This window comes from Bubalus kerabau, chromosome 9 (genome assembly GCF_029407905.1).
Source record: "Bubalus kerabau isolate K-KA32 ecotype Philippines breed swamp buffalo chromosome 9, PCC_UOA_SB_1v2, whole genome shotgun sequence".
Classification (NCBI taxonomy): domain Eukaryota; kingdom Metazoa; phylum Chordata; class Mammalia; order Artiodactyla; family Bovidae; genus Bubalus; species Bubalus kerabau.
In genome coordinates this window covers 61,880,300-61,952,388 of record NC_073632.1, presented here as the reverse complement: position 1 = coordinate 61,952,388, position 72,089 = coordinate 61,880,300, and positions in this window count along the sequence as shown.

Below are 72,089 nucleotides of genomic sequence, written 5' to 3'. Positions count from 1 at the left end.
CCTGCACCCATGGTGTGCCAGGCACTGTGCTAAACTTTTTACTTATATGTCTTCTTTAATCCCTCTACCACATTATGAGGTAGGGTGCTATTAATATTATGCCCTTAAAAGATGAGGGAACTGACTGACACTGAGAAAATTTTCATAAATTTTCATAAAATTTTCATAATTTGTCTCAGGTCAAAAGTGGGTTTTTGAGAGGAGAAAATAAAAACTAAGGGGCTGATAGAATACATTCATATACTAGAGGAGTAGACATTAAGAAAATAAAAAAATCTAGGGGTATGCTTTGCAAATCTCTCAATATGCAGAAACCAGGGGTGTTTTAGGTTCTAATATCTGACAGAATTCATTTTATACATAGAGGTTGTTTCCTCCAGGAAATGGTAACCAATATCATTATCAGTTCAGTTCAGGCACTCAGTCATGTCTGACTCTCTGATACCCCATGGAATACAGCACGCCAGTCTTCTCTGTCCTTCACCATCACCCAGAGCTTGCTCAAATTCATATCCATCGGGTTGGCAATTCCATCCAACCATTACATCTTCTGTCATCCCCTTCTCCTTCTGCCTTCAATCTTTCCCAACATCAGGGTCTTTTCTAATGAGTAAGCTCTTCCCACCTCATGTGAAGAGTTGACTCATTGGAAAAGACTCTGATGCTGGGAGGGATTGGGGGCAGGAGGATAAGGGGACGACAGAGGATGAGATGGCTGGATGGCATCACTGACTCAATGGACGTGAGTCTGAGTGAACTCCGGGAATTGGTGATGGACAGGGAGGCCTGGCGTGCTGCGATTCATGGGGTCACAAAGACTCGGACACGACTGAGCGACTGAACTGAACTGAACTGAACTGAAGCTCTTCCCATCAGGTGGTCAAATTATTGGCGCTTCAACATCAGTACTTCCAATGAACATTCAGGACTGATTTACTTCAGGATTGACTGGGTTGATCTTGCAATCCAAGGGACTCTCAAGTGTCTTTGCCAACACCACAGTTCAAAAGCATTCTTTGGTGCTCAGCTTTCTTTATACTCCAACTCTCATATCCATATGTGACTACTGGAAAAACCATAGCTTTCACTATATAGACCTTGACAGCAAGGTAATGTATGCTTTTTAATATACTGTTTAGGTTTGTCATAGTTTTTCTTCCAAGGAGCAAGCATCTTTTAATTTCATGTCTGCAGTCACCATCTGCAGTGATTTTGGAGCCTAAGAAAATAAAGTCTCTCACTGCTTCTACTTTTTATCCATCTATTTGCCATGAAGTAATGGGACTAGATGCCATGATCTTCGTCTTTTGAATGTTGGGTTTTAAGCCAACTTTTCCCTCTCCTCTTTCACTTTCATCAAGAGGCTCTTTAGTTCCTCTTCACTTTCTGCCATAGGATGGTGTCATCTGCATATCTGAGGTTATTGCTATCTCTCCTGGCACTCTTGACTCCACCTTTTGCTTCATCCAGGCTGGCATTTCTCATGATGTACTCTGCATGTAAGTTAAATAAGCAGGGTGACAACATACGGCCTTGATGTTCTCCTTTCCCAATGTGGAACCAGTCTGCTGTTCCATGTCCAGTTCTAACTGTTACTTCTTGACCTGCATACAGGTTTCTCAGGAGTCAGGTCAGGTGGTCTGGTATTCCCATCTCTTTAAGTATGTTCCAAAGTTTGTTGTGATCCACACAGTCAAAGGCCTTAGCATAGTCAATGAAGCAGAAGTAGATGTTTTTCTGGAATTCTCTTGCTTTTTCTGTGATCCAACAGATGTTGGCAATTTGGTCTCTGGTTTCCCTGCCTTTTCTAAATCCAGCTTGAACATCTGGAAATTCTCAGTGCATGTACTGTTGAAGCCTGGCTTCCAGAATTTTGAGCATTACTCTGCTAACATGTTAGATGAGTGTAATTGTGTGGTAGTTTGAGCATTCTTTGGCATTGCCTTTCTTTGGGATTAGAATGAAAACTGACATTTCCAGTCTGTGGCTACTGCTGAGTTTTCCAAATTTGCTGGCATATTGAGTGCAGCACTTTCACAGCATCATCATGTAGGATTTGAAATAGCTCAACTGGAATTCCATCACCTCCACTAGCTCTGTTCATAGTGATGCCTCCTAAGTCCCACTTGACTTTGCACTTCAGGATATTTGGCTCTAGGTGAGTGATCACACTGTCATGGCTATCTGGGTCATTAAGATCTTTTTGTATAGTTCTTCTGTGTATTCTTGCCACCTCTTCTTAATATCTTCTGCTTATGTTAGGTCCATACCACTTCTGTCCTTTATTGTCCCCATCTTTGCATAAAATAATCCTTGGTATCTCTAATGTTCTTGAAAATATCTCTAGTTTTTCCCATTCTATTGTTTTCCTCTATTTCTTTGCATTGATCACTGAGGAAGACTTTCATAACTCTCCTAATATTTTTTGAAACTCTGCAGATGGACATCTTTCCTCTTCTCTTTGCCTTTTGGATCTGTTCTTTTCTCAGCTATTTATATGACCTCCTCAGACAACCATTTTGCCTTTTTGCATTTCTTTTACTTGGGATGGTTTTGATCACCACCTCCCATACAATGCTATGAACCTCCATCCATAGTTCTTCAGGCACTCTATCAGATCTAATCCCTTGAATCTATTAGGCACTTCCACTGTATAATTGTAAGGGATTTGATTTATGTCATATCTGAATGATCTAGTGGTTTCCCCTACTTCATTCAATTTAAATTGCATTTTACAATAAATAGTTCATTATCTGGGCCACAGTCGGCTCCCAGTCTTGTTTTTGCTGACTGTATAGAACTTCTCCATCTTCAGCTGCAAAGTATATAATCAATCTAATTTTAGTATTGAACATCCAATGATGTCCATGTGTAGAATCATCTCTTGTATTGTTGGAAAAGAGTGTTGCTGTGACCAGTACACAATATCTTTATAAGTGATTGAAAGTTTTTGGAGTATAGTTGTTTTACAATATTGTGTTAGTTTCTGCTGAACAATGAAGTGAATCAGCTATATGTATACATATATCCCCTCACTTGTGGACCTCCCTCCCATTCAGCCCCCATTCAGCTGCCTATGTAGGTCATTACAGAGCACCCACCCTAGCTCCCTGTGCTATACAGCTGGTTCCCATGAGCTATCTATTTTATGATAGTGATGAATGGATAAAAAAGTGGTACATCTATACCATGAAATACTATATGTGTAATGAAATATTACTCAGCTATAAGAAGGAAAGAAATTGAGTCATTTGTAGAGCTGTGGATGAACTTAGAATCTTCATACAGAGTGAAGTAAGTCAAAAATAGAAAAGTAGATGTTGCATATTGATGCCTACATGTGAAATCTAGAAAAATGGTACAGATCAACCTATGAGCTGGGCAGGAATAGATACCCAGATATAGAGAACAGACATGTGGATACAGTGGGGGAAGGGGAGAGTGGGATAAATTTGGAGATTAGGGTTGACATAAGTGATTGTAATTTACTTTTATAAATTGTGGGTTGCTGACCACTGATATCTATTGATATAAAGCAGAGAACAAAACCAAGAAGCCTATCTTTCTATTTGATAATTTTGTTTGCCTTTCCTTTTTACTTCATTTTGCCTAAAATGGTAATTCTTTGTTTTGGATTGTGGCTAGCAAATCAATACAGGTCTACATCTTAGGGTTCTGGGAACATTACTTTTAATTGAAATATAATATTGCAGAGTGAAATTGGTGACTTGTGTTTAAACTGCTCTAATGGGCTTGGCCGGAGAAGACAATGGCACCCCACTCCAGTACTCTTGCCTGGAAAATCCCATGGACGGAGGAGCCTGGTAGGCTGCAATCCATGGGGTCGCAAAGAGTCGGACACGACTGAGTGACTTCACTTTCACTTTCATGCATTGGAGAAGGAAATGGCAACCCACTCCAGTGTTCTTGCCTGGAAAATCCCAGGGACAGGGGAGCCTGGTAGGCTGCCGTCTATGGGGTCGCACAGAGTCGGACATGACTGAAGCGACTTAGTAGCAGCAGCAACAGCAGCAATGGGCTTGGCAATACTTGTGATTTCTAAATTGCTTTGACGTAGGATTAATATTTGGATATCTTGGTGGCTTTATTGACTATATGGATCTTTGCAAATGCTGGCTGCATAAATTATTTGGCGGTGGTGCACAGCTTTGGAAGTGCGGAAGGAGTTCCACCTGTTTCAGTGACAGATGATCCAACTGCTGCTACAGAATAAAACCCATCTGGCTGGTAAAAGGTAGAATAAGAAATCAGGGAGGAAGGATGCTTTTGTGAGTTCAAATTTTCTTGGAGAAAAATTAAGGGAGAAATTTCAAACTCAAGACTTTAACTTTTCTGTGGGAAGAGGGAACTATCAGTAGAAAATTGTCTATTGTTACCTGTTGGAGAGGATTAGCACACTGATGCTATATTTAGCATGATGACATTTTCAAACTATGATGTTATTTCAAATATACTGGAAAACCATGTTTTTCAGCCTAATTGGATAATGGAAATTTTCAAAGTGAAATTCAGAAGAGTTTATTATTTTATGCAGTAAGGTGAACTTTGAATAGCTGTACTTTCCTGAACTATTAAGACAAACAAACAAAAAAAACTATTAGAGGTAAAATTAAAAAGTATAAAGTTCCCAGTTCATTGATTAAGAAGGTATTATAGTGGCATGGATTGGAGAAGTTGTAGACAAGGATTCTCTGATAATCTTTGATAACCTCTCCCAAAAGGGATTCTAACATTCTTGGTTGATTATGAGATTTAGTATTAATTCTCTGGGGTTAATAAAAAATTAAAAAATCACAAATATGATGTTATTTAGGGGAATTTCAAGGCTCTCATCTGCTCCCTTCTTTTACCATCCAGCCCCAACATCATCCTTTGGGAGGAGAGTTTTCAATCTAAACTTTTCAGATTTAAGATACTTCAATGGGCTACAGTTAAAGGGAAGAAGTTTCAAAAGCTTTGTGTGTCTGGGTGGTGTTTTTCTTTATTATTTTTTTAACTGAGGTGTAGGGATTCCCTTGTAGCTCAGTTGATAGACTCTGCCTGCAATGCAGGAGACCCCGGTTCTATCCCTGGGTTGAGAAGATCCCCTGGAGAAGGAAATGGCAGCCCACTCCAGTATTCTTGCCTGGGAAATCCCATGGACAGAGGAACCTGCTGGGCTACAATCCATGAGGTCGCAAGAGTCAGACACAATTTAGTGAACTAAACCCAAACCAACCAGTGGATCAGATGGTAAAGAATCTGCCTGCAATGAGGGAAGCCTGGGTTTTATCTCTGGGTTGGGAAGATCCCCTGGAGAAGGAAATGGCAACCCACTCCAGTATTATTGCCTGGAGAATCCAATGAACAGAGGCTACAGTCCATGGGGTCTCAAAGAGTCAGACACGACTGAATGACTAACACACTGGCAAACATTATATTAGTTTTAGGTGTGCAACATAACAATTTGATATTTGTATATGTTATTAAATGATCACCACAATAATTCTAGTTAATATTCATCACCGTACATACTTACAGAATTTTTTTCCTATGCTAAGAACTTTTAAGATTTACTTTCAAATAAACAAGTGGGACCTAATTAAACTAATAAGCAAAGGAAATTATAAACAAGGTGAAAAGACAAGCCTCAGAATGGGAGAAAATAATAGCAAATGAAACAACTGACAAAGAATTAATTTCCAAAATATAAAAGAAGCTCATACAAGTCAAGACCAGAAAAACAAACAACCCAATCAAAAAGTGGGGGAAAGATCTTAACAGACATTTCTCCAAAGATGGAGATGGCTAACAAACACATGAAAAGATGCTCAACATCACTTATTATTGAGAAATGGAGATGAGAGCTACAATGAGATATCACCTCACACCAGTCAGAATGGCCATCATCAAAATGTCTACAAACAATAAATGCTGGAGAGGGTGTGGAGAAAAGGGAACCTTGTTGCACTCTTGGTGGGAATGTAAATTGATACAGCCACAATGGAAGACAGTATGGAGATTACATAAAAATTAAGAATACAACTACTGTATGACCCAGCAATCCACTAGGCATATACCTGAGGAAACTGAAACTGAAAAAGAAACATGTACCCCCAATGTTCATTGCAGCGCTGTTTATCATAGTTAAAGCATGGACGCAACCCAGACATCCATTGACAGATGAATGGATAAAGAAGCTGTGGTACATAAATATAATGGAATACTACTCAGCCATAAAATACAGTGCATTTGAGTCAATTCTAATGAGGTAGATGAACCTAGTACCTACTATACAGAGGGAAGTAAGTCAGAAACTGAAAAAAAATATATACACTAACACATATATATGGAATCTAGAAAGATGATACAGATGAACTTATTTGCAGGGCAGCAATGGACACAGACAGAGAACAGATTTGTGGATAACAATGGAGACACAGACATAAAGAACAGACTTATGGATTCAGGGGTGGGGGAGGAAGGAAAGGGTGGGATGTATGGAAAAAGTAACATGGAAACTTGTATTACAATATATAAAGTAGATAACCAATGAACATTTGCTATATGACTCAGGGAACTCAAACCAGGGCTCTATAACAACCTAGAGGGATAGGATGGGGAGGGAGTAGGGAGGGAGGTTCAAGAGGGAGGGGACATATTCATATCTATGGCTGATTCATGTTGATGTTTGGAAGAAACCAACACAATTCTGTAAAGCAATTATCCTTCAATTAAAACATAAATAAAAAAATTCACTTTCTTAGGAACTTTCAAATGTGTGACACAGTGTTGTTAACTACGGTTGCCATGCTTTACATTACATACCCATGCCTTATTTCATAACTGGAAGTTGGTGTTTTTGAACCCCATCACCCATTTTCAAACACCACTCTGTTCTCTGTATCTGTGAGGTTTTGTTTGTTTGTTTATGTCTTTCTTCAAACACTCTCTTCTCCCACATAGTTAAGGGAAATCTTTCAGAAGACATCTGAAGTAAGTGCAAGACAGGGAACCTAGGCTGGTTCCACCATCATCATTAGAGCAAATCTTTAAAAATATTTTTTTCATGCTCTTATCTGGACACTTGTGTGTTGGCCTTTTTTAGGACTGGAGTTTGAAATTGGGTTTGGGGTTTGGGGAGAGTGTGAGTGGAGCACATCTTTCAGCCCATTTTGGTTTGGGCCCATTTGGACTTACCTAGCTTAGGTATCACCTTCATTGTCTCAGTCTAGCCAATTAGCAAGTTACAGAGGATTCAAGATAAAAGTCTACCCATTGTAAAATGGTAATATTTCTTTATCTAAGCATACTTCTCTTTCAAGAATCTATCAAGAGGAATGGCAAATCTTGGATTATTTTTAGGTCTTGGTTCTAATGTCCTTTTAAACCTACTTTAATATACTCTACCCTGGTGTTCTTGGACTTAATTGCTGGTAATTGCTACCTTTTTATAAGTTACACACCTGAAATATTAATTTTGTTTACCCTAACTGGTTTATACTATTATCTCTATTACAGTCCAAGTCCAAGATTATTGTAATTAATCTGGTAAAATAAAACAGAGCAGATTCTCAGGGCTTTCACCCCTAGATATCTACAGTTTTAAAATGATCCTCTTATTTCAGACTTGATTTGAGGACTTTTAAGCCAAGTGGTTATTTGATGATACAAAAGAGACATGCTGTATTAAACTACCCATATGACTCCAATTGACCTTATAAAAATATAATTGCTACAGTATATATGCATATCGAATATCCTTTACCTCTGACCCTTTCAAATGTATTTGAAACTAGGGCCCCATGGAAAGCCAGACTTCATTTGCTTTTAGTCTCTAAATTAGATTTGGATTCTGTAGCAGGTCTGGATTTTCTCCTCTCTGCATATAGTAGAGTCTTTGCCTCCACAAATATTTACAATTACCAAGAGAGCACTCTTTTGTCCAAGGGGCATTGACAATGCAAAACTCTTTCTAGAGGACTTAATGTAGCCCATAAACATTTTGTTAAGCAACCAATATTTACAATTGCAGAAATCAATTGCTTGCTTTATGGAGAGAACATTTCATGTAGACATCATATTTTTTTCAACAATTGCCAAAAAAATCAATTTGAGCTTTCAGTTGAATTAAAGTATATATTTTATAATATCTAAAACAGACAATCACTCTATTATTCCTGAAGAATTTTTTGTAATTCACAGAGGGAAGATAATAATGCTTTTATTTCTCCAAACAGTATATCAATATGCTTTAAAAAAAAAAAGTACACAATAGTTTTTCAGAACCATATGTACTTTTAATGAATAAAAGCATTAAATTCTAAAATGTAGAAATATTATTTATTATTATTAAGGTTAATATGATAGACTCAAATTGGATTTTAGAGTTGAATCTCAGTTCTACCACTTCTTAACTATGAGGAATTTGGCCAATCATTTTACCTCTTAGAATTTTATTTCCCTCATCTTTAAAAAATGATTAATGCTATAAATCTAAACTTATAGACATGCTTGAAAAATTATGTTGGAATACATGGTACTGAAATAATAATAATAGTTTATTCCCTATTTTTACATAATTCTATGTAATACTATTTTATGTTTAATTTAACAATGTGAACACTTAATAACATTGTTATGTTGGGGACCAACAAAAACCTCAAGCTGTTGATATCTAAGATGTTATTTTTTTTCTTTGTGTAATCTATAGATAACAAAACTAAGGTAGTAGGTTTAATTGTTAAGAATATGGACCCTGAAGTTAGATTCCTTGGTTTTAATTTCAGTCACCCCTCCACTCCAACCCTAGACACACACAAGTTATGTGACTTTGGACAAGTACTAAACTTCCATATGCTTTGATTCCTCTTTTTGTAAAATTGGGACAATGAAAGTACATGTTTGATAAAAATATTGTATATAAAACTTTTATATAGTTATTTATATTAAAATAAGTTCAGTAAAATTATAATTACTAATCTTAGAAGATTGTCTTTAACCATACAGCTAACACATAGAAGATAATTTCTGCCCAGAATTTCTGATTTTAAGTTATTTTTTCCTCTTGACTCCATGCTGCCCTTGGAATTTTATGTAAATGGAAGAATTTCATAATCCTGATATGTAATTACATAGAACATGCAGTAGTTCTATTTTCCTTACCAAAGTGGGTTGATGATAAACAAAACAGTGCAGAGTCCAAACCAGAGGCCCCGGTCTGTGTTAAGATCATAGATTCTCATAAACTTATTGCCTGCCAAAGTCACTGACATTGACTGAATGTCCAAGACCTCTGTCTAAATCAATTGTTAGACTGTTGCTATGGACCCAGGATCACTGACTCCATAAATCTCCAGCTGGAATCTACTCTATTGGCATTCTAGGTCCCGAAGGGGTCCTTACCAAGTGTGAAAGCAAATGTAGGCAATAGTGAAATAAATACATTATTAATAGTGCATCCATTTGGTGGGGAATGAAGTCAAGAAAGATTGTCACAAGTGATAAAGTGTTCACTTTTTCAAGTTGCATTTCTAGCTCTAATTCTAACAGAAGTTTTGCCAAAGAATCTGTAGAATGAATAGCAAGATATGAAATTTCTAAACAAAGCTAGTGAAATATTTAAAATTTTGATTAAAGTCTCAGGTTTGTATTCATTTGGAAAACAAACAAAATAAGCCTCCTGTTTATGAGGTTGTTACCTCATAAACAGCCTTTGTGTATGAGGTAAAGTGTTTTTCCCACTTTTTGAAAATGCTTTTATCCATTCAGTGTTCATTTAAAATCACATTTTCCAAGGACACCAGAGAAAATCTCTCCTTTAAAAGTTTTTAGAACACTGCTGATTATTGCTGGCTGTTTTTCCAATTCAGTCAAGGAATCACAAAGTAAAACCATCCAATGTCAATTCTTTGAATAATGGCAAGAAATAACTTGAAATATTGAAATAATATTGAAAAAAACTTTTATTCATCACCTAATCCAGGGAAAGCAGAAAGGTATGTCCCTGAAAATTATACTGAAACAGACTAGAAAAAGAAAAAAACAATTTCTCTGCTAGAGACCAGTTAGCATGTGAAGCCAACCCAGAGTGTGTTCAATGAGCTTCATGAGACATGCAAGTGACATAGATACACATGTGTAAGTGTGAATGTACACCTGTGTCTGAGTTTTTCTGTGAGAGATGGAAATACCATCAAAGAAAATGTGCTTTAAGGATGGAAGTGTCTCATAATGGGAAAAATATTACTGAGGATGATTTAGGATTGTTTTATAAATCACTGCAAAAATAAACCAGCCAAAATGCAGGTTACAATTTCATTGAGGATTTTTTTCTATTTAATTATAGTTCTCATCAAAATGGAGTTCAAGAATGTATAGTTTTCTAGGGTGTGAGATTCATAGATTTGAAATAGACATTAGCAGTGTTTTCACCTCATCTTCTATAGCATCTCTGCAAGGTAGTGATTCAGCTTCTTCTTGAAACTATGAAAATAAGAGGTACCAGCCCACTCTTGCCACTATTATTTGACATTGTTTTGGAAGTCCTAGCCATGGCAATCAGAGAAGAAAAAGAAATAAAAGGAATCCAGTTGGAAAAGAAATAAAACTCTCACTGTTTGCAGATGATGTGACATGGAATTCTCCAGTCAAGCATACTAAAATGGGTAGCCATTCCCTTCTCCAGAGGACCTTCCTGACCTAGGGATTGAACCCACATCTCTTGTGTCTCAAGCATTAGCAGGCAGGTTCTTTACCACTAGTGCCACCTAGGAAGTCCCCACTGTTCACAGCACCACTATTTACATAGACGAAAACACAGCCAGAACACTCTTTGACATAAATCACAGCAAGATCCTCTTTGATCCACCTCCTACGGTAATGGAAATAAAAATAAACAAATGGGACCTAATTAAACTTAAAGACTTTTGCACAGCAAAGGAAAAAATAAGATGAATAAACCACCCTCAGAATGGGAGAAAATAGTTGCAAATGAAGCAATTGACAAAAGATCAGTCTCCAAAATATATAAGCAGCTCATACAGTTCAATATCAGAAAAACAACAAAAAAATTTCTCCAGAGAAGACATACAGATGGCTAATAAACACATGAAAAGATGCTTAACATTACTAATTATTAGAGAAATGCAAATCAAAACTACAATGAGGAATCATGTCAACAAATCAAAATGATCATTATCAAAAATCTACAAATAATAAATGCTGAGGAGGATGTAGAGAAAAGGGAACCCTCCTGCATTGTTGATAGGACTGTAAACTGATACAACCATTATGGAGAATGGTATGGAGGTTCCTTTAAAAAAATTAGGAATAAATCTACCATATGGTCTAGCAATCTCACAAGGCATATACCCTGAGAAAACCACAATTCTAAAAGACACGTGTACCCCAATATTCATTGCACCACTATTTACAATAGCAAGGAAGGACATGCTGCTGCTGCTGCTGCTAAGTCGCTTCAGTCATGACCGACTCTGTGCGACCCTATAGACGGAAGCCCACCAGGCTCCCCCGTCCCTGGGATTCTCCAGGCAAGAACACTGGAGTGGGTTGCCATTTCCTTCTCCAATGCATGAAAGTGAAAAGTGAAAGGGAAGTCGCTCAGTCGTGTCCGACTCTTAGCGACCCCATGGACTGCAGCCTACCAGGCTCCTCCATCCATGGGATTTTCCAGGCAAGAGTACTGGAGTGGGGTGCCATTGCCTTCCATTGAGAGACAAATGGGTACATAAGCTGTGGTACATACATTCAATGGAATATTACTCAGCTATAAAGAGAACAAATTTGAATCAGTTCTAGTGAGGTGGATGAATCTAGAGCCTGTTATACAGAATGAAGCCAGAAAGTGAAAACAAATATCATATATTAATGCATATATAAGGAATCTAGAAAAATGGTATCGATGAATCTATTTGCAGGGAAAGAATGGAGATGCAGGTGTAGAGAATGGACTTATAGACACAGTGGGGGAGGGAGGAAAGGAAAGGAAAGGAAAGTCCCTTTGCGACTCTTTGCGACCCCATGGACTGTAAACTGTCAGGCTCCTCTGTCCATGGGATTTTCCAGGCAAGAGTGCAGGAGTGGATTGCCATCTCCTTCTCCAGGGGATCTTCCCGACCCAGGAATCGAACCCAGTCTCCCTCATTGAGGGCAGATGCTTTACCGTATGAGCCGGAGAGGGTGGGACTAATGGATAAAGTAGCATTGACATATATACACTATCATGTGTAAAATAAATAGCTGGTAGAAAGTTGCTATATAACACAGTGAGCCCAGTCTGGCACTCTGTGATGACCTAGAGGGGATGGGGTGGGGGAGGGGAGGGAGGCTTAAGATGGAGGTGATATATGTATAATTATGGTTCATTTGCATTGTTGTACAGCAGAAACCAATACAATATTGTAAAGCAATTTTCCTCCAATTAAAAGATAAATTTTTTGTAAAAAGAGCTACCATTTCTAAGTGGTCACTGTATTAAGTACTTCATAATTATCCCAGTTAATCTTCATAATGACCCTATGAAGAAGACATTATCATCATTTTTTTTAGACAACTGAGGTTTGGAACACTTACTAATTTGTTCAAGGTAAAAGAATTGATAGGAACTCAGTTCCTTTTGCTTTCAAAGAATGTGCTGTTAATATCTATGCTATGTGTCTTTGAGCTTTCCAGATGAACAACATTAGTTCTTAGAAAATTTTTCCTTATACTGAGTAGAAATATGCATTCCTATAAATTTCAGATTAAATACTTTTTAACTACACATCAAATAAGGTAATAAAGCAATTAGATTTCCCTATAGTCTTTTTTTTTATGGTATACCAGACACAAATCTAAACTCTCCTTTAAAGGAAGAAAGAAATATCAGAGTCATGAGGAGATAGAATGAACTTAATGGAATGTTTCTATCTCATCAATCTACCATGTTATCTAGATCCTTCTAGCTCATGTGACTAAGAGATCATCTCCAAAAGACGCCTGTGAAAACAGAAGCTACTTAAGGTCAGTAAAGTATTTGTATATCAACATGGATTAGTTTATCTATTAATTTTTTCCCTATAGAGAAGAGAACAAGGAAGGGTAATATAGGATTCCTGGTGGCTCAGATGGTAAAGAATCTACCTGCAACACAGGAGATCTGGTTTCAATCCCTGGGTTAGGAAGATCCACTGGAGAGGGGCATGGCTACCCAATCCAGTATTCTTGCCTGGAGAATCCCCATGGCAGAGGAGCCTGGCAAGCTGCAGTCCATGGGGTTGCAGAGTCAGACCCAACAGAGTGACTAAGCACAGCACAACATATTCTGATGTATCTACACAGAAATAGGTACTGGAGACAGGATGCCCTCAGGTGTAGTTTAAGTATAGAGTATATAATTGCTTGATAGCACTCCCAAGCAACCTCTCATTAAAGCACTTTCCTTCCAGGATCTATGATAACATAAATTCTTCTATTACTAGATTTCTGTGGGTTCAACACTCTCTTTACCAGGATTTTCTATTGAAATATAAATATCCTTAAAATTCAATGTGAATTAGTTTAACAGGTGCTTGTGTATAAGCTTATCTCCAATAAGAAAAATGAGTCATACAAACTTAAAGTGATATACACCACTGATGGATATTGGTGAGGTAGGATTTGAGTCTTCTGACTATCAATTTGGCATTTTAGTCATGAACAGAGCCTTTCAAAGTTGAAGCTCAAAAAACCTCCAATTTGCTTGTGAAAAGTACAGATTTCTAGATCCTATTCTGGACTCAGGGCCCAGATAGTCTCCATTTTAACAAATTCTCCCAGTCACTAAGATTTGGGAGGTCTGAATATAACACTCTAAAAATCAAAGCAGACAGCATCAGGTTCTAGGGACAGCCTACATGGGAAGAGTGAAGACCTATGTGAGCAGGAGAGCAAGCTGTGATACTTGAGGGGAGCTGATATAGACTGGAAGGAAATAGGATGCACATTTCCTATCCAACAATTTGGTGCAAAATAGATGCCCATTGTGGAAACACCACTCCACCCCACCCTTCCTTACATAGAAGAGTCTTAGATCTATAGAGAATGTGAACACAGAACACCCATGAGTTATCCTCACTTGACAGGAATCAACTCTACTATGATAAAGTTTCCCTTTAATGATTCACCATGACAGATAATTTCCAAACTACATGAGTATTTTGAGTGTCATCCCATAGGGACTTTGATCTTTGACTCCTACAGAGCAAATGGGGAATTCAACAGGAAAGAGACAAAGTTTAGCTTGCTTAGCTTTAGCTCTTTCACTTTCCCCAAATATGCAATTGTATTCTTATTTCTAATTAAGAAAAAAATTACTTGCTAATTTGTCATCTTTCTTTATTGTTTATCTGCTCTTATGCACGGGAGATTAATAATGAAAACAATTGTTTCCATCAAAGTAGCATATCATAAAATTCAGTAGCTTAATCCCATTATTTTTCTAAAACTATCATTAAAATAAAATCACTTTTAAAGAAAATAAGGAAATAATGAAAATTTAATCAAATCTCTTTTTTGCTGAGTACCTTTGGTCTTTTAAAGGCATGAAAATGAAAACTATATTTTTATAAGCACTGAAAATAGACTTTAAAACACTATCATAAGTTATCTTACTATATATAGCACACATTAGATTGGAGTAGAGGTCAAATCAATTCCTATGTGAATACATATTCCATTTTAACACCACGTAAGAATGATATATCTGCAAATCATATTCTGAGCTTTGTATTATAAGAACATAGTCCTGAAATATAAGAATTCCTTCTCCAAACTCCTCATAGATTCTTTCAATGAATAAAGCCAAAAGATCTTAGAAAGCTTTTAAGGCATCCCATGATTGGCCTCATTTTTCCCCATTTCAATTTTATCTTAGATAACCCTACTCTCCCACCCCTCCTGCCTTTGCCCGTGCTGTTCTATGTATATAGCCTTACCATTCCTAACCACACTTAGATTTACCTTGACCCAGATGAACTTGATATACCAGGGACTCTTAATTGCACAAGCATCTCCAAGACTAGAAATTGCTGGGAGTTGTAAATAGTTCAACAGAGGATCTGGAAGTCAGGTTGCAATCAGGAAGGATTTCTCTGCACCATTTCTGATAAACTGCCTAATAGGGAAAAGTCATGATCTATAAGCTTCTAGTAATTTGGTAGGATTTACTTTTTTTTTTCCCTAATAAATACTTACTTTTGCCTCTAATTTTTATTCTCAAATGTGTGTTCTTTTTCTTAAAGATACTCATAAAGTCTGTAAGTTTCATACCCACGATACCTGCATATTGCTTTTATTTTCATGTTTCTTTGATAAAGCTTTTGTAGAATACCCTTCCAATTTCCCACTGTTTACCCCATTTTCCCATATCTCTGTATATATCAAAATAATATACATCCTTTAATTTTTACTTCAAATGTTATAGTGTCATGACCTATCAAATCTCCAATCAGTATGAATCTCATCTGTATACCTATGTATAAAATATCTTTTTTAATCATAAATACCACTGTCTCAAATGCCATAAGTTATATATTTTTAATAAGACAAAACCATATCTTTATTGTCTTTTGCTTATTTAATACCCATGCAACAACCAATAGTAGATGGAAAATCAGGGGTGGACATAGCAAATTTACAATTAGAATAGCAGTCATCATATGTATACTATTTATTAAGCATAGATATTGTGTTCATAACTTGATACATAGTATGCCGTTTAATAATAACTCTGCATAGCAATTATTAATATCTCCATTGTACACACCAGGAAAAAGGAGGCTCATGGATAATTATTTGCCTAGGGTCATTGTTATGAACTGAACTCGGTCACTTCTAAACCCATGTGTTGACTATATTTGGAGATAGGGCCTTTGAGGAGACAATGAACATTTAATGAGGTTGTAGGGTAGAGTTCTAACCTAATAGGATCAGTATCCTTATGAGAAGACACTGGAGATGTACATCTGCATAAAAGGCCCTGTGAAGACAGCTAGGAGATGGCCATCAGCAAGTCAAGAGGAAAGCCCTCAGGAGAAATAAACCTGCTCAAAACACTGAACTTGCATTTCCAGCCTCTAGCACTATAAGAAATAAATTTCTGTTGTTTAAGCCACCTGCTGCTGCTGCTACGTCCCTTCAGTCGTGTCCGACTCTGTGCAACTCCATAGACGGCAGCCCACCAGGCTCCTCCATCCATGGGATTTTCCAGGCAAGAGTACTGGAGTGGGGTGCCATTGCCTTCTCCGTTTAAGCCACCAAGTTTATGTTATTTTGTTATGGAAAAAAGTTATTGTTGTTGTTATTCAGTCTCTAAGTCATGTCTGACTATTTGCAACCCCATTAACTACATGCAGCACATGAGGCTGCTCTGTCCACTATCTCCTGCTGCTGCTGCAGCTAAGTCGCTTCAGTCATGTCCGACTCTTTGCAACCCCATAGATGGCAGCCCACCAGGCTCCCCCGTCCCTGGGATTCTCCAGGCAAGAACACTGGAGTGGGTTGCCATTTCCTTCTCCAATGCATGAAAGTGAAAAGTGAGAATGAAGTCATTCAGTCGTGTCTGACTCTTAGCGACCCCATGGACTGCAGCCCACCAGGCTCCTCCATCCATGGGATTTTCCAGGCAAGAGTACTGGCGTGGGGTGCCATTGCCTTCTCCGTTTAAGCCACCAAGTTTATGTTATTTTGTTATGGCAACATTAGCAGACTAAAACAGTCACACAGCTAACAAACTCTGGAAATACTGAAGTTAAATTGAACTGAGGCCCATTTGGTCTTTCTGCTCCAAGGTCATGCTGAAGAAATGGTTCAGCTCTCTGCACAGAGATGATTCATAATCAATTTATAAAATATTCAAAATATCTATGATTCACAAGAACAAGAGTTCCCTTTCTTGCTAGTCAAAAGATAGCAACAGAATAAAATTCTAAATTATTTTATATTAACAAAAAGTCTTTGAAATGGGTTTGATATTTATGTATAATGGCTGAGTCTTAGAATTATTTCTTTAATGATTAAAATGGCAACACAGGAGAATACAATTAAGAATTGTTGAATAGACACAGAATTGAGAAGAGAATATATGGTGGGTTTGATTTCATTTTCCTTTCTATGTAAAAGAAATCCAATATGCCATACATACTAGAAATAATAATGAATATATTTTATAAGTAATTGAATTACCTTGAGTTCCATTTATTAGAAGAATTTGTCTTAGAAATGAATTTTTGCTATTATGGTACATTATAAGTTTTCAGAAAGCTCTAACAAGGTCAAGTTTATACTTACAAAGCATATTATAGACACAGAGGATAGAAAGAAACTGTGGTTAAATATATTCTGCAACTAGAAATCAGAAAACAAAACTATTGAAAAAATAAGACCATCAAATTTTTTTCCATATAATAATATATCAACACAGTTTTTGTTTGTATGATCCAACTATATTGTTAAATTTATGGAAATTTGGGGACAAATAATTTTTAAATGTAATTCAATTTAGTTAAATAAAAAAAAAAAGTTCACCTATTTCTCCCCTCCAACTCCACTGTTTCTGGGGCAACTACTAATCTTTCCTCTGAATCTATGAGCATTTTTCCCTTCAGATTCCACATATAAGAAAATAATACAGCATTTATTTCCCTGTCTGATTCATTTCACTTAGTGAAATGCCCTTGAAGTTCATCCATTTTGTCTCAAATGGCAAGATTTTATTCCTTTAAATCTTTAATAACTGAATATTACATATATATTACACATATAGGAAATGTTCCACATATATGTACATGTATATATCACAATTTATTTCTTTACCTATTAATCCACTGTTTCCATATTTTGGATATTGTAAATAATGCTGCGGAGAAGGCAATGGCACCCCACTCCAGTACTCTTGCCTGGAAAATCCCATGGATGGAGGAGCCTGGAAGGCTGCAGTCCATGGGGTCGCTGAGGGTCGGACACGACTGAGCAACTTCACTTTCACTTTTCACTTTCATGCATTGGAGAAGAAAATGGCAACCCACTCCAGTGTTCTTGCCTGGAGAATCCCAGGGGCGGGAGAGCCTGGTGGGCTGCCATCTGTGGGGTTGCACAGAGTCGGACACGACTGAAGTGACTTAGCAAGCAAGCAATAATGCTGCAATGAATATGAGAGCCCATATATATTTTCAAGTTAGTGTTTTCCTTCTCTTCAGATAAATGCCCAAAAGTAGAATTGCTGGATCATGTTATTGCTCTATTTTTAATTTTTCACAGAACCTCCATATCGTTTTCAATAGTACTTATACCAATTTACATTCCTACCAACAGTGAACAAGCATTCCCTTTTTCCCACATCTTCACCAGAACTTGTTATTTCTTGTTTTTTGGCAACAGCCTTTCTGACAAATATGAGGTGATATCACATTGTAGTTTTAATTTGCATTTCCCTGATGATTAACAATGTTGAGCATCTTTTCATGTACCTGTTAGCCATCTGTATGTCTTTTTGGAAAAAAAAATTCTTCAGATCTTCTCACCACTTTTAATTATGTTTTTCCTTTTTTTGCTATTAAGTTGTATGAGTTAGCTATATTGGGTTGTCATTTCCTTCTCCAGGGAATCTTCTCGCCCCAGGGCTCGAACCTACATCTCCTGAATTGGCAAGTGGATTCTTTACCACCGCGCCACCTGGGAAGCCCTCTACATTTTTAATATTAACCCACGATTTGCAACATTTTCTCCCATGGCTCCCTTTGCTGTGCAGAAGTTCTTTAGTTTGATGTAGTTCTGTTTTTTTTTTTTTTGCTTTTGTTATTTTTTTTACCTTTGGCGTCAGACTGAAAAAATCATTACCAAGACCTATATCAGAAACAAATTTGTAAATTAGTTAAATTTCTTGAATGTAAATTTTTCTATAATATTTTTAGACTAGAATTAGACTTAAAAGCATATTTACTTTGTTTTTCTGATTTCCAGGACCTAATATCTCAACCAGATGAAACTGGTTAACTACTGGTTAACTCATACTAAGCTAGGACATCTGGATTCAGCTTCTACCCAGTCGCCATCTTGTTCTGCGTGACTCATCTATCCTCTTTATGCTCCTTTTACTCACCTATAACATATAGATAAAAAGATTGGGCTTGATTCTATTTCCCCCTCCAGTTTTATAATTTTATGATTATAAAGGAATTATTCAATATTTGGTTTTCCAGTTCCACACTGTCTTTTCCTTGCTGAAGTGTCCCTGAAAATCACATTTGAGATGGATGAATCACAGGATTGAAGAAGTCTAGATCTCTGTGTCTGATAGAGAAATAAAGTTTTACTGGGCTAGTTCACTGAGGTTTCAGGACATATTTGCTAACACAGCAAAGCTAAGACTATTTAACAAAAAATGTATTCCATAGTATGGCCTAAATACCTCCCCCCTACCTCCTCAAATTCATATGTTGAAGCCCTCACTCTCAATGTGACTGTTTTTGAAGATGTAGCTTTTAGGACCTAATAAAGATTAAATAAGGTAACATGGGTAAGGTCCTAAGCCATTAGATTTGGTGGGTTTCTAAGCAGAGATAGAGATTCCTCTCCCTATCTCTCTCTCTCAGAGTGGATACCAAGGACAGGCTATTTGAACACAGAGCATGAGAGCAGTCATCTGTAAGTCAGGAGAAGAGCCCTCACCAGAATCCAGCAACTTTAGGCTGGCATATTGCTACACTCTTTTTAAATGGGCTTAGAGGATTCAAGCTTAATTCTGGTCAGTCACCTGGATTTTCTCTTTGGACTGACATGGTGCTTGACCATAGGATAATAACCACTTATCCAAGTACACTTCTTGTTGAGGCCCCCCTACAGTGCTTCGTGTAGGCTAAAGTAAGAAATCAGTGATTTCTGTAAGCTTTAGAAAAGTGTCTTTGTCCCTCTTGCACCTGATCCTCCCAGCCAATAGATGCAAGTAGGGGATGCTTGCAAGAAAGGTGAAACTATGTCCACTAGACTGGGAAATGGGACATACTTATTTTATGGCAGTGGAGGGGCAACAGTGACCCTGGGACCTGGGAATTGAGGAAAGAACATTAATAATTTTCATCTTTCAGAATTGAATTCTGCAGCTATTTACTCAAGCTATGCTTGACATTGCTCTCCCAAACTATTGCAAACACCTTAAATTAAACTGACTCTTGGGTCAGTCCAACTGACTCATGTTCACCTATTTGTTGACACTATGGACTATAGCCCCCCAGGCTCCTCTGTCCACAGGATTCTCCAGGCAAGAATACTGGAGTGGGTTGCCATTTCCTCCTCCAGGGGATCTTCCTAACCCAGTGATCAAACCCATGTCTCCTGTGTCTCCTGCACTGGCAAGCAGATTCTTTTACCACTGAACCACCTGGAATTAGGTCTGCCATTCCCTGACAAAAATTTGATTGCCATAACTCTTAGATTTCCTGAGAAATGTATCACAAACAGCAGAGGACAGCCTCTGTATTTGCAACTCTCATGCAAAACACCTGAATACGTTCTCCATCCCACGTTTCTATAACTGTTGGTCAGTCATTCCACAGCACAGACTAACACAACCTAGTTGGTAACATGGATACCCACGAGTGGTTTCTTCAACAGCAAAGGCTAGACATAATTATTTAAACTGATTGGGAACCCTAAGGCTTACCAGAGAGCCAAGAAATTACATTGGAAGCATTGTCACATTGCACCCCTTGACTGATAGAGGTCCCACTTGTGCCAAACCCTAAATGACAAATTGAACAAATATGGTCCCACTTCATCAGTCAGAATAATTAGAGTAGTTTGCAGTGTGATGTACTCATGGGAAATTTCACAGGTCAAGAGACATAGAAACATGGGGTAGATAATTATTGGGATCATTTCTCTATGGGCCTCTTGGTTTTCTGCAGATTTTATGAGCAAAAGACTGACTAGTGTTTCTTCCAGACTATTTTTTTCACAGGTGTCTGTATAGCGAACAACATTGCTGGCAGTCCTGGAAGATATGGTGTCTGCCTCTGAAGTAAAAACAAGACAAGCTTATTGTCCATTATTAAAGTTTCATGTTCATTAAAGTGAGGGTTCCTTTTCTGTCATGCAATTCATTGCATGCAAAGGTGTCACTTGGTCCTTTTTGTGCCATTATGCAGGAATTAAGGTTTGGAAGTTTACTTCAAAAAAAAAAAAAAAAGCTTATCCTTTGGTTACTGCTATTGCACTGTGAGTTTAATAATGCAATTAATCTGAACAGATAATTTTTCCTAGTACACATGGAAAATTCCCTATAAATTTTAGAATGTCTTTTCAATGGAAAATTTACTTTTTTAATGGCTTTATATATCTTAGCTTTAAATGTAGTACTTCAGGAATTGTGCATTTTATGGAAACATACTCTCCATACATCCCCCCAATCCACTGAAATCACTTATTACAAGCAGTTTGCTTTCATTACAAACATAATCAGAAAGGAATTTGAATGTTCAAATGTATTATCTATTTTCCTGATGAATATTCTGTTTTTGCTGTATGCCCTTTGTTGCTCAGTGTTCATTGGTCTTTATTTATTTATTATATGTACTTATCTTTACTTGGCAGTGTCTCCTTATAGCCTCTTTTTAAACCTTTTTTTTCACCTATTTGTCTTTTTTTTTTTTTTAAAGAGAGATTATGTCAACTATGAATTCTTTGAGAAATAGAACCCTATTTTAAAATTCTTCACTTACTGACTTGTGTAAATCCTCTTGTGATATATGTTCTTTGGTCTTTGTTTCAAACTGTCCTTTGCTGAATGCAGCTTAAAGAGGCCAAATTCATTATATGGCCTGTCATTGAGCTGAGATGATTATTTACTGAAGACCAGTAGGGGAGTCTGAGAATGAACTAGAGGAAACTTGGAGCTTTGATTCAAGTTAGACACTATCAAGACTAGTGTCTTATTAAATCTGTTATTTCCTTCTACCTGGGATTGTATCTCTTTAGGTTTTCCTCATTCAAAATGTTCCTGAGCATAGAGATTCATACTGAGTGAAGTCAGACGGGAAAAAAACAAATACATGATATCACTTAAATGTGGAATCTAAAAAAGGTACAAATGAACTTATCTACAAAACAGAAGTAGAATTACACATGTAGAAAACAAACTTACTGTTACCATGCGGTAACAGTAAGGGGAAGGGAGGGATAATTGGGAGATTGGGCTCAACATATATACACTATTATGCATAAAATTGATAACTAATGAGAACCTATTTATAGCACAGGGAACTCCACTCAATACTCTGTAATGGCCTTGATGGGAAAAGTACCATAAAAAAGATATGTATATAGGGCTTCCCTGTTAGCTCAGTTGGTAAAGAATCCACCTGCAATGCAGGAGACCCCGGTTCAATTCCTCGGTCAGAAAGATTCACTGAAGAAGGGATAGGCCTCTTCATTGGAGTGGGCTTCAGTGGGCTTCTTCACTCCAGTCTTCTTGGGCTTCCCTGATGGCTCAGCTGGTAAAGAATCTACCTGCCATGCAGGAGGTCTGGGTTTGATCCCTGGGTTTGATCCCTGGGTTGGGAAGATCCCTTGGAGAAGGCAAACACTACCCACTCCAGTATTCTGGTCTGGAGAATTCCATGGACTGTATAGTCCATGGGGTCACAAAGAGTTGGACACAACTGAGCAACTTTCACTCATATGTATATGTATAACTGATTCACTTTGCTGTACAGCAGAAACTAACACAACATTGTAAATCAACTATACTTCAATAAAAATGCAAAAAAAAAAGTCTCTGTGTTTTTTAAGTCACAGCTCTAGCAGGGACTGACCTTCACTCTGCTTTCCTCCCTCATTGGCTGCAGGGGTCTCCTTCAGCATTACGTTCATTACAGTTTCACCACACTGTCTATTGCCAGGTCATGGCCTGGATCTCTTGCTCCACTGGGTCTTGGAGAAACTTTAAAGTTCACCAGAGCTCTGTTGACTGTGTCCTACCCAGCCTTACTTCAAACATTACCATATTTGCAGTGGGCTTTTATAGTTTGATAGCTATAGCTACTTTCTTGTTTCACTGGAGAGTTTATCTCCTTTTTTTGGCAGTAGGCTTTATAAAAATAGAGGACTAAAAGTGTTATTACATAATTATCTTTAATCAGAGAGTTTTAGAAGGAAATTTTTATCACTTTTGGGAGGTTGAGAAAATGAATAATGTTTGAAGTCACATAGACAAGCAAAGCTAAAAATCAGTATCTTCAGATAAGGCTCTACCAAATAATATCATTAACCACTGGGAAAAAATGACAACTCTGCCAACTTTTTAAGGGTTGAAAAAACATTATTTCAGTTATAATGTTGTCCTGCCATTGTCAAACTTTCCTAAAATGGTAGAGCCAAAGAATAACCTTAAAAGAGGGGAGGTAGTAGAAATTCCCAGCATGCTATGAGTATCTACTAATAAAAATATGTGAATGTTTTTCCTACTATTGATTTCATCTGTTTTGTTCACTGCATAATTTATACTCTAGACTTGATTGTTTTCTTCTCTCAAAGAGTAGTGTCCAATGAGTACTAAAGGACAATTTGGACAATATTTTTTGTAAGTGCTGGAGGCTCACTGATATCATCTATTCCTGATTTTAGTACTTCTCATGTGTATTGTGCTCTTTCTGTGTAGAATTCTGTGATCAAAAAATAAAAATGTACTAAAAGTTATTTTCATGGTACGGACACAAGGGAGAGATAATAATGCCCTGATATATCCTTGCTGTATTAAGCAGTATTTCACACCAAGAGTTATAGATTTCATTAATTTTTATAATTAAAGGAAAACCAAGGTGTTAATAACGTGGAAAAACTTGGAGATAAACAAAAAATTATATAGCTTCATATGATCAATTGTATTAGCAACGAAAGCAAAACAACTATTAATTTTCTGCTGACATACCAAGCTTCTGTCAATGTGCATTGTGAGTTTGTTTACACCTTGCCAGATGGCTCCTCAGGCAGAAAACATAGGGAAAACATATTTATAAAGGAGTTTAGCTTGCAAAACAAAACAAATATATATCAAGAAACTTATGCTTTTTTGTAATGGAGTTGTCACTCTTGGCAATAAATATAAAGGGAAGTGCTGGTTAGAATCAGAACTTGAAATTAAATGAGCATTGAAATCCCAGTCTGTGGTTAAAAAATTAACCCATATAAATAAAAGTCATCTCTGTAGGCTTCTGATTGATAGTTCACCTTATGACCAAGACATAAATTCCTATTCCCTACAGTAATCTTTAATTTTTAAGAATCTAGTTTTAATAATGCATACGCCTAATCCTGCCTTTCACACACAGCAACAGTGAGACCTGACAAAAATGGCAAGAGACAACACAGAAAATAACTTTATTACCATTGTACCTGAGACTGCAAGCCAAGTGGCAAAGCAGTCCTCCTCAGTCCCCTTACTCCTCCTGCTCTCCTCTCTGGCGCCCCTTGCCAATAAATTATCTTGCTTTGTCAGCATGTGTGTCTCCTCAGACAAATTTATTTTGTCTGAGGAGTCAGCCAAGAGCCCACTCTTGGGTCCTAGAAGGGGGTTCTTCTTTCTGCAACAACTTTAGACCAGGATCATTCCAAATCAGGAGGGATTTCTACAGATGGCATTCTAGGAGACCTATCAGAATATCCCCAATCTATCATGTTGCATCTACTCTCCTCCCACTCCTATCCCTCCCTTTATCTACTCTCTTACTGAGGAGTTGCTTAATAGAAGGAAGAGTATGAGATTCAGTTAAAAAAAAAAAAAAAGTTAAAGTTAGTTGCTCAGTCGTGTCCGATTCTTTGAGATCCCATGAACTGTAGCCTGCCAGACTTTTCTGTCCATGGAATTCTCCAGGCAAGAGTACTGGAGTAGGTTGCCAATTCCTACTCCAAGGGATCATCCCGGCCCAGGGATTGAACAAAGCTCAAACCTAGACTGTCACTATGATGACAAACAAATCCTTTTATCATTTTCTCTCCATTTCTCCCTTTGTGACATGGAAAAATATGTATAGCTGTGATTGCTTATAGGTAATAACAGAGGTGAGGGATAGGAAAATCTTTTGTGTTACTTAGGAGAAAGAGGTTATATGAACACCTAGTACTATATAATCATGTTTATAACCAGAACAGAAGTCAGGATTGAAATCTTGGTTCAGTCCCACAGATCACAGTACAAAACAGGAGGAATGAAAACTGTTCTCTAAAAGATGAATAAAGACTGCTCAACTGACATCAGGTATCCATGCTCAGGGTCAGAAATTTCTGAGAAGTGCAAAATTTTTTAGAGCTCATTTTCCCCCCAGTATCTCATTTAGTTTCTGTTACAAATTTGAAAAATATCATGGGTTAAGGAAAAGTACATGGTATAGAAATATTCAGGAAACAGAAGCTATGATGTAGACAGAGACAAAAACAATGCATAGGGATCAAATTAATAATGTTTAGTACCATTTCTGAGGTTATTGATATTTCTCCCAGCAATCTTGATTCCAGCTTGTGCTTCATCCAGCCCAGCGTTTCTCATGATGTACTCTACATGTAAGTTAAATAAGCAGGATGGCAATATATAGCCTTGACACACTCCTTTCCCAATTTGGAATCAGTCTGTTCCATGTCCAGTTCTAACTATTCCTTCCTGACCTGCATACAGATTTCTCAAGGGGGCAGGTCAGGTGGTCTGGTATTCCCATCTTTTTCAGAATTTTCCACAGTTTGTTGTGATCCACACAGTCAAAGGCTTTGGCATAGTCAACAAAGCAGAAGTAGATGTTTTTCTGGAACTCTCTTGTTTTTTTGGTGATCCAATAGATGTTAGCAATTTGATCTCTGGTTCCTATAGCTTTTCTAAAATCAGCTTGAACATCTGGATGTTCATGGTTCATGTACTGTTGAAGCCTGGCTTGGAGAATCTTGAGCATTAATTTACTAGCGTGTGAGATAAGTGCAATTGTGTGGTAGTTTGAGCATTCTTTGGCATTGCCTTTCTTTGGGATTGGAATGAAAACTGAACTGAACTGAGCACCATTTCTGAAATCTCAAAGTCAGGTCTAATTATCATTTCACAACCAGTGCAAAGAGTATAAAAAGTAACTCAAAAAGTATCAATGCTTAGAAAACCTAAGGTAATGAACCAGTTCCCCCAATAAACCAAGAAAGATTTAATAGTTTAGCTACTCCGATACTTCTACAAGTGCTCCATGTAACATTAGTACACCTGTGATAATATTTGCCAACCTAGAAATTATATTTTTGAAGCAGTCAACACAGCAATAAAAACATCATTGTGTCAATCAGCACCATAGGGAAAATTTATCCCTTCTAACCAAAGACAAGTTCCATTACAGTGTTGATAGGGAATTCAAAGTCCACTCTTATCACCTGTACAAAAACAATTAATGCCAAAAGCCCCAGCATGTTTTAAATATATAATTATCTTTTTGTACCATGTAGTTTCTATAGTATTCTGAAAGGAATATATATGTGTATGTACGCATGTGAGAGCATGCATCCACATGAATGTGTGTTTCACTCACTTCTAACTAATTATGAACACTAAAACATACAAAAAATTGTTTCTACACTAAGCTCTCTACTTATAGAAAGAGATTGGCCTTAGCCACATCATTGTTGCCCAAGCTGCATTTTTTCTTATTGGAAAGTATGTCAGGCTATTCATTTGCCTCTCCAGAGTACTTCAGAAAATGAGGATAACCAGTGAGGCAGTTAGGAGGTCTAAGTAATTAATAAGGAATGGATCAGCCATTCCCAGAAACAACTGTGCAGGACCGCTTCCAGTCACACCAGCAAACAGACTCATAATGCAGGTAGAGACACCTGTTCTTCCTAGCGGCATTACTTCAGATGCACCCAGGTACCTGTTAGCTGCCAGAGACACTCATAGTGATGATAATTTTAAATAGTTGAATAAAATATCCATGAAAAGAAGCCCAGCAAGGCTACCATACAGAGCACCGCATTTTGTTACCTGCTTTCTGAGTAATCTTTGACTGTGATCCTGTCAAAACCTTCATTTGCTTCCTAGAGGAAGAAAACAAAAAAGACCTTGGCTATCTCAACTCTGAAAGCAATCAAAAGCTCTGAAGAAAGATGGTGGCGCTCACATTCTGTTCTCACCTCATCTCAGTTCCCTTGTTTAACATGATCACCTCTCAGCATGGCAGGGTGCCCTCTACCACTGTTAAGTCTGTGTGCCTCCCTCATAATGAGGCCATTCAACACCAGAACATCAATTTGGAACAGAGAAATGTTTATTGCAGGGCCATGTAAGATGAGTGGCTTATGTCTTAAAACCACCCAACTCCCCAAAAGCTTTTAACAAAGCCCTTTTCTTGGAAAGGTGAGGGAGGGGCATGGTTAGTTGTTGCAAACTTTTTGGTGACACAGCCTTTGTTCCTGAGGTAAGATACTGATGTTCCTGTAAATCTCTGTCAGACAAATGTTGTTCTCTGTTCTGACAAGAAAGGGAAAGGTCTCAAGGCACAACTGTCCCCCTCTGTGGTCCAGGTCCTGGCTGAAGAGGAGGCAGATCTCAGTTGGCAGCACCCTCAGGCCAAGTCCCCAGACCCTGCCCAGCTGTCTTCACTGAGGGACCCAACTGGCCCTCAGGCTCCTCAGGGCACCCAAATGGCAGGCACCAGGCCCCAGAGAATGCATCCCAGGCAGACTACCACTGCCGCCCTTAGGTCACAGAGGCGGGGATGGTGGGGGGAGGTTCACTTCTGCCTCAAGGCCTGGGCCAGACCATGGCGAGGGCTCCAGATTCTGTAGGACACAAGCCCCAGCCTGTTCCCGGGGTCCCCCAAGCCCATTGCTGGCCTGAGGCCAGGTGAATTGGAGACTGAAAGGAAGGTGGCCGGGATCCCCCTTTTACTTCACTCTGCCTGATGACAACTACCACTCCACCAACTTTTGGCCTAATGGCCCACTAATGGTCACTCAGCAACAGGTGCTCGCTTGGGGGAGAGACCCACTCTGGCACCAACCAATGGCTGAGCGAGGACAGTTTATGAGCTTGCGTAATTGTTGCCTGGTAATGGGGTACTGGTTACTGGCTTGCAGCATTGGCCAAGTTATGGCAGAAAGTGAAGAGGAACTAAAAAACCTCTTGATCAAAGTGAAAGAGGAGAGTGAAAAAGTTGGGATAAAGCTCAACATTCAGAAAACGAAGATCATGGCATCTGGTCCCATCACTTCATGGGAAATAGATGGGGAAACAGTGTCAGACTTTATTTTTCTGGGCTCCAAAATCACTGCAGATGGTGATTGCAGCCATGAAATTAAAAGACGCTTACTCCTTGGAAGGAAAATTATGGCCAACCTAGATAGCATATTCAAAAGCAGAGACATTACTTTGCCAACAAAGGTCCATCTAGTCAAGGCTATGGTTTTTCAAGTAGTCATGTATGGATGTGAGAGTTGGACTGTGAAGAAGGCTGAGCGCCGAAGAATTGATGCTTTTGAACTATGGTGTTGGAGAAGACTCTTGAGAGTCCCTTGGACTGCAAGGAGATCCAACCAGTCCATTCTGAAGGAGATCAGCCCTGGCTGTTCTTTGGAAGGAATGATGCTGAAGCTGAAACTCCAGTACTTTGGCCACCTGATGCAAGAGTTGACTCATTGGAAAAGACTCTGATGCTGGGAGGGATTGGGGGCAGGAGGAGAAGGGGACGACAGAGGATGAGATGGCTGGATGACATCACCGACTCGATGGACGTGAGTTTAAGTGAACTCCGGGAGTTGGTGATGGACAGGGAGGCCTGGTGTGCTCCAGTTCATGGGGTCACAAAGAGTCAGACATGACTCAGCGACTGAACTGAACTGAACTGAGGGTTATGCATGGCCAGACAGGCATTATTACAATACCAGTTTGCTGCTGCATTCCTCTTTTCTGTCCATTTCCTGGTCTAATCTGTGTATCTCCCACTTTCCCTGACCAGCACCACTTCTCTACATTTTTGATACAGGCTGGCAAAAAGGAAAACATTGAAGATGCCAATGAGTTGTTTTCAAACCGTAGATTTGAACCAAAGAGTGCTAAGTCCTCATAGACATGAGTTCTGTGTTATATAGTAACAAAGGGAAAGCAAGGTTCTATTTAGCGTCTGTGCTAGATTGTGAGTCATTCTAGAGACTGAGACCTATGAATTGCTTTTTAAATTGTATCTATAGTCTGGATTATAAAAAAAATTCAATCTGATGGTAATGTGTGAATAAGGATGTTATGCAGGTTTATACAAGCAGTTTATGCAAGAAAAAAAGGAGGGGATGAGATGATGCCTAAGGATACGGCAGGGTGTCAAATATACACAGTGCCAAATGTCTTCAGATTTATACATTCTTTCACGGACAGACAGATGTATGTGAATTTCTTAGGGGATTCAGAACACTTGAAGTTAAATGTTGTATAAGGAGGTTATTTCCAATAGCCAAAGCATCAGCAATAACTCTCAAGAGAAAGTATTAAAGAAATATGTTCTTAAAATATATGTTCTGTTCCATGCTGTTCAGATGTCACATGGTCTCTTAAAGTGCTGTTTGTCCAACTAAGCAAGTTTTGTTACTGTTGTCATTTTAACAGCCTATTTTCCTGGGCTGGGAAGGTTATAATTGTTATTTTATGCTATATTATTTGGTTTGTTAGGGTTTGATTTTTTTTTTTTTCTGCTGCTGTTTCTTTTAAGCAATTTTGAACTACTGCTAGTTGATTGTACTTGTGCCTGGAGGGTATTTTTACAAACAGCACAGAGAACTGAAAAATAAATGAGATTTGCATATTTGTAAGGTCTTTGAAGTGAGAAGTTGTAAAGATTATAGATATTATCTTTCTTATAAGAGAGTCTACAAGTAAGAAGCATTTTCCCCAATCACCAGAAATTTAAAAAAAAATTATAAAAAAGCAGGGTTGTAAATAGCTGGTCTTTATGTTTAAGGGTAAAAAGCAAGAATGCCACCCATTTTAAAAGGTAGAGTCAGATTTATCTGTTTGTATTTAATAATTCATAAGATTTTTAACTCAAAAGACTGAGAGGGAAAGGGATTTCTAAAAATTTGATTTGTCATATTTATTTTCAGGAAATAATAATAATAAATGAAAGCTTCCCACAAATCAAATTACTCTTTGCCAAAGGAGACTACAAAAGTTCCTAAAATCATGATCTTTTGGACATGTGATAAATTGTGAAAAATCAGTACTTCAGGAACTTCAGAAAAACACCATTTATAGTTGTTGAAAATCAATTTTATCCTTTATGTCTTTGGTAAAGAAATATTCCTCATGCTAGAGAACTGGGCATTCCAATTCTATTTTTCTCCTTCTACTTGTCATTTTCATTAAAGCCAAGACAAGGCACACATGGACCCTTGCTTAATGGAAGTGGTAAAGAGTTAATATCTTAAAAAACACATAAAAAGATGCTGAACATCCCTCATTATCAGATAAATGCAAATCAAAACCATAATGAGGTACCATCTTGTGCTGGTCTGAATGGCTGCCATCAAAAAGTCTACAAACAATAAATGCTGGAGAGGGTGTGGAGAAAAGGGAATCCTCTTACACTGTTGATGGGAATGCAAACTAGTACAGCCACTATGGAGAACAGTGAGGAGATTCCTTAAAAAACTGGAAATATAACTGCCATAAAGTGAAAGTGAAAGTCACTCAGTCATGTCCAACTCTTTGCGACCCCATGAACTATATAGTCCATGGAATTCTTCAGGCCAGAACTCTGGAGTGGATAGCCTTTCCTATCTCCAGGGGATCTCCCCAACCCAGGGATCGAACCCAGGTCTCCCACAGTGCAGGTGAATTCTTTACCAGTTGAGCCACAGGGCAGCCCAAGAATACTGGAGTGGGTAGCCTATTCCTTCTCCAGTGGATCTTCCTGACTCAGGATCAAACTGGGGTCTCCCACACTGTAGGTGGATTCTTTACCAGCTAAGCTATCAGAAAAGTTCCTGATAGCTCCTTAGAACTGCCATACAACCCAGCAATCCCACTGCTGGGCATACACACCAAGAAAACCAGAATTTAAAAAGACACATGTACCCCAGTGTTCTTTGCAGCACTGCTTACAATAGCTAGGACATGGAAGCAACCTAGATGTCCATTGGCAGATGAATGGATAAGAAAGTTGTGGTACATATACACAATGGAATATTACTCAGCTATAAAAAAGAACACATTTGAGTCAGTTCTAATGAGGTGGATGAAACTGGAGCCTATTATACAGAGTGAAGTAAGTCAGAAAGAAAAATACCAATACAGTATATTAATGCATATATATGGAATTTAGAAAGATGGTAATGACAACCATCTTTATGCAAGACAGCAAAAGAGTAAAGAACAGACTTTTGGACTCTGGGAGAAGGTGAGGGTAGGATGATTTGAGAGAATAGCACTGAAACATGTATATTACAATGTGTGAAAGAGATTGCCAGTCCAGGTTCAATGCATGAGACAGGGTGCTCAGGGCCGAAGCACTGGGATGACCTTGAGGGATGGGATGGGGAGGGAGGTGGGAGGAGTGGTACAGGATGGGGAACACATGTACACCCATGGCTGATTCATGTCAACATATGGCAAAACCACTACAATATTGTAAAGTAATTAGCCTCCAATTAAAACAAATAAATTAATTTTAAATAATAAAATAAAATATTTAAAAAATATATTTATATAAATTTACACACTGAAGGTTAAAGATACAAATTCAAACATATATAACAAGCAAATCATAATAGCATGTAACATTTTGAACAAAAATATATTATCAAAATCCATAATTGGAAAATCAACATGAAAGATAACTGTATGCATTATAAATAAAACAGATTCACCTCATGAGTTTTACCCATCCTTTTGCTATGCATTCGGGACATCTCTTAGATTAATCAAATGTGAGGTAATGCATATGGTGCTGACATCTGATGACGGAAACAGTTGGGAATATTGTGTGACTAGTTCAATCTGACTATGGAGGCTGGCATGAAGCACCTGGTTACAGTCAGCATTTAATATTTATTTATGTGCCCATGACTTCTAACATCATGTAGAGAAGTGCATCAGATATTAAATGAATTGTCTTTGCTAATCTTGTCTTGATCAACAGAATGTCTATGGGTAAGTCATTAACTATACTGGGTCTATAGGTACTCTCTGATCTTTCCAGCTCTAATACTTACTTATTTCAATTTTGATAGATTGTGATAGTTACCACTGTGCATTTAAAATAACTCAGAAACTTACAGTAGAAATAATTTTTAAGTTATTGAAATATACCAAAAATTAAATGTGTCCAAATTAAATCTAAATTAGTATCATGCTTTCACCTACCAATGATGAGTTCTTCTAAATTAAAAAGCAACACAAAAAGTCAGTGAGTCATATTCTACTGAACTTCAGAACAGAGGATGATGTATTAATTTTGAAAAAAGTACAAAAGGTAACATGAGAAGTGGTGAGTTTTGGTTTTGGGCAAGTCACTTTAGCATCTCCAAGCTTCACACCTTAAAAATGGAGATAATACACTTACCTCAGAGTACTATCCTGGGGATTAAATGAGAAATGTACAGAATGATGATTATTAGACTACAGATATTTTTACAAATGTAAGATAATATTATGCATTAGCTATATTATATACCAGTTTTGTACATCTTGGGGCTTCCCTTGTGGCTCAGCTGGTAAAGAATCCACCTGCAATGCGGGAGACCTGAGTTTGATCCCTGGGTTGGGAAGATCCCCTGGAGAAGGGAAAGGCTACCCACTCCAGTATTCTGGCCTGGAGAATTCCATGGACTGTATAGTCCATGGGGTCACAAAAAATCAGATATGACTGAGTGACTTTCACTTTGTACATCTTTATTAGCAATCATACCTGAGGGTCTCCAGATAACTTCATCAAAACTGAAATTATGTTTTGAAATTTGTAATACAAAATTTCAGATTAAAGCTGTCATCAATTTGAAACACCCAGATAGCTTGGAAGGCTCACATGGGACAAATTTCCTATCTGAAGCTTAACAATATACTAGCTTCTAATAGTGTGGATTTGTAGATAATTTATATATTTGAGAGAAGTCATTATATAAGAAATACTTCATCATCTTCCAAATTTGTCCCTATTTTGTTACTTGATTTTATTACTATATTTTATTATTTGGTTTTGATTTTACCTTATATATGGTACAACTATTTAAAATAATGCACTGAGCTAGATGCTACAATGGCAGCAATGTAACAGAAAATAGGAAGATAAAGATACAGCATAGTCGATGGCCTCCGCAGACTTTATTTTCAGGGCAAAGATAGATATTCCAAATCAAACAAATGAAGTAAATGGATTTTAGAGAAAATGTTGAGTACAGTCAGAATACAGAAATAACTGAACTCAAAATTTCAAGTCAGAAAATGTTATCTTGTCACCTCATGTAAACTTGGGGCATAGTAGCAAGGTTCAGGACAGGCTGGCCCTCTTAAGCCAGGAGGTTTGAGCACAAGATGAACAGAGGCTATTATGCCAAGACTTGAATGGCTGTAAGATAGGCAGAACAGGAACATTAGCTGTGGAAATTTGAATTGTTAGGATAGGAACTCCAGGTAACTAAAAGAAGGACTAATGATTAGAGACAGTGTTCAAGCAGGAAATACAGACAGGTTTTTGAAGCAAATGCATCAGTAACAAGTATGAGGTTATGGAACAAAGTGGCAGAAATTCAATAAATGGTCAAAATAAAAGTTAAAAAAAAGTCCAAGGATTTTGGGTTAAAAAATAAGAGGTTAGAATATATTAATTAATTAGTTCTTTATCCATTAAACATTTACAGATAATCCAATAAACCAAAACTTGAGGAAACACAAATAAAAATAAACAAGTCTTGCTACAGAAGAATTTATTCTATAAATGTTTATTGAAATTTATTCCCAGGGCTGTGGTGCCCATGTGTTAGACCAAATAGTAGGCATGATATTTATCCCTTGGAGTTTATATCTTAATGGCAGCAAACAAATAAATGGAAATAAGATGGAGAAAAACATAATTCAAAAAGACACATGCACCTCAGTGTTCACTGCAGCTCTGTTTACAGTAGTCAGGACATGGACGCAACCTAAATGCCCATCAATGGAGGAATGAATAAAGATGTGATACATATATGCCATGGAATATTACTCAGACATAAAAAGAATAAAATAATGCCATTTGCAACAACATGGATGGACCTAGAGATTGTTATACTGAATGAAGTCAGTCAGACACAGAAAGACAAATATCATAAGATATCGCTTAGATGTAGAATCTAAAAAAATGATACAACAAACTTTGTTTAGAAAACAGAAGTAGAGTGACAGATGTAGAAAACAAACTTACAGTTACCAAGGGATAAGGGTGGAGGATAAACTGAGAGATTGGGGCTGATATATATTTGTCGTTGTTTAGTCGCTAAATCACGTGACCCCATGAACTGTAGCCTGCCAGGCTCCTTTGTCTATTGGATTTCCCAGGCAAGAATACTGGAGTGAGTTGTCATTTCCTTCTCCAGGGGATTTTCCTGACCCAGGGTAGAACCCATTCTCTGCAGTAGAGGTGGCTTCTTTACCACTGAGTCACCAGGGAAGCCCTTGATATAGGTACACCACAATATATAAAATAGATAACTGAGTAGAATCTGCTGTATATCACAGGGAACTCTACTCAATACTCTGAAACAGCCTATATGGGAAAAAAATCTAAAAAAACAAAACAAAACAAAACAAAGGGTGGATATATGTATATGTAAAACGAATTCACTTTGCTGTACATCTAAAATTAACACAACATTGTAAATCAACTATACTCCAATAAAAACTTATTTTTTAAAAAAGCATATGTGAACCACCACAAGAAACACAAGCATTTAGTAGATCTTAGAGAAAATAAAATGCAGGCATTTGTCAGATATATGCAAACTACGAATATACCTAGAATACACTTGGTGGATGAGTTTCCCAGGTGACTCAGTGGTAAAGAACCCACCTGCCAATGCAGGAGATGCTGTTTTGATCCCTGGGTTGGGAAGATCCTCTGGAGAAGAAAATGGCAACCCACTCCAAGTATTCTTGCTTGGAGAATCCCATGGACAGAGGAGCCTGGTAAGCTATACAGTCCAGGGAGTCACAAAGAGTTGGACATAAGTGAGCAACTAAACAACTACAGCAACACACCTGGTGGATGGCGTGAAAGTGTTAGGAGCTCAGTCGTGTTTGACTCTTTGTGACTCCATGGACCATAGCCTGCCAGGCTCCACTGTCCATGGAAATCTCCAGGCAAGAATATTGGAATGGGTTGCCATTCCTTTCTCCAGAGGATCTTCCTGACCCAGAGATCAAACCCAGATCCCCTGCATTGCAGGCAGATTCTTTACCAGCTGAGCCACCAGGGAAGCCCTGGTGCATAGTGTGACCTCAATATATATTTGTTGAATAATGAAATAAATAGATCATTAATGAATGAAACAATATACAGACAGGTGGAATGATAATGAAAAGGGTTAAAAAGGAAGGGGTATATCTACATATATTTCAGCAAATATCATGAATACAATGATCAAAAATTCAAGATTTTCTGAAATAGCTTGTCCTGTAGTTCTCCAAAGACACTCCTGCTTGCCAGGCACATATTGATGATTTGCTTTAAAATTTTGATCCTTTTAAGCATAGTGAGAAGAAAAGTGAGGTTTGATGCCAAGGCAAGCTTCTGAGGCAGAACTCCTTTGAAGCAGGGCCCATTTGGTCTCAGAAGACTGGTGTGAGCTTGCAGTTGGAGACACGTGGGGGTCCTTGAGGGTTAGAAGGCAGGGGTCAGTGAGGTTATAGCTAAAGGATTCACTGATGGCTTGCCAGCTACCTAACTCCTCCTTCCCCACCCCACCCCCCAATGATTACACCTCAAACACTAGTAGGTTGTCTGGGAGTTTAAACACAGAACTACTGCAAAAATGATCTTTCAATTCCCTCTCCACTATCCAATGCATAAAATAATGACTCAGAAGAATAAGCATAGTACCTTCAGTAACATCCATCAAGAAGAGCCCAAGGCTTTACCCAGAATTCTTTACAATTTCTTGCACCATTTGTTCATAGTTTAATTAGATTAGCAAGCAAATTATTGTCAATTACACAGTTTCTGACAAAAGTAATCGCATACATAGACACTATCTTGAGATGAGTTGTTTCTGCAATAGATAATTTTCTTTCTCCCACAACTCACTCCTACAGTATTTTCAAAATTAAAATCCCACACACTAAGCTGCATCACAGTAATGCATCAAATGTCATTTGCTGCTTCTTCTCACATTTAATTTAATTTTTAATGTCTACAGTTGAAATTACTCTGTAAATTTGTAATAATATTACAGAAATTAATGTTTTTGCCTGAATCTATGATCTACAATAGTGGAGAGAGGAATTCTAAACAATATTTGATTAAAATATTAGAGATTTTGATCTTCTGAATAACCTTAAGACATTTATCCCACAGTTATAAAAAATAAAAATCTGGTATTACAATGGGAGCCTATTTTGGTTTATCTTAATATCTCATAAACATTGGAATATTTAACAATTAGAAGTATGTGCATGTGTGCTAAGTCGCTTCAGTCATGTCTGAATCTTTGCAATCCTATGGACCACTACCTGCCAGGCTTCTCTGTCCATGGGATTCTCCAGGCAAGAATACTGAAGTGGGTTGCCATGCCCACCTCCAGGGGATCTTCCTGACCCAGGGATCGAACCCACGTCTCTTGTGTCTCCTGCATTAGCAGGTGGGTTTTTTTTTTTTTTTTTTTTTTTTTTACCATTAGTGCCACTTGAGAAACCCCAGTTAGAAGTACAGCTTAACATAAAGACTAGCCATAACAAACTTGGGGGAAAAAATCTATTAACAGCTGTAAGTATGCTTTTCATTTACTCTTAGACCAAGTCAGTAATTAGAATATACACAGAATTGAGAATTTATAAATCAAGTCCCTATCATTTTCTATAGCTATACTAATTATTAATCACTAGAACTGGCTTTAAATCTTCCTGATTAATGATTATTCACTTTGATAAGCAGGCCCCTGAAAGTCAACCATCAGCAATGAATTCTTTTCAAAGGACTTGCTTCTAAGGCTGATGCCAAACCCATCCAGTCTATAATATAACAAAGATAAAATAAAATTCTGTAATCAGTAGTAATCCATATAGTGTGTATATGTATATGTGGTGTGTGTGTGTGTGTGTGTTTCAGTTTGTATAATTTCTATTGACCTATCTTGATGTTAGGCAATTCTTTCTGCTACTGAATTGAGTCTACTGAAGAGGCTATCAGAGACTTCATCTTTGTTAGTGTTGTTCATTTCTAACATTGCCTTTGGATTCTTTCTTATAATTTCCACCTCTTTGTTGAAATTAGCCATTTAATCATGTATGCTCTTTACCTTTTCCCATGAAAACTGTTAACCTATTAAACAGTTATTTTAAGTTTACTGTCATATCACTCCAACTATTATGTCATGATTGTGTTCTCTCTCGGAAGGTATAATTTTAGCTTGTGTTTTCATATGCTTCCTAGTTTTTCATTGTTATTGAAAGCTGGGCTTCTTGTAGAGTATAGTAAAGACTGAAGTAAGTAGCTTTATACCTGGAAATGGGCATACTTTTCTTTAATCAAGGCCTGTAGTGAGCAGATTTGATTGACTCTAATTAAAAGTTGGGCTTGGTTTGTTTTTTGTTGTTACTATGGTTACCTTAGTGCACCACAGGCTTCAAATTCCTCTAAATAATTACTTTGTGTTTAGACTAAAGGCTAGGTTTTCACAGGTTTTTAATTTTTTTGGTCCTGAGTGCCTGCTGCTCTGTTAGTTTTAGGCCTTGGCACTGCATCTCAGAAGTGGTCTGTCTCTAGCAGGATTCCTTATTAAATTTAAAGCTTTATAATTTAGAACAGTTTTAAGTTCACAGAAAAACTGAGAATATAGAGATTTCCCATATGCATGCATAGCCTCCCCATTATCAACATCACTTATCAGAATGGTATGTTTATTACCAAGGATAAATCTACATTGACATATCATAATCACTCAAAGTCCAGAGTTCACCTTAGATTTCATTCAATGCTATGCATTCTATGGAGAAGAATATAATGACATTTATCCATTATTATCATGCAGAGTATTTTTATTGTCTAAAAATTCTCTGTACTCTGCCTGTTCATTCTTCTTGCCACCCTTGAGATATTGTTTTTATTCTATGCTTGTTGGCCTGCTAGGGGCTGGGGTAGGAGTATTCTATGTTTGAATAAAACCTCAGTCTTTATCTCTGCTGACCTTCCACCAGCAAAAGGGGTTTTGGGGGCTTTTTTGTTTGTTTGTTTGTTTCCCTCTCTGTCTTGTTTTACTTTACCTGCAAGGAATCTCCACCAGTGACCTAATGGCAGCATTTGTTGCCCTCCCAGCAGATTAAGCTTTTGTTCAGTAAGGAGGTGGAATGAGTATCTCAGCATTGCCCCCCAGCCAAGCCCCACTGGCAGCTGCTATTCCCTTCCCCTCCTGTTTCGTACCATGAGGGAGTCTAAGAATTATCCTTTTTCGTGTGTGAGCACCAGTGAAGTTTGTGAGGGAAAACCCTGGAAAAATGATGAGGATACCCCTTACATCTATAACCCCAAGATGTTCACCTCTCTCACAGCATACTGTGCAGTGAGCCAGGTACCCTAGCTGAATTCCTATTATGGAGTGTCCATGTCTTGTCAAAACTAGTGCTCTAATCTTTTCTTTCCTTGCTTGCTTCTCCTTAGATTTTGGGCCAGTTTGTTGCTGTGCAAGGTCAGCACTCCAATGGACTCAAGGATGATTATGCATTTTATATTTGTTTGTTTTTTTCTTCACCCTAAGATTGGGTCTTCACTCTTTGCAGCTTCCTACATCTCTCAATAAAAACAAAAGATGGTGTTGAGCGTCTTTTCATGTGTTTGTTAGCCATCTGTATGTCTTCTTTGGAGAAATGTCTATTTAGTTCCTTGGCCCATTTTCTGATTGGGTCATTTATTTTTCTGGAATTGAGCTGTAGGAGTTTCTTGTATATTTTTGAGATTAGTTGTTTGTCAGTTGCTTCATTTGTTATTATTTTCTCCCATTCTGAAGGCTGTCTTTTCACCTTGCTTATAGTTTCCTTTGTTGTGCAGAAGCTTTTAAGTTAGATGCTCAACATCACTCATTATCAGAGAAATGCAAATCAAAACCACTATGAGGTACCATTTCACGCCAGTCAGAATGGCTGCGATCCAAAAGTCTACAAGCAATAAATGCTGGAGAGGGTATGGAGAAAAGGGAACCCTCTTACACTGTTGGTGGGAATGCAAACTAGTACAGCCACTTTGGAGAACAGTGTGGAGATTCCTTAAAAAACTGGAAATAGAACTGCCTTATGATCCAGCAATCCCACTGCTGGGCATACACACTGAGGAAACCAGAATTGAAAGAGATACGTGTACCCCAGTGTTCATCACAGCACTGTTTATAATAGCCAGGACATGGAAGCAACCAAGATGTCCATCAGCAGATGAATGGATAAGAAAGCATTGGTACATATACACAATGGAGTATTACTCAGCCATTAAAAAGAACACATTTGAATCAGTTCCAATGAGGTGGATGAAACTGGAGCCTATTATACAGAGTGAAGTAAGCCAGAAAGAAAAACACCAATACAGTATACTAACACATATATATGGAATTTAGAAAGATGGTAACAATAACCCTGTATACGAGACAGCAAAAGAGACACTGATGTATAGAACAGTCTTTTGGACTCTGTGGGAGAGGGAGAGGGTGGGATGATTTGGGAGAATGGCACTGAAACATGTATAATATCATATATGAAATGAGTCGCTAGTCCAGGTTTGATGCATGATACTGGATGTTTGGGGCTGGTGCACTGGGACGACCCAGAGGGATGGTATGGGGAGGGAGGAGGGAGGAGGGTTCAGGATGGGGAACACATGTATACCTATGACAGATTCATTTTGATATATGGCAAAACCAATACATTATTTTTAAGTTAAAAAATAAAATTAAATTAAAAACAAAAGGTAGGCTGAACCCAAGAAGCAAGGTGGCGGGCTCTGGTGCTGGCATGAAAGGGGAATGCAGTGCAAGCTTCAGGTAATGGAAGAAGCAGCAATGTTTCACTTCTTCAGAAAGCCTCTGAAATCTAAAAAACCGTCAGTACCAAAGACAGAAGCAGATGGATTTGTCCTTTTAGAGATCAAGCCCTGAGCCTTTGGAGTGGGAGCACTGACTTCAAGACCCTAGACTACCAGAGAACTAACTCTATGGAGTATGAAATAATGAGAACTCACACAGAGGAAACCACTTGAATACAAGACCTGGCATCACCCAACCACCCATAGCACCCTGTGCAGGATGCCTCATCTAAACAACAAACAAAACAAAAATACAAACCCAATCATCAGCATAGAGGATTACCACCTCATTGAGCCTTGCCCATCAGAGGAAAAACAAAAACAAACAAACAAACAAAAACTCAGCACAAATCTCACCCTATATGAAGCTTACACAAACCACTGGACCAACCTTAGGAGGGCAGAAACCAAAAGGAAGAAAGAATTCAACCTTGAAGCCTGGGAAATGGAGACCTCAAACACAATAAGTTAAAAAAATAATAATGATGAAAAGGCATAGAAATACTACACAAATGAAGGCACAAACTAGAAACACAGAACTTCAAATAAATGAAGGGGAAATAGGCAAACTACCTGCAAAATAATTCAGAATAATGATAGTAAAGATGATAAAAAATCTTGAAAACAGAATGAAGAAAATGGAAGAATCAATTAACAAAGACATAGAAGAAATAAAGAATAAACATACAGAGATAAACAACACAATTACTGAAATTAAAAATACTTTAGAAGGAATCAATAGCAGCATATCTGAAGCAGAAGAATGAATCAGTGAGTTGGAAGATAAAATGGTGGAAATAACTTCTAAAAAGCAGAATAAAGCAAAAAAAAAAAAAAAAAAAAAGAAAAGAAAAGAACTGAGAATAGTCTCAGAGACCTCTGGGACAATACCAAACTCATAAATATTTGAACTATAGGGGTCCCAGAAGAAGAAGAGAAAAAGAAAGGGCATGAGAAATATTTTGAAGAGATTATAGTTGAAAATTTTCCCAACATGGAAAAGGAAATAGTCAATCAATTCCAAGAGGCACAGAGTCCCATACAGGATAAACCCAAGGAGAAACATGCCAAGACACACACTAATCAAACTATAAGGACTAAACACAAAGAAAGAATCTAAAAAGCACCAAGGGAAAAGCAACTAGTAATATACAAGGGAAACCCCGTACGCTTAACAGCTGATCTTTTAGCAGAAACTCTGCAGGCCAGAAGGGAATGGCAGGATATATTTAAAATACTGAAAGGGAAAAATCTACAACTGAGATTGTTATACCTGGCAAGAATCTCATTCAAAATTGATGAAGAAATAAAAAGCTTTTCAGACAAGCAAAAGTTAAGAGAGTTCAGTACCACCAAACCAGCTTTACAGCAAATGTTAAAGGGACTTATGTAATCAAAAAATACAAGAGATAAAAAGATCTACAAAATCAACCCCAAACAATTTAGAAAATAGTAATAGGAACATATATATAAATAATTACTTTAAATGTAAATAGATTAAATGTTCCAACCAAAAGACACAAACTGGCTGAATGGATACAAAAATAAGACCCATATATATGCTGTCTACAAGAAACCCACTTCAGACCTCAAGACACATAGACTATAAGTGAGAGGATGGAAAAATATATTCCATGCAAATAGGAAGCAAAAGAAAGCTGGAGAAGCAATCCTCATATCAGACAAAATAGACATTAAAATAAAGATTACAAGAGATAAGGAAGGACACTACATAATGATCAAGGGATCAACCCAAGAGGAAGACATAAGAATTGTAAACATCTATGCACTCAACATAGGAGCACCTCAATAATAAGACAAACACTAACAGACATAAAAGGACAGATTGACGGTAACAAAATAATAATAGGAGACTTTAACACCTCACTCACACCAATGGACAGATCATCAAAACATAAAATTAAACAGGAAACACAAGTCTTAAATGATACAGTAGATGAGATGGATCTCACTGATATCTTCAGAACATTCCATCCAAATGCAGAAGAATACACCTTCTTCTCAAGTGTGTGTGGAACATTCTCCAGGATAGACCACATTTAGGGTCAAAAATCAAACCTCAGTAAATTTAAGAAAATTGAAAGCATATCAAGCATCTTCTCTGACCACAATGCTATGAGACTAGATATCAATTATGAGGAAAAAACTGCAAAAAAACACAAACACATGGAGATTAAACAATACCTTTCTAAATAACCAACAGGTTACTGAAAAAGGCAAAGGGGAAATTAAAAAAATTTCTAGAAACAAATGACAATGAAAACACAACAACTCAAAACCTATGGGATGAAGCAAAAGCAGTTCTAAGAGGGAAGTTTATAGCAATACAATCCTACCTCAAGAAACAAGAAAAACATTGAATATACAACCTAACTTTACACATAAAACAACTGGAAAAAGAAGAGCAAAAAAACCCCAAAATTAGTAGAAGGAAAGAAATGATAGTAAAGATTAATAAAACTAAAAGCTGTTTCTTTGAGAAGATAAACAAAATTGATAAACTTTTAGCCATACTCATCAAGAAAAAAAGAGAGAAGAGTCAAATCAACAAAATTAGAAATAAAAAAGAGAGGTTACAGCAGACAATGCAGAAATATGAAGGATTATAAGAGACTATTATGAACAACTATATGGCAATAAAATGGAAAACCTGGAAGAAATGGACAGATTCTTAGAAAACTTCAGTCTTCCAAGACTGAACCAGGAAGAAATAGGAATTATGAACAACCCAATTACGAGCATTGAAATTGAAACTGTGATCAAAAATCTCTGAAAAAACAAAAGCCCAGGACCAGATGGCTTCACAGGAGAATTCTATCAAACATTTAGAGAAGAGTTAATGCCTATCCTTCTATATCTTTAAAAAAATTTCAGTGGAAGGAACACTTCCAAACTCATTCTATGAGGCCACCATCACCCTGATACCAAAACCAGACAAAGAAAACACACACAAAAAGAAAACTACAGGCCAATATCACTGATGAACATAGATGCAAAAATCCTCAACAAAATGTTAGCTAACAGAATTCAACAAAACATCAAAAAGCTCATACACCATGATCAATTTGGGTTCATTCCAGGGATGCAAGGATTCTTCAATATATGCAAATCAATCAGTGTGATATACCATATCAACAAATTGAAAGATAAAAACCATATAATAATCTCAATAGATGCAGAAAAAGCCTTTGAAGAAATTCAACCCCCATTTATGATTAAAACTCTTCAAAAACTGGGCATAGAAGGAACCTACCTCAACATAGTAAAGGCCATATATGATAAGCCTACAGCAAACATTATTCTCAATGGTAAAAAAATGGACGCATTCTCTCTAAGATCAGGAACAAGACAATGGTGTCCACTTTCACCACTATTATTCAACACAGTTTTGGAAGTCCTAGCTATTGCAATCAGAGAAGAAAAAGAAATAAAAGGAATCCAGATTGGAAAAGAAGAAGTAAAGTTCTCACTGTTTGCAGATGACATAATACTGTACATAGAAAACCCTAAAGATAGTATCACAAAATTACTAGAGATAATGAGTGAATTTAGCAGAGTTGCAGAATACAAAATCAATACTCAGAAATCACTTGCATTTCTATATACTAACAATGAAAAATCAGAAAGAGAAATTAAGGAATCAATCCCATTCACCATTGCAACAAAAAGAATTAAATATCAAGGAATAAACTTACCTAAGGAGACAATAGAACTGTACACAGAAAATTATAAAACAATGATGAAAGAAATAAAAGATGACATAAACAGATGGAGAGATATTCCATGTTCCTGGTTAGGAAGAATCAACAAATATTTCAAAAATGACTATATTATCAAAAGCAATCTACAGATTCAATATGATCCTTATCAAATTACCAATGACATTTTTCACTGAACTAGAACAACAAATTTCACAATTCATATGAAAACACAAAAGACACCAAATAGCCAAAGCAGTATTCAGAAAGAAGATTGGAGCTGAAGGAAATCTTCTTGACCTCTGATTATACTACAAAGCTACAGTCATCAAGACAGTATGGTACTGGCACAAAAACAGAAATATAGACCAATGGAACAAGATAGAAAGCTCAGAAATAAACCCATGCACTTGTGTGTACCTTATTTTAGACAAAGGAGGCAAGGATAGACAATGGGGCAAAGACAGCCTCTTCAATAAATGGTGCTGGGAAAATTGGACATTTACATATAAAAGATTGAAATTAGAGCACTTCCTAACACCATACACAAAGATAAACTCAAAATGGATTAAAGACCTAAATGTAAGACTAGAAACTATAAAACTCTTAGAGTAAAACATAGGCAGAGCACTCAATGACATAAATCAAAGCAAGGTCCTGTATGACCCATCTCTTAGAGTAATGGAAATAAAAACAAAACAAAAAAAAAACCAAGTGGGACAGATTATACTTAAAAGCTTTTGCACAGCAAAGAAAACTATAAGCAAGGTGAAAAGACAACCTTCAGAATGGGAGAAAATAATAGCAAATGAAACAGCTGACACAGGATTAATTTCTAAAACCTACAAGCAGCTCATATAACACAATACCAAAAAAACAAACAACCCAATCAAAAAGTGGGAAAAAGACCTAAACAGACATTTCTCCAAAGAAGACATACAGATGGCTAACAAGCACATGAAAAGATGCTCAACATCTCTCATTATTAGAGAAATGCAAATAAAAACTACAATGAGATATCACCTCACACCAGTCAGAATGGCCATCACCAAAAAGTCTACAAGCAATAAATGCTGGAGAGGGTGTGGAGAAAAGGGAATTCTCTTGCACGGTTGGTGGGAATGTAAACTGATACAGCCACTATGGAAGAGGGTATGGCGATTCCTTAAAAAACTAGGAATAAAGCCACCATATGACCCAGCAATCCTACTCCTAGGCATATACCCTGAGGAAACAAAGATTGAATCTTTGTATCTCATTGTTCATTGCAGCACTATTTACAGTAGCTAGGACATGGAGAAGGAAATGGCAACCCACTCCAGTGTTCTTGCCTGGAGAATACCAGGGACGGGGGAGCCTGGTGGGCTGCCGTCTCTGGGGTCACACAGAGTCGGACATGACTGAAGTGACTTAGCAGCAGCAGCAGCAGAACATGTCAAGCCAGTAGCTCCCAGTATTTGAAATAATTTTTAAAATAAAACTATAGTGCTTAGGATAGAGAAGAATTGGCTTAATAAATATGATTTTTTAAAATTTTTTAAAAAGGCAACTTTACCTCTTTGAATTTTTAAAACATTTTGTTCAGTTCAGTTCAGTCACTCAGTCATGTCTGACTCTGCGACCCCATGAATCACAGCACACCAGGCCTCCCTGTCCATCACCAACTCTCTGAGTTCACTCAGACTCACATCCATTGAGTCAATGATGCCATCCAGCCATCTTATCCTCTGTCGTCCCCTTCTCCTACTGCCCCCAATCCCTCCCAGCATCAGAGTCTTTTCCAATGAGTCAACACTTCACATGAGGTGGCCAAAGTACTGGAGTTTCAGCTTTAGCATCATTCCTTCCAAAGAAATCCCAGGGCTGATCTCCTTCAGAATGGACTGATTGGATCTCCTTGCAGTCCAAGGGACTCTCAAGAGTCTTCTCCAACACCACACTTCAAAAGCATCAATTCTTCGGCACTCAGCCATCTTCACAGTCCAACTCTCACATCCATACATGACCACAGGAAAAACCATAGCCTTGACTAGACGGACCTTTGTTGGCAAAGTAATGTCTCTGCTTTTGAATATACTATCTAGGTTGGTCATAACTTTCCTTCCAAGGAGTAAGCGTCTTTTAATTTCATGGCTGCAGTCACCATCTGCAGTGATTTTGGAGCCCAAGAAATTAAAGTCTGACACTGTTTCCACTGTTTCCCCATCTATTTCCCATGAAGTGATGGGACCGGATGCCATGATCTTCGTTTTCTGAATGTTGAGATTTAAGCCAACTTTTTCACTCTCCACTTTCACTTTCATCAAGAGGCTTTTCAGTTCCTCTTCATTTTTGCCATAAGGATGGTGTCATCTGCATATCTGAGGTTATTGCTATTTTTCCTGGCAATCTTGATTCCAGCTTGTGTTTTTTACAGTCCAGCGTTTCTCATGATGTACTATGCATATAAGTACATAAAAAATTTTCGTTACCTTTTTCTTTTTTTTTTTTGACAATTGCTTCTATTGACTTGCTATAAATAGACAAATAATACATTGCAGTTGGGAGTTTCAAAAGTAGCGAACAGAATGGTAAAATATAACAATAACTTTGAAATAATCATTACTGAGCAAATTTTTATCTTCTTTTACCTTATATTCCAAAATTCTTAAATTTCATAAATATTTATGCTGCTGCTGTTAAGTCACTTCAGTTGTGTCTGACTCTGTGCAACCCCATAGACAGCAGCCCACCAGGCTCCCCCCCCCCCCCCCGCCCACCCCCCGTCCCTGGGATTCTCCAGGCAAGAACACTGGAGTGGGTTGCCATTTCCTTCTCCAATGCATGAAAGTGAAAAGTGAACGTGAAATCGCTCAGTCGTGTCCGACCCTCAGTGACCCCATGGACTGCAGCCTATCAGGCTTCTCCGTCCATGGGATTTTCCAGGCAAGAGCACTGGAGAGGGTGCCATTGCGTTCTCCACATAAATATTTATACACAGACACAAATGCATATCAACAGGGAAAGAGACTAAACACAGTGTTGTCATTAGCCTGAGAAAAATATTTGCTGTTCAGTTGCTAAATCTTATCTGATTCTTTGTGACCCCCCTAGATAAGTGTGATAAGCCTCTTGATAAATTTGAAAGAGGAGAGTGGAAAAAACCTGGCTTAAAATTCAGAATTCAAAAAAACTAAGCATGGCATCCAGTCCCATCACTTCTGGCAAATAGATGGGGAAAAAGTGGAAACTGTGGCAGATTTTATTTTCTTGGACTCCAAAATCATTGCTGATGGTAACTGTAGCCGTGAAATTAAAAGACACTTGCTGCTTGGATGAAAAGCCATGACAAACCTAGACAGTATATTAAAAACCAGAGACATCATTTTGCCAACAAAGGTCTGGACTGCAGCACATCAGAAAAATATGGTGAACTAATAAATGTTATTTCTATCTACTACTAATTTAATAAAGCTTTCTCCCCAAAGAAGCAGAAGTTACTTTAGGATTTCCTAATTTGCTTTTAAGCAGCTGTTAAAAGAAACAATAATAGCTCTTATCATCTGCAGGAACCCCTGGAGAAATTGTACAGGTAGCTTGCCCCAGGCCAAAGTTAATCAGTGAGTCATTGGAGAGTCCAATTCCCAGTCTGGTGGATTGGTCTCTTCATCTCCTTCTCAGCAAAGAAATCCGTATTTAAGATTCTTGAAATTTTAAATTAATTTTCAAATATTAAGGTAGCTCAGTGGTAAAGAATCTGCCTGCCAAAGCAGGAGAGTTCAAACCCTGGCTGGGATAAGAAGCCCTGGAGGAGAAAACAGCGACCCACTCCAGTGTTCTTTGCAAGAGAATCCCGTGGACAGAGGAGCCTGGCAGGCTAGAGTCCATAGGGTCGTGGAGTTGGACATGACTGAGCAACTGAGCGCCACATGCAGGCATTAATGTGAGTATCCCACCATCTTTCTCTGTATTTTCCCTTTGGTTTTTATTGGTCCAAAATACTGTTCTCCAAACATGTGACTTAAATAGAAACCAAAGCTAAATGTTTAGGATCCATAATTGTAGCAAAGTTGCTTTGGCAGTGCCAGAGGCTAGTTCATCCTAACCTGGTGAATGGCTTTGATTCTGGCTATGCAGCAAAACCTCCTATAGAACAATGCTTTTCAGGCTTCAGGTTAAATAGGCAGAGTGACAATATAAAGCCTCGACAATGCCTTTCTCAATTTTGATCCAGTCCGTTGTTCTATGTCCGGTTCTATCTGTTGATTCTTAACTTGCATATAGGTTTCTCAGAAGATAGTAATATGGTCTGATATTCTCAGTTTTTTAAGAACTTTCCACAGTGTGTTGCGATCCACACAGTAAAAGGCTTTAAAGTAGCCAATGAAGCAGAAGTAGATGTTTTTTCTGGAATTCCCTTGCTTTCTCTATGATCCAGTGGATGTTGGCAAATTGATCTCTGGTCATCACTGTGCCTATTTAACATATATGCAGAGTACATCATGAGAAATGGTGGGTTGGATGAATCACACGCTGGAATCAAGACTGATAGGAGAAATAACAATCTCAAATATGCAGATGATCCATTCTAATGGCAGAAAATGAAGAGGAACTAAAGAGCCTCTTAATAAGTGTGAAAGAAGAGAGTGAAAAAACCTGGCTTAAAACTCAGCATTCAAAAAACTAAGAGCATGGCATCCAGTCCCATCACTTCATGGCAAATAGATGGGGAAAAAGTGGAAACTGTGGCAGATTTTATTTTCTCCAAATAAAATTTAACTCCAAAATCATTGCTGATGGTGACTGTAGCCACGAAATTAAAAGACACTTGCTCTCTGGAAGAAAAGCTATGAAAAACCTAGACAGCATATTAAAAAGCAGAGATATCACTTTGCCAACAAAGGTCTGTATAGTCAAAGCTATGATTTTTTAAGTAGTCATGTAGGGATATGAGAGTTGGACCATAAAGAAGGCCGAGTGCCAAAGAATTGATGCTTTTGGACTGTGGTGTTGGAGAAGACTTTTGAGAGTCCATTGGACAGCAAGGAAATCAAACCAGTCAATCCTAAAGGAAATCAGTCCTGAATATTCATTGGAAGGACTCATGCTGAAGTTGAAGCTCCTTTGGCCACCTGATGGAAAGAGCCAACTCATTGGAAAAGATCCTGATGCTGGGAAAAATTGAGGGCAGGAGAAGGGGTAACAGAGGATGAGATGGTTGGATGGCATCACTGACTCAATGGACATGAGTTTGAGCAACTCTGGGAGATAGTGAAGGACAGGGAAGCCAGGCGTGCTGCAGTCCACTGGGTAGCAAGGAGGCAGACAGGACTTAGCAACTGAACAACAGACTTCATATGGATATCAACAACCAAATTTTTTTCAAATCATAAACTGTAGTGGATGTGGCAAAACCTAAGATTCTACATTTCTCAGAAGCTCTACTGGTCTGGAGGGCATGTATTGAAAGCATTTTTTTTTAAAAAACAATAGAACTCATATTTAGAAATTTTTATACCTAACTGGAATTCCTTGGGAGTCCAATTGGTTAGGACTCAGAGCTTTCAGTGTCATGGCCCGAGTTCAATCCTTGGTCAAGGTCATCCTGAAAACTGAAAAGCATGACCAAAAAAATAAATTAATATACAATAAATACAAATCAGTGTCTTTTTACTGAAGGCCTAACAGTTTGCGCTAGTATCTGTGTTTTCTAAAAGGTCCAAATGTGGTTCTAATGTACACTTAGGGGTCTGTGTGTATGTTTTTCAAAGTGTTGGCAAAAGTTATTGTATAGCTCAATTTTTATATTACACTGCATGGTATACATTTTCCTTATTCAGCAAATTCTCTGTTTTGGATAAAACAAGTCCTTTTTGAAATATGATGAACGGTGATATGATAAAATAATATTTTAAATTCACATGCTCACATAGCATTTTTAAGTAGGACATAATTTTTAGAATTTCTTTCATTGAAGTGAAAGTCATTTTGAATGTCTCTTTTTTTTGTTTGTTAGGGGAAAGAAACAGGTCTTTGAGATGAGACAGTGAAGTTTAAAGTTCTGATAATTTAGAAATCTTTAGAGGTAACCTAATTAAGTTTTAAACCATTATCACAAAATCTCCTACTTCACAAAATTTTTACAGGTTTGAAGATAGTCTCCTTGTAGGATCCCATCAGAAACGTATACCTGTGGCGGATTCATTTTGATATTTGGCAAAGCTAATACAATTATGTAAAGTTTAAAAATAAAATAAAATTGAAAAAAAAATTATTATATAAAAAAAAAAAAAGAAAGAAAGAGATTCTTTTGCTATTAAAAGTTCTATCTACTTTTACCTACTAACTAAGAGGACCCTAATGTTTCCCTCAGCTTAACCAAACTTTAGACAGGATTCTTTTTTTTTGCCTCTATGCCACTGATCTACCTCTTCTTAGAGCATTTATTTTAGAAAGCATGTAACTGCAAATTCTGTCTCTACTCTTTTGAAATATAAATCATTCTAAAATCCTTTTGCCAGTTTTACTACCCAGGACTGTCTTTCTCAAGTACCTGGAGGCCATCCTTTTGAAATGTCATCATTAAGCTTCCTTCTTTCAGTTTCTGGAAGGTCAGGAGCTTAACATATGTGGGCACCTTGCCTCATGTTGCAACACTACCTCTTATTATGCAGATATGAGAGTGTTTACCATTTCTTTGGAGGAAGCCCAATTAGCAAACATTGATGGCCTATGAGTCCCCCCACCCTGTCTTCTAGAATCAATCCCACCCTTATTTCAGAGGAGTTGAATTCAGACTGAGTTCTGGCTCTGCCAGCCTATTGCAGTTGTCTTGAATAAAATCTTCCTTGACTGCTCAACTTTGTCCAATATAATTTTCCTTGTGATATCAATCTTAACATTAAAGTTTCAGACTGACTTTAAGAAATGATCTGTTTCCCAGCTTTTGTTACAGAGAAATTATTTGTTCTCTAATCTCTTAGCAACCATTCTACCTAATACCCAAGAGAATCTTTCTTGTTTAATTGAATTGTTGTTAAGTCTCACCAAACTGCATGTTTATAGCACCTATGCATTGAAGCTGATCAGAGGACTCTAGGTAAGTTGAGTGAGTATACACTATAGCACTTATTTAAATTGGGCTTTGAACTGTGAAAAGGAAAGTGGTTTTTTCAGACCTTGTGATGAGCTTTCCAATCATGAGTTCCCTTCTAGGATATAGTTAATCACAATCCTTTGTGTCAGATTTTCAGATGGGCTTGAATATTTTGTACTCATAAAGGTTCTACTTGGTGTTTTTATCTTTCCAACTGACATGAGGGAATAAACAAACAACAATTGGCTGACTAAGATATGTTAACCACATTTATTTTTGTCAGCCAGTGCTTTTCCTTTGTTAATGTTTATTTTGGACTATTATACTATAAGCCCATGAGGGAAAGGACCACATCTAATCTGTTTATCATTGTAAGCAATGTCTAATACAGTGCTAATTGTACACAGATAAAACAGTTATAGTGGCAACATGCAAAAATCAAAATTAGAAGTACTCAGACAAAAAGCACTATGTATTTAGTATATGTGAACTTTTTGAGAAGGATTTATGGGAGTTTAGTTCCACAAAGATAGCTAGAATGTTTGCTGCTTTACATTTAGAGACCAAATTCCTCAAGCCTTATAGGTTATAGGATTTTTAATTCTGTCCTAATAGTGATGACCAATTTTTTATAATTCTGTAAAGATGCAAGTAAACTAAAAGGTCTGTAGAATAAATTCTGTCTGCAGGATTTATATGATCACTGAATAAAGAATTATGATTTCTATTTGTTTCACTTTGTTGACTCTGTTAGAATGTTCTAGTTGTTTTAGAGTGTATTCTATCCAATGGAATCCCTTATTCTCCCCCAAATTCCACTACTGGCACAATAAATTATTACAGTAATAATCACATAGCATTTATTGAAGGAGACTATATTTTAGCCACTATTTTAGACACTTAGTATTTGTCAACTAATTCAATCTTTGCAACAACCCTGTGAAGTAAGTACTATATTTAAGACTATTTTACAGATGAGAAAACTGGGCCCAGTAATATCAAATACCATTTCAAAAGCATACAACATCCAAATAGCAGAGCCAAAATTCACAATTCTAATCCAGGTTTATCTAACTCTAAAATTTATTGTTTTTATCCTTTAATTTATCATGATTTAGGATATAATTTTTATCTTGTGAGAAAATGCTTAAGTAATATATATAACCTTAGATAAAATTAAAGTTCGATAAAACTGACTGAGAATAATATAGGCACAGTCATTTTTACTGTTCATACTTGTAAATGATACTTTCCTAGACCTTTAAAAATATCTTCCCAAGATTATTCCCCCCAAATTTCAACAATACAGCTCTTGCTGGGAGGTATTTGTATCTTATTCAATACTATGATTATTTATTGTAAAATAAAAAGCCAGGCTCTTCACTTATTATTTAACCTTCTTTATCTAATTTCTGTTTAGGAAACATTTAACAAGACACTACATTCAAATTATTTGACACAGTTGAGAATTCTATTAAGCATTCAGAGCTTTCAAAAAGAAAATAAAGGTTATTTCATAACAATTTACCTATCAATTTTCTTAGATTCATTTAGCATCAGAAAAACATTTTGTTCGATTAATTTGTTGATCTTGATTTTTCTCTGCATTGTTTCACATTGGAAAAATGTCTTTTACTTCTAGATTCTTTAACACACACACTTAGAATCTGTCATTTTGGTGTGCCAGGAGGTTGTATTATGCCAATATGTTTATGGGTTACATAAGCAATATACAGGTATCAGAAATCAAACCTTTGAGAACCTCATTAAAATTGGCCTCCAAAGTCTGGGTTTCACTAGTGTCACCTCTTTCCCCATCCTCTAGCATCTCCCTCAATCATCCTCTGTACTCCTAACACAGCAGTCAGCTTTGAGTGTTCCCTTTTTAACTGCTACAGTGCAGCTCATCCCTGGCTGTACAATAAAATCATCTGGAGAATGTTTAAGATATACTGATGCCTGGCCTCCACCCCTAGAAGGTTGGTGACCCAAGGCATTTAACAGCTTTCCAGATAAATCTAAAAGGTAACCAGGATTGAGAACCTCTGGACTTCAACCTGAGCAGGTCCTTTATTTGATTTACTTATGGTGCTTACCCAAACACTTTTTTTGGAGAAAACCTTGTGTTGCCTAAAGAAATATGTTTCAGAACCACTGCAGAGTTGAATATGCCTTCCTTATGACAACATGGAAAGAACTGATCTAAGATACTTTGAAAATATGGTACTAAATTCTATGTACATCCCACCTTTAAGGATCTCTGAGAAAAGAGGACATGTCTTATTCACTCTCAATCCCAATTTTGTCTTTGTAAAATGGGAATTCTTTTAAAAAGATGTTGTGATGACTAAAGAAAACAATCCCATATAAAGTATCCAAGGCTTTGTGGGGATCAATAAGTATGTATTTAAAGGTAGAGAATGAATATTTAACCTAGGTGTAAATAAAGATTATGGTTCACTCTATTAATACAAATAATGCATGCTTGTCATAAACAATATTTCTATTAACTTTATTTCTATAGTTCAGGATACTAAACTAGAAAAGCTTATTCTGTGCATATTCTCCATTGGAAAAAATTAGACAGCTTCAACAGGCTTCCTAGGTGGTGCAGTGGTAAAGAATATGCCTGCCAATGCAGGAGGTACAAGACTTGCAGGTTCATTCCCTGAGTTGGAAAGACCCTCTGAGTAGGAAATGGCAACCCACTCCACTATTCTTGCTTGGAAAAGTTTCATGAACAGAGGAACCTACTGAGCAGACATAACTGAGTGACTGAGCACACACATAGAGCTCCAACAAAGCCGATGTGCCGATCATTACAGCTGCCCTCCAGTCCTCCACCCCCAATAAATAGATGCCTTCCTTATCCTCCTGGATGTGAGAGTTGGACTGTAAAGAAAGCTGAGTGCTGAAGAATTGATGCTTTTGAACTGTGGTGTTGGAGAAGACTCTTGAGAGTCTCTTGGATTGTAAGGAGATCCAACCAGTCCATTCTAAAGGAGATCAGTCCTGGGTGTTCTTTGGAAAGAATGATGCTAAAGCTGAAACTCCAGTACTTTGGCCACCTCATGCAAAGAGTTGACTCATTGGAAAAGACTCTGATGCTGGGACGGATTGGGGGCAGGAGGAGAAGGGGATGACAGAGGATGAGATGGCTGGATGGCATCACCGACTCAATGGGCATAAGTTTGATTGAACTCCGGGAGTTGGTGATGGACAGGGAGGCCTGGCATGCTGCGATTCATGGGGTCGCAAAGAGTCAGACACGACTGAGCCACTGAACTGAACTGAACTGAACTCATCCTCCTTAGATTCTAACATCTTGTTCCAGGCAATCCACCCCTCTTCACTGTGCTCTGGTATGATGGCATGAGCTGGCATCTTCTTATACAGATGCTCTACAATGTTTAGACAAAGGAAGAAGAAAGAGGTTCAGTTTCTTTTTAAATATTATTTGTTAGTAAGTTTCTGTCACAAGTGAAATTATATTTATATATTTACTTACTCTTGGAAAATTATATTTACTGGAAAATATTTTTTTTTAAAAACTTATACAAAGCTAAGATCAAGAATATATCTTTTCAGTCTGGTGTAGAGAATGTAAAGATGAAATTGGAACAGCTTGTAAAAATAACAACAAGTAATAAATGTTGAACATGATATAATTATGAACACTACCATTTTGAACAACCAGCAATTCAGTAATTGATTCATTTTTATTTTGTCCAAATTGTATACCTAAGGGAATGTTCATCTAAATTATATCACTTCCTGAGATTTAAGTAGCTGGTAATATAACCAGTAATGCTGAAGAAGCTGAAGTTGAATGGTTCTATCAAGACCTACAAGACCTTCTAGAACTAACACCCAAAAAACATGTCCTTTTCATTATAGGGGGCTGGAACATAAAAGTAGGAAGTCAAGAAATACCTGGAGTAGCAGACAAATTTGGCCTTGGAGTACAGAATGAAGCAGGGCAAATGCTAATAGAGTTTTTCCGGGAGAACACAATGTCATAGCAAACATTCTCTTCCAACAACGCAAGAGAAGACTCCACACATGGACATCACCAGATGGTCAATATAAAAATCATATTGATTATATTATTTGAAGCCAAAGATGGAGAAGCTCTATACAGTCAGCAAAAATAAGACCAGGAGATGACTATGGCTCACATCATGAACACCTTATTGCCAAATTCAGACTTAAATTGAAGAAAGTAGGGAAAACCCCTAGACCATTCAGGTATGACCTGGATCAAATCCCTTATGATTACACAGTGAAAGTGAAAAATAGATTTAAGGGATTCTATCTGATAGAGTTCCTGAATAACTATGGATGGAGGTTTGTGACATTGTACAGGAGGCAGGGATCAAAATAATGCCCAAGAAAAAGAAATGCAAAAATGCAAACTGTCTGTCTGAGGAGGCCTTACAAATAGCTATGAAAAGAAGAGAAGTGAAAGGCAAAGGAGAAAAGGATAGATATACTGATCTGAATGCAGAGTTCCAAAGAATAGCAGGGAGAGATAAGAAAGCCTTCCTCAGTGATCAGTGCAAAGAAATGAGGAAAACAATAGAATGGGAAAGACTAGAGATCTCTTCAAGAAAATTAGAGACACCAAGGGAACATTTTATGCAGAAGATGGGCAGAATAAAGAACAGAAATGGTATGGACCTAACAGAAGCAGAAGATACCAACAAGAGGTGGCAAGAATACACAGAGGAACTATACAAAAAAGATCTTCATGACCCAGATAATCACAATGCTGTGATCACTCACCTAGAACCAGACATCCTGGAATGTGAAGTCAAGTGGACCTTAGGAAGCATCACTATGAACAAAGCTAGTGGAGGTGATGGAATTCAGTTGAGCTATTTCAAATCCTAAAAGATGATGCTGTGAAAGTGCTACACTCAATATGCCAGCAAATTTGGAAAACTCATCAGTGGCCACAGGACTGGAAAAGGTCAGCTTTCATTCTAATTCCAAAGAAAGGCAATGCCAAAGAATGCCCAAACTACCGCACAATTGCACTCGTCTCATACACTAGCAAAATAACACTCAAAATTCTCCAAGCTAGACTTCAACAGTATGTGAACAGTGAACTTCCAGATGTTCAAGCTGGATTTAGAAAAGGCAGAGGAACCAGAGATCAAATTGTCAACATTTGTTGGATCATCAAAAAAGGAAGAGAGTTCCAAAAAAATATCTACTTCTGTTTATGAACTAGTCCAAAGCCCTTGACTGTGTGGATTACAACAAACTGTGGAAATTCTTTAAGAGATAGGAATACCAGACCACCTGACCTGCCTCCTGAGAAATCTGTATGCAGGTCAAGATGTAACAGTTAGAACCACACATGGAAAAACAGACTGGTTCCAAATCAGGAAAGGAGTACGTCAAGGCTGCATATTGTCACCCTGCTTATTTAACTTATATGCAGAGTACATCATGAGAAATGCTGGGCTGTATGAAGCACAGATGGAATCAAGATTTCCCGGAGAAATATCAATAACCTCAGATATGCAAATGACCACCCTTATGGCAGAAAGTGAAGAAGAACTAAAGAGCCTCTTTTTTTTTTTTTTTTTTTCAGATAAAATAGACTTTATTTTTTTTAATTTTATTTTATTTTTAAACTTTACATAACTGTATTAGTTTTGCCAAAAATCAAAATGAATCCGCCAAGAGCCTCTTGATGAAAGTGAAAGAGGAGAGTGAAAAATTTGGCTTAAAACTCAACATTCAAAAACTGAGATCATGGCATCTGGTCCCATCACTTCATGGCATATAGTTGGGGAAATGATGGAAACAGTCACAGACTATTTTTGTGGGCTCCCAAATCACTGCAGATGGTGACTGCAGCCATGAAATTAAAAGATGCTTGCTCCTTGGAAGAAAAGCTATGACCAACCTAGACAGCATATTAAAAATCAGAGTCATTACTTTGCCAACAAAGGTCCATATAGTCAAAGCTATGGTTTTCCCAGTATTCATCATATACAGTTCTGAGAGTTGGACTCTAAAGAAAGCTGAACACCGAAGAATTGATGCTTTTGAACTGTTTTGTTGGAGAAGACTCTTGAGAGTCCCTTGGACTGCAAGGAGATCCAACCAGTCCATCCTAAAGGAAATCAATCCTGAATATTCATTGGAAGGACTGAAATTCCAATTCTTTGGCCACCTAATGTGAAGAATTGATCCGTTGTAAAAGACCCTGATGCTGGGAAAGATTGAGGGCAGGAAGAGAGGGAGCAACAGAAGATGAGATGTTTGGATGGCATCACCAACTTGATGGACATAGGTTTGAGTAAGTTCTGGGAGTTTATGATAGACAGAGAAGCCTAGTATGCTGCAGTTCATGCAGTCGCAAAGAATCGGACATGACTGAGCCACTGAACTGAACTGAATATCAAAATATGAAATTAAGTATTTTGGCTCAAGGCAGCATCCAAATACTAAATCAAATCAGACTCCAAATGACTGAGGAAATTTTCTCTTCAAAGCTCAAACTTTATGTAAAATTTTAGAGAGTATAATGTGTCTGGAATTCAGATAAAATCCTAAATAATTTGATTTACAAAAAGCTTTCCATGATACTATACCCATTAGAGAAAGACATGAATCAGGCACTCAACTGACAAGAATGTAAAATGGCATCAACATGAAAGTCCAACTCTACAGTTGTAAATGTAGAGCTTCACCAGGTAATTCATACATCACATTTCTCGACTCTATAGTCACTTGTTTGCCTTGAGCACACACCAAAGTAAAACTACTTTAAAGCATTAAACCAACATATCCGATCTTCCCAATTTCCTTCTTCCCCACCATCATCTCTAATGGACACGGCTCTATTCTGCCCTTTATATACAGGCACTAGTCTCAAGGCTTTCCCATTCCTTAATTCTGAATTTCCTTCACTTCAATTATTACAACAAGATATTTAGCATTGCCCCAGCCTTCAAACTTATTTGCCAAAATTCAAGATAGTACTCAGCAAAAAAGCCTGATGCTACCGGGAATCATCTCTTAAAATTCAATAATGGTTGTAAATGAAAATTTCCCCCCTGTCACACATGTACCATGAATGACCGGGTATAATGTTACATGCCTATGCTACTAGCTACTCAAGAGGCAGAAACTGCAAGATTGCTGAGCTCCAGGATTTTGGCCTGCAATGTGCTCATACTAAATTTAGCAACATTATGCCATGGAGACATAAAGAGATTTTTCATCTAGCAGAGGAAAAAAGGCTCAGAAAGATAGTTTAGCTCAACCATGGCAACCTGAATGCACAATATTTTTAAATTCACTTGTTTAAAAATAATAATTCATTTTCAATCTACATGCTAAATGACTTTTTCATTTTATATTGCTTATTTTGGGAATTTATATGCTACCAATATACTAATAAAATAGAATGTTAAATTTGAATTGCATACATTTTAGTTTATATTATAATTGATATTTTATAACTTATTTATAATTTCCTGTATTTGATTTATACTATATTTTAAATTTATGCATCTGTGCATCATAGATTATAAATCATGTATATTTATATTTTATATTTGCTTTATAATACATACAAGTCTTTGAATTGTTTATATATTTAGTTTCAACTGCTTTTTATTAGTATATATTGGGTAATTTTTAATCAAATACTAGTATTAATATTGGTATTTTGATATTATGAAAATAAATACACATACACATATCCTTGTCATTCTGTGCCCGTATTACAATTCACCAGAGGAATAAATACTCCAGGAAGGAAACAGAGCAAAACTTATGTGCTAATTAAAACACAAATGTTTAGGATGAGTATTAAAAAAATGAGTTTTTCAGTCTTATTTTTTTTCCTGATGTCAGATGCCTCTTTAAGTTTATATGTAGAAAAATCCAAGATATCTGCAACTACCTAATAATTCCTACAAACAACAAACAATAGTCAATGCCAGGTTTTATCCACCTTTTTTTTCATATAGTAAAAGAATATAGAAAAGATTGCAGTTCAAATTGAACTTGTATATGTTGTCAACAGAAAAAGAAATCTTTAAGGAAAAGATTTGGATAATGATAGAGATATCAAGCTGCAACACTCAAATCTGTCAGAATAATCTAATTCATTTAGCAGAACCAATAAAGCAGGAAGATTTCTTAAAAAGAAAGATTGACTTAGATACAGAAAGATAATACAATAAAACAGGGGAGTCCTTAAATTGATTGAGCTTAGGTTCATTGACGTTTCTATTTTACTTTAATAATGACCACAGAGTACATGCATATCATAATAGCATTACTTATTAATGCTATATTGTCAATATTAATAATGAACACCCTTATTTTACAAGGTATGGTTCAAAATGTAAAAGATAACATATGATTCCTAAAAAATAAACATATTAAAGATGACAAATTAGGAGAGTGATGTTTGTCATTTATCACTTCACATAAGAGTGTATATTTCCAACATCTAAATTAAGTTGACAAACATAATAGTTCAGGAAATGCCTGCATAGTTAATTGAATGACTAATGATATATAAAATACCAATAATAAACAATGATATTAATGCCTGACATTCACTGAGTGCTTTGTATGTGTCAGTACGGCACTATGCATTTCCCATAATACCATTGTTATAATCCTAAGGTACTATTATTATCCTGGAATGTGAAGTCAAGTGAGCCTTAAGAAGCATCCCTACGAACAAAGCTAGTGGAGGTGATGGAATTCCAGTGGAGCTCTTTCAAATCCTGAAAGATGATGCTGTGAAAGTGTTGCACTCAGTATGCCAGCACATTTAGAAAACTCAGCAGTGGCCACAGGATTGGAAAAGGTCAGTTTTTATTCCAATCCCAAAGAAAGGCAATGCCAAAGAATGCTCAAACTACTGCACAATTGCACTCATCTCACATGCTAGTAAAGTAATGCTTAAAATTCTCCAAGCCAGGCTTCAGCAATATGTGAACCGTGAACTTCCAATATTCAAGCTTGTTTTAGAAAAGGCAGAGGAACCAGAGATCAAATTGCCAACATCTGCTGGATCATCAAAAAAGCAAGAGAGTTCCAGAAAAACATCTATTTCTGCTTTATTGGCTATGCCAAAGCCTTTGACTGTGTGGATCACAATAAACTGTGGAAAATTCTTAAAGACATGAGCATACCAGACCACCTGACTTGCCTCTTGAGAAACCTGTATGCAGGTCAGGAAGCAACAGTTAGAACTGGACATGGAACAACAGACTGGTTCCAAATAGGAAAAGGAGTACCTCAAGGCCATATATTGTCACCCTGCTTATTTAACTTATATGCAGAGTACATCATGAGAAACGCTGGGCTGGAGGAAGCATAAGCTGGAATCAAGATTTCCAGGAGGAATATCAATAACCTCAGATATGCAGATGACACCACCCTTATGGCAGAAAGTGAAGAGGAACTAAAAAGCCTCTTGATGAAAGTGAAAGAGGAGAGTGAAAAAGTTGGCTTAAAGCTCAACATTCAGAAAACGAAGATCATGGCATCCAGTCCCATCACTTCATAGCAAATAGATGGAGAAACAGTAGAAACAGTGGCTGACTTTATTTTTCTGGGCTCCAAAATCACTGCAGATGGTGACTGCAGCCATGAAATTAAAAGAGGCTTACTCCTTGGAAGGAAAGTTATGACCAACCTAGAAAGCATATTCAAAAGCAGAGACATTACTTTGCCAGCAAAGGTCTGTCTAGTCAAGGCTATGGTTTTTCCTGTGGTCATGTATGGATGTGAGAGTTGGACTATAAAGAAAGCTGAGCACTGAAGAACTGATGCTTTTGAACTGTGGTGTTGGAGAAGACTCTTGAGTCCCTTGGACTGCAAGGAGATCCAACCAGTCCATCCTAAAGGAGATCAGTCCTGAGTGTTCATTGGAAGGACTGATGTTGAAGCTGAAACTCCAGTACTTTGGCCACCTGATGCAAAGAGCTGACTCATTTGAAAAGACCCTGATGCTGGGAAAGATTCAGGGCAGGAGGAGAAGGGGACGACAAAGGATGAGATGGCTGGATGGCGTCACCAACTCTATGGACATGGGTTTGGGTGGATTCTGGGAGTTGGTGATGGAGATGGAGGCCTGGAGTGCTGCAGTTCATGGGATCACAAAGAGTCGGACACAACTGAGCGACTGAACTGAACTATTTTTATCACCATATTATAGATGAAGAAACTAAGACACAGTATTAAACATTGTCCATTGATTTAATAGCTTACTGTAACTGTGTGTAACTGAGTCAAAATGATTTGGCCACATTTTTCAATGATGCCTCATTAAAAAAAAAAAAAAAAAAAAAAAAACACAGACCTCAATAGACTATTCATGAAGTTTTGGATACAAAATATATATGAGATGTGACTTGTCACCAAATAAGAAAGAAAATAAATAAAAGAGAAATAACGAATACTCACTTTGGTAAGATGTGGTGCCTCTACTGATCAAGATTCAAAGTCACCCTGTCTCTTCTACTTTTTATTGCTATCTCAGCATCATTCTCTCGACATGGATTTGCACACAAGGTTAAAGGTCAAGCACCTGGAGATTACTGCTAAAATCTTTACTGCTGTATGACTGGAGTTGTGATCCTCAGTATAAGGTTATTGGATATACATATTTGGTGGGGAATGAGAGTAGACAGAGTATTCTTTACATTATAGATTTTTGTTTTGGGGAATTTAAAATTTTTCAAAGAATTTACTCCCATTCCCTGTTTGTGTAGCAGCCGCTCTAATAGTGCTCTAATTTCTGGACAGGAGATTGTGAGGTTTAATTTTCTCAATTCAGACTTATGACCAATGGTCTGATTTTTAGCCCCTTGCCTTATCACCTGGGTATAGTATGGCAGGGAGAATTTCATGGAAGGGAATGATCGTTCCATATATAGATTTTATTTGACCATGGTGAGCCATGTGCAAGTCCCCACAGAAGAAAAAGAGAACTCTTTTATACAGAGGAAAGGCAAGTTGGGAGGGCTTTAGTAAACAGAGTCCTTGGATTATTATTGGCTGAGTCCTTCCCAGGAAAGAGGAGGGAGTCCTTCTTCTTGATGGGCTCTGCAATCTTTGAAGAGTATGAGAGCTCCCTCTTCTGGTTTCCCAACTCTCTTGATGGAGGTTTCTGTTTATTAACTTTTTAGTTTATGATGTAAAAATAAAAAGGGAATTTCCAAGCTGGTTATGTTATTACTGCTCAGTATGAAATACTCAAGAGGGTAAATCTCCCACTGGCTAAAGCAAAGCAACACGCAGAGAATGGTACTCTTACCAGAGAATGCCCAGTATCAGAAGGACAAATTATTAATATATATACTGACATCAGGCCTGGAATGTCTTTGGGGTTGCCCATCCAATTATTTCCTGGAGTAGGAAATGGAAACCCACTCCAGTATTCTTGCCTGGAAAATTCTATGGGAAGAGGAGCATGGAGGGGTACAGTCTATGGGGTCGAAAAGAGTTGGACACAACTGAGCAACTGAGTATACACACATATCAAGTTATTTAATAAATTCCACCATATAGAGAGCATATTATAAAGCAGAAAGTCAGACCCGACTGAGCACACACGCACCCATTAAAAAGCCAGATATCACTTGGCTGACAATAGTTCATATAGTCAAAGCAATGGTTTTTCCAGTAGTCATGTAGGGATGTGAGCGTTGGACCATAAAAAAGGCTGATTCATGTCAAGGGTTGACAGAACAACAAAATTCTGTAAAGCAATTGTCCTTCAATTAAAAAAATAAATTAAAAAAAAAAAAGCTGAATGCCGAAGAAGTGATGCTTTCGAACTGTGGTGTTGGAGAAGACTCTTGAGAATCCCTTGGACAGCAAGGAGATCAAACCAGTCAATCCTAAAGGAAATCAGTCCTGTATATTCATTGGAAGGACTATTTCTGAAGCAGAAGCTCTAATACTCTGGCCACCTGATGTGAAGAATCGACTCATTGGAAAAGACTCTGATTCAGGTAAAGATCAAAAGCAAAATGAGAAGAGGACTGCAAAGGATGAGATGGTTAAATTGCATCACCAACTCAGTGAACATGAATTTGAGCAAACTCTGGAAGGTAACAGAGGACAGAGAAGCCTAGTGTGCTACAGTCCATGAGATCACAAAGAGTTGAACATGGCTTAACAATTGAACAATAACAATTATATAATACTGATTATGCATCTTAAAATATATATATATAATTTACTTTCAATGAAAGTCTTTTTTTCAATTATATAAATGTTCTTATAACATCATTCAAAATTTTTTTGCACATGTATTAGCATTTCTGGGATAGGTAGAAAGAGAAATAAAGATATCCCTATTTACATAAGTACACTAGAAAAGACATTTGTGAAAATATATATCATTGATACATAGATTACTTAGAAGTGCTTTAATATCCAGATAGTTGAGAATTTTCTAATTTCTTTTGTCATTTAAATCTAGCTTAGTTCTACGGTGTTGAGATAGCATTCTCTGAATCATTTCAATCCTTTGATATTTATTGAGGGCTGTCTTTATTAACTAGCATAGGATAATTTAGGTTAATAGTCCACATGTACTTGAACTTGTATTTGGTGACAAATTTCCATTAGGTCAAGTTTGTTAATTTTTTTTCAGATCTTTTATATTTTTACTGAATTTTGTTTCCTTCTTCTACTGGCTAATGAGATAGATATGTTAAGGTCTCCATATAACAATTTACTTCAGGTCAGATCAGTTGTGTCCAACTCTTTTGACGCCATGGACTGCAGCACACCAGGCTTCCCTGTCCTTCACTATTTCTCAGAGTTGTTTAAAGTCATGTCCATAGAGTCAGTGATGCCATCCAACCATCTCATCCTCTGTCATACCCTTCTCCTTCTGTCTTCAGTCTTTCCCAGCATCGGGGTCTTTTCCAATGAGTCAAGTCTTCCCACCAGGTAGCCAAAGTATGGGAGTTTTGGCTTCAGCATTAGTCCTTCCAATGAATATTAAGGATTGATTTCCTTTAGGATTGAATAGTTTGGTCTCCTTGCAGTCCAAGGGACTCTCAAGAGTTTTCTCCAACACCACAGTTCAAAAGCATCAATTCTTCAGCACTCAGCTTTCTTTATGGTTCAACTCTCACATCCATACATGACTACTGGAAAAACCATAGCTTTGCCTATATGGACCTTTGTTGGCAAAGTAATGTCTCTGATTTTTAATATGCTGTCTAGGTTGGTCATAGCTTTTCTTCCAAGGAGCAAGCATCTTTTAATTTCATGGCTGCAGTCACTACCAGCAGTGATTTTGGAGCCCACGAAAATAATCTGTCACTGTTTCCATCATTTCCCCAACTATATGCCATGAAGTGATGGGACTGGATGTCATGATCTTCATTTTCTGAATGCTGAGTTTTAAGCCAGTTTTTCCACTCTCCTCTTTCACCTTTATCAAGAGTGTCTTTAGGTCCTCTTCACTGTCTGCTGTAAGGGTAGTGGCATCTGCAAATCTGAGGTTATTGATAATTCTCTCTGCAATCTTGATTCCACCTTGTGCTTCAACCAGCCCAGCATTTCTCATGATGTACTCTGCATATGAGTTAAATAAGCAGGGTGACAATATACAGCCTTGACCTACTCCTTTCCCAAATTGGAAAGTCTGTTGTTGCATGTGCAGTTCCAACTGTTGCTTCTTGACCTGCATAAAGAGTTCTCAAGAGGTAGGTCAGATGATCTTGTATTCCCATGTCTTTAAGAATTTTCCACAGTTTGTTGTGATCTACACAGTGAAAGGACTTAGCATAGTCAATGAAGCAGAAGTAGATGTTTTTCTGGAATTCTCTTGCTTTTTCTATGATCCAGTGGATGTTGGCAATTTGATGTCTGGTTCCTCTGCCTTTTCAAAATCCAGCTTGAACATATGGAAGTTCTCAGTTCATGTATTGTTGAAGACTAGCTTTGAGAATTTTGATCATTACTTTGCTAGCATATGAGATACATGCAATTGTGAGGTAGTTTGAACATTTAAAGCCTAGTATGATAAAAAGCAAAGGAGAAAAGGAAAGATATAAGCATCTGAATGCAGAGTTCCAAAGAATAGCAAGAAGTGGTAAGAAAGCCTTCCTCAGTGATCAATGCAAAGAAATAAAGGAAAACAGAATGGGAAAGACTAGAGATATCTTCAAGAAAATTAGAGATACCAAGGAAACATTTCATGCAAAGATGGGCTCGATAAAGGACAGAAATGGTATGGACCTAACAGAAGCAGACGATATTAAGAAGAGGTGGCAAGAATACACAGAAGAACTGTACAAAAAAGATCTTCATGACCCAGATAATCACGAAGGTGTGATCACTCACCTAGAGCCAGACATCCTGGAATGTGAAGTCAAGTGGGCCTTAGAAAGCATCACTACGAACAAAGCTAGTGGAGGTGATAGAATTCCAGTGGAGCTATTTCAAATCCTGAAAGATGATGCTGTGAAAGTGCTGCACTCAATATGCCAGCAAATTTGGAAAACTCAGCAGTGGCCACAGGACTGGAAAAGGTCAGTTTTCATTCCAATCCCAAAGAAAGGCAATACCAAAGAATGCTCAAACTACTGCTCAATTGCACTCATCTCACATGCTAGTAAAGTAATGCTTAAAATTCTCCAAGCCAAGCTTCAGCAATACATAAACCGTGAACTTCCTGATGTTCAAGCTGGTTTTAGAAAAGGCAGAGGAACCAGGGATCAAATTGCCAACATCTGCTGGATCATGGAAAAAGCAAGAGAGTTCCAGAAAAACATCTATTTCTGCTTTATTGACTATGCCAAAGACTTTGACTGTATGGATCACAATAAACTGTGGAAAATTCTGAAAGAGATGGGAATACCAGACAACCTGACCTGCCTCTTGAGAAATCTGTATGCAGGTCAGGAAGCAACAGTTAGAACTGGACATGGAACAACAGACTGGTTCCAAATAGGAAAAGGAGTTCGTCAAGGCTGTATATTGTCACCCTGTTTATTTAACTTATATGCAGAGTACATCATGAGAAACGCTGGACTGGAAGAAACACAAGCTGGAATCAAGATTGCCGGGAGAAATATTAATAACTTCAGATATGCAGATGAAACCACCCTTATGGCAGAAAGTGAAGAGGAACTCAAAAGCCTCTTGATGAAAGTGAAAGAGGAGAGTGAAAAAGTTGGCTTCAAGCTCAACATTCAGAAAACAAAGATCATGGCATCTGGTCCCACCACTTCATGGGAAATAGATGATGAAAAAGTGGAAACAGTGTCAGACTTTATTTTTGGGGGCTCCAAAATCACTGCAGATAGTGACTGCAGCCATGAAATTAAAAGAGGCTTACTCCTTGGAAGGAAAGTTATGACCAACCTAGATAGCATATTCAAAAGCAGAGACATTACTTTGCCAGCAAAGGTCCGTCTAGTCAAGGCTATGGTTTTTCCTGTGGTCGTGTATGGATGTGAGAGTTGGACTGTGAAGAAGGCTGAGCGCCGAAGACTTGATGCTTTTGAACTGTGGTGTTGGAGAAGACTCTTGAGAGTCCCTTGGACTGCAAGGAGATCCAACCAGTCCTTTCTGAAGATCAGCCCTGGGCTTTCTCTGGAAGGAATGATGCTAAAGCTGAAACTCCAGTACTTTGGCCACCTCATGTGAAGAGTTGACTCATTGGAAAAGACTCTGATGCTGGGAGGGATTGGGGGCAGGAGGATAAGGGGATGACAGAGGATGAGATGGCTGGATGGCATCACTGACTCGATGGACGTGAGTCTGAATGAACTCCGGGAGTTGGTGATGGACAGGGAGGCCTGGCGTGCTGCAATCCATGGGGTTGCAAAGAGTCGGACATGACTGAGCGACTGAACTGAAGTGAATGATATTAAAATAACTACATTAACTTTATTTGGTTAAGGTACAAGTACTGTATGCATAGTACATCTTTTTGTATCCTTCTTCCTGTTATCAAGCTTTCTATATTCTTGTATAAAATGTGTGCTTCTAGTATAAAATATATAACTGGCTTATTTGGTTGCATAACTTGTCAATATTAGTATTTTGCTTATACTTAATCCTTTACATGTCATATTATTATTCGTATGCTTTGTTTTATCTCACCATGTCACCTTTTTGTTTCTATTTGATGAATCTATTTAAAGCTACTCTTTTTAATTTCTTGCATTTTTGTATACATATTTCTATTAGCTTGTGTCAAACAAAAAAATTCAGAAGGTCATAAATAAAACTTTATTTGAAGTCCTAAAAATTTCAATTTGGGAAACAGATTTGGGTAAAAATGAGAGTGTTCTGGGAAAGAGAAATAGTCAGGGACTTAGAATAGGCAAAATCCATGAGGTTGTACTCTGACCCAGAAAGAAAAATTTTGTCCTTAAGGTATGGCTGTCTTGGGTTGTTTTATGGTGTGTGCATGCTCAGTCACTCAGTTTAGTCCAACTCTTTGCAATCCCATAGATTGTAGCCTGCCAGGCTTCTCTGTCCATGGAATTCTCCAGGCAAGAATACTGGAGTGGGTTGCCATTTTCAATTCCAGGGTATCTTCCTGACCCAGGAATCAAACCCATATCTCTGAGTCTCCTGCACTGTCAGGCAGATTCTTTGCCACTGCAACTTCTGGGAAACTCACAAATTTGCATTATTGCCCTCTCTCAGCACCAAGCTTCAGTTGAGGTGTCTTTCTTTTCAATTCATCGTACGCAAGAATTTTGCTGAGTTTAGTGTAACATCTGGCAGCAACAAAATTGTTTTCCTTCATCTATTTATAATGCGTCTTTCCATCCTCATCTTACTAGACATGATTTCTCTCACATCCCCATGTGTTTCAGCAGGATTCCTGAAATAAATTTGCATTTGATGCTTCTGAAGTCTGAAGTCAAGAGCATAGGAGGACCAACACTTACTGTGTTGTCTTTGCTCGGCTTTCAAATACCCCAGCCTTGCATGTCTGCCATATCTTTTTCTGTATAAATATATTGAACATAAGCTCAAATAATAGCATCATTCCCAGAATATCTCTGATACTTTGAAACAGATCCAATAATTTGGAGTCATCCAAATCACTCTCTGAGATTACCTGTCTTCAGATTTCACTGGACACAAAACACAACTTCCAGACTAATAACAGCTAATCACCACTGTACTAAAAATTCATCCTGAGAAATTAAAACTGGTACATAGAAGTATACTGGTAGGTATAAGTTTCCTTTTCATGTCAGTCTATAATGTCCTTCAATATTTTATTTTCCCAACTTTATCTGATCAGACATTCATCTAAAGAAATCTCTTTCTCCAATTTAATCAATTTACATTATTTTCATTCTTCCACTGCTCCTGTTTCAGTGGTAACCATTCCAGTTTCTTCTTGATTTCATGGATAAACTTGATTCTAGAAGACAGACCATTACATGTATAAGCCTTGTTAATTGTTTCTTTTACCTTTGGATTTGTGATAATTTGTGTCAGTAAGTTATATACTTTTGTCACTATAAGAAGCCCCATTCTTCGTTTTCATTTGTTTCTTAATAATATCTACCTTTTTATGAGCAATGCTATGAGGTGAATTTCTGAAATGCTAAGAGCTTTTATAACTTAACAAATCCAAAATGTCTGATGTCTTTTAGTGGCAAGTGACACTAGAGATTATGAACAAAATATAGGAATCAGACCCTAAAGACAGGTTAGGAAAAAAAAAAAAAACAGAATAGGGAAAGGACTTAGAACAGCTAATCTATAGTGCCTGCTGACATCTGACACTGATAAGTCCCTTTTGGACTTGATTAAGTCACATAGTGAAACAGAAAATATTTTTTATTGGAGATTCCTTTGGCTCAGATCAAGTTTTTCTAAGCCTAAGCGATGACCTTTCCTTTACACTGGTAATGCTCATTACAGCTCTTTCCACTTGGGGAAAGCTGTGCTCCAATGACAACCTATGACCTAAAGCCTGGGTGTAGCTAAACAGCCTGCATATTGATGAGGCTGGTGCTTTTGCTGAAGGCTTTGTTGTTGTTTAGTTGTAAGTCTTCTCTGATGCTTTTGCCACTGCATGGACTATAGCCCGCCAGTCTCCTCTGTCCATGGAATTTCCCAGATAAGAATACTGGAGTGGGTTGCCATGCCTTCCCTCCAGGGAATCTCCCCAACCCAGGAATCAAACCTGCATCTCCTGCATTGGCAGGCAGATTCTTTACCACTAACCCACCAGGGAAGCCCATTGTTGATGGCTTTAGGTATATAAATCCAGGTGGGGGGAAACTGCTATACATATACTGAAGAGCCTCACCAGGATGGAAATTCCATATGTCCTTCCTTTACAAAGGTATCATCAAAGTCTAAAGTTTCCTGCCTGGCCAGAAGCTTCAGTATGCATATATTTTTATGAACTTCCAATTTTACTAATTGACCATATCTCAAGAGTTCAACTGATACACAAGATTTTGGAGTTTAAAGTGTTAGGGAACCATTGACCAAAACCACTTGCCTTGGCCAGGCACAATGATAACTGCTTGCATGAGTCACCTCACAATAAGGTGTCAATAAGGAAGGTGATGCTGCTGCAGAAAATTAACAGGGAGAATTCAGGAGGGGCTTAAAGGAGGAGGGAGGAGAAAATGTGTCTTTCCAACCTCCCAGAAACCCTGAACCTGGAGGGCACCACCAAGAAGAATCCTGAATCAGACAGCAGATGGGCCAAACAAGATGATTGGCCAGAAACAACCTGGAAACTAACCCCATTACCATAAAACCTGAGGCGGCAAGCCACATGGCAGACTGGTTCTCCTGGGTCCCCTTACCCTTCTTAATGAAGTCTTTTGCTTTGGCTGTACTTGTGTCTCCTTGGGCAATTCTTTTCTGAGTGTTAGACAAGAGTTCACTCGCAGATCCTGGAAGAGGTCCCCCTTCCTGCAACAAAAGTGAACAATCCAAATCAGTGCTGTTCCATATATGACTTCTGAACAAACTGATACATCAAATAAATGACTGGAGAAGTGGGAGATAAAAATATCACCTTTATCTTATTGAAGAAATTTGGTTCAAAGAAAATACAGCTTATAACCACAGGTAAAAGAGCCCCTAATCCTGACTGCCAAAGTTAAATGTTTATCTGCCAGCCACAGAAGGTTATGGGAAACAAAGTTATCTCTTTCAAGAGGAGATTCCTTTTACAATCACAGCACGGAGCAGTAGAACACACTTTCAGAGCTGTGTTTGGCTCATTAAAAAGGAAGGAGTTAGGAATGAGGATTACATATCCAGGTCCTTATCATACTTTATCATCTGCCATAAGCTTCAGTGACCCAGGGTGAAAATCCCAGACCTAAGGTTTGATGTTAAATCCATCCATACACATGGTAAAGTAGCTACACTCTACAACATAGGCTGCAGCAAACTACCAAGGTCAAATTGGAACATTCTCAATGCTTAAAACAACATGTTCTAGTTTTCATTTGCATGAAACATGTGGTTTTAAGCACTGGGAACATTGTTTTATCATAAATCATATAGTTGATTCAGTTCATTGTACAGCAATAACTAACGCATTGCAAAGCAATTATATTAAAAACAAACAAACACATGTTCTGACCACTGAAACCTCATCTCTACATGTTATCTTTCTACTATCACCATTATTGCTAACAAAGCTGGTTTTGAAGATTAGGCTGAGGAGAGAACCAATATCACGTTTGCTGCTGCTGCTGAGTCACTTCAGTCGTGTCCGACTCTGTGCGACCCCATAGACGGCAGCCCAGCAGGCTCCCCCATCCCTGGGATTCTCCAGGCAAGAACACTGGAGTGGGTTGCCATTTCCTTCTCCAATGCATGAAAGTGAAAAGTGAAAGTGAAGTTACTCAGTCGTGTCCGACCCTCAGCGACCCCATGGACTGCAGCCTACCAGGCTCTTCCGTCCATGGGATTTTCCAGGCAAGAGTACTGGAGTGGGGTGCCATTGCCTTCTCCGAATATCATGTTTACTATTATAAAATCCAGAATAAGCTCAGTGTATCTACTCAGACTGGCCTTGCCAAACCCAGAGGACAGACCTGTCCTGTGACCCACACTACCTCTAGGAGTGGGGCACATGCTTTCCTGGCAAGCCAGTTCCCCAGAGGAATCAGGAGGAACTGAGTTGAGAAGGCACCATTTATTCTGCCCAGATTTATTGATCAAATTATCCCCACCTGTCTAGAGAAAGTGAATGAAGGGAAAGGGAAAACCTAAATTGTTTAGAAAAATCTCTTCATGAAAGTCAGAATTAAGGAAGATACATTTACTAGTCACAAGACTCCATTTTGTTCAAATTCATTGGTATAAATTGTTTCATACTTTTGTCTTAGGTAAGTTTCTGGAAGGAAAAGCATTTTATTTAGTGATGAAGCACAACATAGTGGTTTAGCAAAAGGGCCCTAGGACTCACTGCCCCAAGTTAATTCCTGACTTGTTGTGTGGCCTTGGTCAGATCTGTGTCCTTGGGCAAAAGTAAACTGAGACTAGTAATAGTCTCTACTCTGTTAGGTGAGTGCAGATTAAATTAGTTAACACGTGTGAATTACAAATAGTTTTTGTTATCTGTGCACTTTCTCTTAGCTTATTTATTTCTGTTGCTTTTGCTCAGTTTGACAAAAAAGTTTATCTGATCAGTTTTTCAAAAACTTTAGCTATTTTCAAAATTTTATTCTTTTTTGCCTCATCATGGCATGCTGTGCCTGCTCAGTAGTTCAGTTGTGTCTGACTCTTTGTGACCCCCATGAACTGTAACCCTCCAGGCTCCTCTGCTCATGAGATTTTCTAGGCAAGAATACTGGAGTGGGTTGCCATTCTTCCTTCAGGGGAACTTCCTGACCCAGTGATCCAACCCACATCTGCTGCATTGCAGGCAGATTCTTACTTATGTTTTTATATGACTTTTCTTAAATTTATATATTGAATGATTATTATCAATAATTTTCAATCTTTCAAAAATTTTCATTTCAAATA